The sequence below is a fragment of the Hemibagrus wyckioides genome, linkage group LG03 (assembly GCF_019097595.1).
Source record: "Hemibagrus wyckioides isolate EC202008001 linkage group LG03, SWU_Hwy_1.0, whole genome shotgun sequence".
Lineage (NCBI taxonomy): Eukaryota > Metazoa > Chordata > Actinopteri > Siluriformes > Bagridae > Hemibagrus > Hemibagrus wyckioides.
Window position 1 is genome coordinate 6,445,003 of NC_080712.1, and position 72,089 is coordinate 6,517,091.

Consider the following 72,089-nt stretch of genomic DNA (forward strand, 5'->3'; position numbering starts at 1 on the left):
CTGAATTGTGATGGCTAGACCACTGGATCAGAGCATCTCCAAAACTGCAGCTCTTGGGGTTTGTTCCCGGTCTGCAGTGGTCAGTATCTATCAAAAGTATCCATTACATCCTGTAACTTGTAAGGTGCCAGCAAAAGGGAGACCAACAAAATATTAAGCAGGTTGTCATAGTGTTATGCCGGATCACTGTATATAATGTAATGAAAATACAGCCAAGAAACTACAGGTTTAAGAGAATGGCACTATTTGTATCTCTTTATAGCTCCAAATATCCAGGCTGGGACCTAGAGTCAGATTTATTATACCCAAAGTGGGTGTGGTTTGTGATTGTAGAAAAAAATGTTAGCTTAGTGGTTAAGATGTTGGACTACTGATGGGACGGTTGTGAGTTTGAATCCTAGCTCCACCAAGCTGCCACTGTTGGACCTTTGAGCAAAGCCCTTAACTCTCAATTGCTCAGGTGTAAAAAATTAGATTATAATGTAAGTTGCTGTGGATAAGGATGACTGCCAAATACCATAAAAGTGAATATATTTAAAAAAACAAAAACAAAAAAAAAGTACACTACCACTGCAACCAGAGAAACACTGGAAAAACCCAAATGTAGAAATGTGAGTGTGTGTGAGTTCCTTAACCTCAGCTGCATCACTCCAGGTCATAATCAGTCTAGAGACCTGACAAAATCTCACTAGCACACTTATTATAATAGGTTTTTACCTGTTTAGTTGGTTCTATTTCTCAAAATATGAAACCACCATAAACAGGGGTTTACTTAGATACACAGAAAAAAATCAAAAACCTCTCACTCGTGCAACTTTTCCATGGCATCCTGCTGGTCCAAGGCTCAATCAGAAGAATCTTTCTGGCAAAATAAATAATGTTAATGTGTCTCTTATACCAGTGGAGGGCCGTCAGGGCCAGCAAGGCCTTCTCTGCTGGCCTAAACAGCAGTGATCTGAATCACTGACTTGCATTTTAATATATTTAATATATTTTTTCATGAATGTGTATTAAATTATTCCCAATAGTCTATTCTCTACATTTAATAGCTGTTCTCTTGGTTGCGCTGCTTCCAGTAATGTATATTTATAATAAGAGTATTTATCCAATCATATTTCAGCCAGTGGCTGACATCATGTGTTGCCAGGGTGAAAGAAATCTGCCTTAAGGCCTTCAGAATCAATAGTGCAGGTGCCCGGAGCTTAAAATAAGTGGCAATGAAATTAACCAATCAGATTTGGAGTTGGCGTCACTGGGGCCATCTAGCAGGCATACAATTACGTCAGCAATTTCCCGTCCTTTGATTGGATAATTGGAGTAGTCAAAGGCAGCGAACCGCACAAACTAAATAAAATATATATATTTTAACTCACAATGACTGACAGAGGAGAAGAAATCGATTTGGTGAAGGCCAGTGAAGGCCTAGGTGTGAAATACACGGACCGCCACTGTCTTATACATACTGTATAACAAGAACACACACACCACAGTACATCAACACTGATCAATATTATATGTGTTTAAAACATATTAAACATTCATTCCAAATAATAATATATACAGTACATTATATATATACAATATATACAATTACACAATACAGACAAAAGTATGTGCACCTCTGACCATCACGCCTATATGCGGTTCTTCCCTAAACTCTTACCACAAATTTGGACACACCTTTTAATTCAATGTTTTTTGTTTAGGGATTTATTTTCTACATTGTAAAACAATACTGGAGATTTTTAAAACTATGAAATAACACACATGGACTTAAGTAATCCATATGTAATGACGACAAAAAACAATCCACTGTTATTTTAAGACACGAAGGTCAGGTGTTCTGGAATAGTTCTTGCAAGAACAGTATTGTCAAGTGCATTTGCAAAACCCATCAAGCACCATGATGAAACTGGCTCACATGAAGACCATCCCAGTAAAGCAAGACCAAAACTGACCTCTGCTGCAGAGGAGAAGTTCATTTAGAGTGACCAGCCTCAGAAATCACCAATTAACAGCACCTCAGATTAGAGGCGTTATGAAGGCTTTACAGAGCATCAGTAGCAGACATATCTCAATATCAACTGTTCAAAGGACATTATTGTGGATTTCGGCCGCCTTCAGCATTGTTTTACAATGTAGAAAGAAATAAACATCAGGAAAGACCATTGGAAGATGTTTCCAAACTTTTGACTGGTAGTGTATGTAGGTTGGTAATGACTGAACACCATGACTTTTTTTTTCTTTTTTTATTAAACCAACGTTAGCGTTAGCTTGTTGTGTTAGTGAGGAAACTTTTTTTTCCCACACAGCAAAAAGGCGTGATGTCTGCAAGCGCTTCCAATGATTACGATAAATGATGTTTACTGCATCATTCATCCAGTCCTTTAGATGGCAGTACTGCAAAAATTATCTAAAATTTATCTAAAATAATCTAAATTGATATCAATGCATTTATGAGTTTGATATGTGCAATAATTATTCAAAGCGTCAAAGTACATTTTGATAGAGCATCTTGGAAAAAATGGGGTAAACTGGAAATTTGTGGTCCCAGAATTTGCTAATTTATTTTTCTAATATATATATTTATGATTTGTTTGCAGGACATTTTGCCTTTGTGCACTTTGAGGATGGCTACATGGTGAAAATCTTTACACTATGGGATATTTTGAATGAAAATATTCACCATTTTGACATTCTTAGAACAGGAGAAGGTATGATGGATATATATATATATATGTATATGGCATGGACACTGACCAGTTTCAGGTGTTGTTAGTTGCTTAATCTTGTATGCTGTTAACTAAGCGTTTTTGATATGTTAAATAAAACTATAATATTTCTCATTTGTGTTTCATGCTTCTCATTTATATCTGGCTTTAATCTCATTACGGTGTTAAATATGGCTCATTTGCTTCTCCTTCAAATGTAGTTCTGTTTCTCATGTATGTCTCAGATTTCTCAAATGTTTCTTAAGTAAGACTCGTGTTGCATCTCTGTTTTGTCTCTTTGATATAGAAAATACAAAGTCGAGCTTGTAATGAGAAAGCTCAATTCAGTCTCACGAGACCAGAAAAACACATTTCTGAGCAACAAAATTTTGCTATGGGGCATTACAATTTCCCTTCACTGGAATTAAAAAGCTCAAACACTGTTCCAGCATGACAGTGCCCCTGTGCACAAAGCACAAGCTCCACGAAGACAAACTGAGAGTGAAAGGTCTGAATGGAAGAAATCAAACTGGAAATGGAAGCTCCTCAACAGACTTGAGTGCCTGATCCCACTAATGCTCTTGGAGTTGAATGAGCAAAAAATTCACATAGCTAAGCTCCAGAATTTGGTGGAAAGTTGTCCTGGAAGAGTGGGGTTATTTTGACACAAAAAAAATTGGACTAAATCTGGAATCGGAGAATCAAGGATCAGTCAGCTGTCCAGAAACTTTTGGCCTTGTTGTAAATAAGGATGTAGTTCGTTTTTTTGTGCATGCTGATGGCTTGAATATATTAAGAATGGAGCTGACAGCCTGGAGACAGGTAAGTCATAAAATTAGAGCCACACATGCTGGCGTGTCATTAATATCTTTAGTCAATGTTGTGACTGATGAAACCAAATCCAAAACAGCAAAACAAAATCAAAACAATCATGAAGCAAAGAATCAGGAGATTTTTTTAATTAGGCTAACTAGAACTCTCACACACACATGGTCAAAATCAGAAAACTATGCACACATACAGACACAAATCTCAATCATATCACTAGCAGTAAGCTAGGAGCAACGAGGAATTCAGCAAAATATCTGCGCTATTCATGAGGACTGTGTTGATTCTGAACAGGTGGTCATGATTAGAAGTTAGAAGTGTGATGGATCATGTGGTTGGTTGTTTGGATGAGGATTCTGGGAAATTGAGTTTGTTTTGGTCATTTGTTATTTCTGTTCTTTATTTTCTTTATTTCAGCTAATTGGAGCCAGTCTGTTAGCGTGCTATTTAGATGGCAATAGTGTTAGATTTCTGTATATGGGTAAAGCTAGCTGTGGTAAAGGGGCAATCCTTGCCCTGGATGAACCATAATGTTTCGAAACATTAAAACCACAACATAAGTCTGACTCTCATTAACTTGATGAAGTCTCCAAGAATGTTGATGCAACGGAGCCCTCATTGTAATGTTATACACATCAAGTAAACTACAAACCACAGCACCAAAACTTGCCTCATTTCTGCCAAAATTTAGAAGAATAAGTCTTAATTATTGTCACATATACATGAAATTCTTTCATCGCATATCCCAATGCATATTTGGAGGTTTACATTTACAGCATTTGGCAGACACCCTTATCCAGAGCGACTTGCATTTTTATCTTATTTTATACAACTGAGCAACTGAGGTTTAAGGGCCCAGCAGTGGCAGCTTGGTGGACCTGGGATTCAAAACTCGAAACCTTCCAATCAGTAGTCCAACACCATACCACTGTCCCCAGGTCTGGGTCAGAGTGCATGGTCAGCCATGATACAGCACCCCTGGATCACAGAGTGTTAAGGGATCAACAACCCAGAGCCTTAACCACTTGAGCTACCACTGCTCTCTACAAGTCTGTGTGATGATTGGTTCAGTCCACATTGTCAAACCTCCTCCATTTTAAATATAGATTTCTAAAACAAAATCAGAAATAAGTCATAATATTAAAACCACTGGCATGTGTCACTTACCTGAGGAAGAGATAGCACTAGGATGCACTATGGGAAGAAGGCAAGCTGGTGGAGCTGTTTTTTATGTGGATGTTTCTTTGACACATAGCATCACTAAATATTGCACATTGCAGACCAAGTACACCCCTTCATGGCAATGGTGTTTCTTAACACAGTGGGAACATCCTTTCAGCAGGATAATGCGTTGTACTACACTGCAAAAATGGTCTAGGAATGATTTGAGGATCTTGACAAGAGTTCATTGTGCTTCCAAATTCCCCAGATTTCAATCCAGTTGAGCATCTGTGGAATGTGCTGGAGAAACAAGTCTGATATATTACGTTCTCACCTCAAAACTTACAGCACTTTAAGGATCTGCTGCTAATGTCTTAAAAGATCTGCTGCTAACATCTTAAAGGATCTGCGACTAACGTTTTAGGGGTTCTGCTGGTAACGTCTTAAAGGATCTTCTGCTAATGTCTTGAAGGATCTCCTGCTAACATCTTAAAGGATCTACTGTCAATGCCTTAAAGGACCCAGATAATGAAAGATCTAATGTCTTAATGGATCTTCTACGACTGTCTTTAAGGATTTGGATCTTAAAAGATCTAATGTCTTAAAGGATCTACTGCTAATCCCTTGAAGTATCTACTATTAACATTTTAAAGGATCCATTGCTAATGCCTTAAAGGATCTGTGGCTAGCATATTAAAGGATCTGGATCTTAAAATATCTATTGTCTTAAAGGACCTACTGCTAACATCATAAAGGGTCTGGATCTTAAAAGATCTAATGTCTTAAAGGATCTACTGCTACTATCTTAAAGGATCTGCTGCTAATGTCTTAAAGGATCTGCTGCTACTATCTTAAAGGATCTGCTGCTAATGTCTTAAAGGATCTGCTGCTACTATCTTAAAGGATCTGTTGCTACTATCTTAAAGGATCTGTTGCTACTATCTTAAAGGATCTGTTGCTACTATCTTAAAGGATCTGCTGCTACTATCTTAAAGGATCTGTTGCTACTATCTTAAAGGATCTACTGCTACTATCTTAAAGGATCTGCTGCTAACCTCTTAAAAGATCTGGATCTTAAAAGACGTTACATGATCTTAAAAAATCTAACGTCTTAAAGGATCTGTTGCTAATGTTTTAAAGGATCTACTGCTAACATTGTAAGGAATCTACTCCTAATGTTTTGGTGGCAGATTCCATAGCACACCTTCAGACACTTTGTGGATGAATGTTATGTCTGCTCACTGTACATCAATTAGATTAGTAACATTTTGAGATCTAAGCCATCGTGGATGCCACAGCATCCCCCCCCCAGCAGCATCACTCAGTTTCTCAGCTATTTGTAGGAGGTTGAATGTAAATTGTAAATGAGTGTTCTGTTGGAAGTAAGCATGTGAATCGTGTGACAGGATTTATGCTCTCTTCGGATGATTGTTGCAGTCTTTCGTCAGATATTTTCTCTGTTTGGTCTGTAACTCAGATTCAGGGCAGGCCTTAGGCAAGGTTTTGAAAAACTCCTACAAAGCTGCTTTGTGCTTTCTTTCTTTCTTTCTTTCTTTCTTTCTTTCTTTCTTTCTTTCTTTATTCAATCATTCATTCATTCATTCATTCCTGGAGTTTCTTTTTTTCTAGTCTGGATAGGTGGGGTTAATAGACAAGATAAGACAAGAAAAGAAAAGAAAAGAACAAAAACCCCAAATCATTAGCAGCCAACAAAGTTAACAGGTATTATCTCTCTCATTTCATATGCAGGATTGTGTAAATAGATGAAGAATGCTATATTATATTTAAAATAGTCATTTATTTGTAGCATAGGCATTTTTGGAGAATTTAGGTTTGTTTGTGAAGATGTGAACAAAATGTGTAAGAATAAACCAAACATTTGGATACAGAGCTGAAATTTGCTTTTTTTTGAGGGATTCAGAATGACTTGGCACATCTTGGCCTCCGAAAATACATCATCTCTACAGCCCTCTATGCTAACTCTAACTGAACTGAACTCTAACATATGGGGATGGTAAAGGATGAAGTGGACTTTAGGGGTTTTTGTCAAACTATTCTGATTGCATGCAAAATTCATTCAGGGAGTCATAAGAATCACGTACCTCAATCTCTCAATCTGACGTTTTTTTAAAATAAATAAATATATATATATATATATATATATATTTTTTTTTCTATAATATTTTATAAAGATATATATTGTATATTTCCCTTTTTGAATATTTTTTGTATTTGTTAGATATTCTAATATTTTTATATGTATTTATTTATTTATTTTATTATGATTATTGTGAATTTATGTACCTGAAGTCATGCTGTCGAAGTGAGAGAAACACAGCACAGATCACAAAAAGATCACGAAAAGAATGATCTCACTCATCACGCCTCTTCTTTCTGATCTTTCCAGACTTCGTATTTGAACAAATGATTATTAAAAAGCGCTTCAAGTCTAAACAATGCTGCAGAAAATGACGTCCTCAGCTCCTCTGTGTCCTCCAGCATGCACTCAGTTCCTCTCTGGCAAGCACACACTTTTCCCACCAAATTCCATCATCCTCAAACCAGCCTCCATTTTCCCAAAAGGCAGGATTTCACTAGTCTTTTTCTTTGGAGAGCATTCTTAATCCCATGAGAGAGAAAATGACCAGGAGTCTTCTGAGACTTGAGCAGGTCTGTTTAATGCTTGAACACTTAATCCTGGCTTTTGTCTTTGAATGATTAATTTCATGTTTCACTTGGCTTCAAGCTTCCAGATTCTAAAAGCATGCATTAAAATAATCTAAACGCGTAAGTCAGTAAACGTTATTAATTGTGTACACAGTAATGACTTTAGATTTAAAAATAGTTCTGATATCAGTGGAGCCTCTAATCGTCAATGTTGTTGATTATTTCTAATCAGAGTTAGAAAACAAGCTGTATAAAGGAACCTATCATGAAATTAATAATTCAGAATTTATCAAGAAGATTGGACCTCTTTATATAGAATAGTTCTGGGGTTCCCAAATAAATAGGGGTGATAAGAGAAACTACATACTACATACAAAGGCAGTATATGGGTGCTCCTATTTTGAGATATTACTCTGAGACCACTTTGAAACAAACTACATTTAAATAAATTGCATACATTCATATGTAGTCTTCATCCAAAACAGAGCTGATGGAGTGGAAAAACAGAAAGATAGAAACAAGATATATTTCAAAACATTTATTTAGTATGGACTTTTATCTATCCATCTATCTATCCATCCATCCATTCATCCATCCATCCATTCATCCAGCAATCCATCCATTCATCCATCAGTCTATTAATCCATCCATTCATATTTATCTATCCGTTCATCCATTCATCCATCCGTCCATACGTTCACCTGTTCGTCTGTTCACCCATTCGTCCGTCTGTATGTCTGTCCATCCATCCATCCATCCATCAATCTATCTATTTATCTATGTATCTGTTCATCCATCTGTCCATACGTTCACCTGTTCGTCCGTTCACCCATTCGTCCGTCCGTTCGTCTGTACGTTCGTCTGTACGTCCGTCCATCCATCCATCCATCTATCCATCCATTCATTTATCTATTTTCTGTACCACCTATCCTACACAGGGTCATGGGGACTCTGGAACTTATCCCAGGGAAAACAGGGAACAAAGCAGGAAGAGACCCTCAGTGGGGCACCAGTCCATTGCAGGACTCGCACACACACAAACATACACACACTTTTTCACACACTATGGACAATTTAGAAAAATCAGTCAGCCTACAAGTCTTCTTCAACTAACTTGGAGAGGAAACCTAAGTATGTAGAGGAAACCCCCGAAGCCTGGGTAGAAAATGCAAACACTGGAGGCACGAGCCAAAGGACCCCTCAATGGTGTGTGGAAGTATTTTCTCTTGTGGTTTTGGAAAAAAACAAACCATCACTTCCCACATATATTTCACATGTAATTATTTGAATAATGTGTATGTTACACACACACACACACACACACATATAATGTATATATATATATATATATATATATATATGAGTTATATATACTCTGATATTACATGAGTAGTACATATGAAATTTTCTAAAAAAAAATTAAATAAATAAATATTGAAAATATGTTTAAAAAGTCTACATGCACTACACTGAAAAATGTCTAACAACATACAATAATAAAAAAATTGTTTATGTGTAAATGTGACAATAAGACAGACAACATAAATAAATGTTTTCAGTTGAATAAAATTTTTATTTTACTGAAAAAGATAATACATACTGTACAGTAGCACATTAAAAAGACAGAGACATGCAGATACCAGGCCAATAACAAGCAAAACTATTATATGAATAACAACTTTATGAGTCAGTGATATATTAATATCCCTTTCTGGGTCTCAGCGAGGGATAAATCCTCAGACGACCCTGGGTAGGTCGAAGGTTTTCTCCGATGAGATCCGCATCGGAAATGAATCAGAAGCGAGTTTGATCAATTCTATAATTATGAGTATATGCAAAAATAAGAATATAAAATGAAAATAAAAAGCTGATACACTAAAACAGGAGACACTAAAACACTGGCACTGGTTTTGCATATTGTAAAAGTGTGTACAATGTTATACAGTAGACCTAAATCTACATAATCAAAATAATCTTTGATGAAAAGTGCAATTATTCTTCACGTACAATACAACTGGGAAAAAAACGAATCAATTCTGGTTTGTCATCTAAACAGCTTCATGAATTTAAACATCCTGATAAACTCCATCTGTCCCAGACACTATTTACTGCAGCTCTAAACCATATACGCTTGTTTATTTAATCTTTATATTTGAAATCCATCCAAAACTACTGCTAAATTTCAGAATATATTTATAGACTTATATACTTAGGCGTAAATACATACAATAGAAATAATACAACATGTATACACAGTGAGTAATAGGTAAGAGTAAGGTTTCACAGTGTTATAAATAAAGAGACATTTTTAGTCCTCTTGGCTGTTTTTCACTTTTAATGCCGAGGCCTCATCGTTCCCAAGCCCTCGCTCTGAACTTAGGAATGGTCTCCCCCCCCTTTTCATTATTACCATGGGTTTGTTGAAGTTGGCTAGCCTCTTTGAGCTTATTCTAAAATTCGAAGAGGGTCAAAAGTCATTATCCTCTGTATTTCTAACTGAAGGGCTAGACAAGACAAGCTAACCCAGCTGGAAGACCTCAGGAAGAAATCATCCACTTTGTGTGTTTCTTCTTAACGGTCAATCATGCTTTAAAGCACCTTCTCATTTCGGTTATGTGTTCACAGAGAATTTCTGAACACTTTTCTAGGATTAATATGAAGCAGTATTTATATACGGAAGCAAGTTTATACAGAACACATTAGCAGAAATATCTTAATTTGTGTACAGAGCAATAAAAAAAAGAAACAACAATGGGCTTGTGTTAGCTTAGTGGTTAAGGCGATGGACTACTGTTCAGAGGTTGTGAGTTTGAATCCCAGGTCCACCAAGCTGCCACTGCTGGGCCCCTGAGTAAGGCCCTTAATGCTCAGTTGTGGTAAAAAAAAAAAAAAAGATAAGTTGCCCTGGTCTGATAAATGCCAGAAATTTTGTCCAAAATAACGGACAGGGTGGCAGAACCGGAGTGAGCCCCGGGGTAGCTCTGGGACCCCCGCAGCCGGACCGAGAGCCCTCCCCTTGGCCCTGTCTCCACCTCCCTCTGGAGCTCGCGGCCAGGACGGTCCGTATCCAGAGGGGTGCAGGCAGGCTCATAGGGTAGAGGCCAGCCTCCGGAGCTCAGAGGAGCTCTCTGATTTCCTGAATTTAAGCACTTTGTCCTGGTCTATTAATAATGAGTGCTGATGTCTTGAAATCTCTCTTTAAAATGCAAAATTTAGAATACTAAAATTTGCTTGTAAATAAAGAGCAAATTTTACCGTTACAATGAATTTTCAAATCCTTTGTTTGGCCTCACTGGGCAAGAATTGGGAGACTACACCAAACAAAATTTTTAATATTTAAAACACTCTGTCAGTATCATGTGAGCAAATCTGTTGCCAAACAACAACTGAGGTCATATCCCAGCAACACCTAAATGTATTATCTTCTAATTTACTAGTGTTACTGGTCCCAAAGCTTCTAGATCCAATGGCTTCTAGTTTTCCTTTGTTATAAAGGAGTGGGATCAAAAAGTGCTTGGCCCCTAAATCACTTCTTGTAGGTATATTTCTAACTTAGATTTGGTAATGAATCAAAATAAAAAGAACAGGGCTTTTAGAGATAGGGGCAAATAATAAAAAACCAAAAATCTCTACCATACACAAGTTGTCTTTTCAAATATATCAGAATATATATCCGAGTTCATGACCCAACTTGTAAAAACCAACAAATTTGCAGAAAAATGCAGTGTTTGGCAGATCAGCAGGACATAAACAACTCCTGACATAAGTGTTTGCTTAAGCTTTGGAATAAAACACTTGGATGATCATCAAAAGATCCGGAAGTTTTTTTTTTATAAAACCATAAACAGATGGGACGCTTGATCTTTCTGGTTGCTAGCAGGAAAAAGAACATTGTGTGCAGTCTATACTCTTTGAGTTTCACCCATTTAATATGACAGGAATAGCAGATGGGAAGAAGAATTCTGAATATACATATTTTAAATGCATGCTATGGTTTTGAATCTGGTATTCAATAGTTGTATGAGCAAACAAAAAAAAATGAAAATTTGTATGGAAATGTCATTTTCTGTACTTTTTGTAGTGGTGTTGAGCTGAATGCTAGTTCAGTTCATCTTACTGACGAATCTATAGTCTTGGTTAGAAAGAAATCAGCCCCAGACTTGCTTCTTGTTTCTTTAGGCCATTCTTTGTATTTTTCCTTATGACCATTGGTGGTACTGTTGGGCTTGCTTCCACAAAATCCAACTGCCCTTCTGAATCCGAATAAAACAAAAGTGACATCCAGGTTAGGAAACCCCCTATTCCAAAAGTTCTGACAGCCTGAAGTGAGGGATGTGAGTATAGAAATTAAAATCCATCAGTCATCCTGGACATGAATAGATCTGCATTTAGAAAGCTGAATTTAAGCAGCAATGGGAAGGAAGAGGGAGTTTTTTTTAGTCTAGTCCGTATTTACACCCATACGTAAGATTTGCAACACACTACTCGACTCTTCCTTCCTCCAGTTTCCTGTCCCTTGGGAAAGTGTACACATAACTTATACATGTATTTGTGTTGCCTAGTTGTAGTGTATTCCTGGCCTCTGATTGGGTTCATTTATAGTTGATGTTCAGCTGCATCCTGCTGACCCCCCCTCCACCCTTGCCCACTCTCTCACGGCAAAACTTCCCTGGAAGATTCTGGGAATTTTGCTCTCGGAGCAGAACTTTGCATACATACATACATCAACCCCACTGTATAATTTTTTGCAAAATATATACAGTTTACAGTATAAGCAGCTTCGGTCACTCTGTGTCCAGCACAGAATAGTACTACTGTCCATTGAACAGTTAACTTCAAGCCATCACAGATGACTGAGTGGTGAAATCTTCCATCCTGTCAGCAAGTCTTGGTTCTGATGAAATCTTGGTTTGATCAGCCTTCCAGACCAGAGGTTGTTCTGGGAAGTGGGAAGTGGTGACTTAGTGGTTAGGGGCTCTGTATTGGTGAGTTGTGAGTTTGAATCCCAGTACCACCAAGCTGTACAGATCATTGATTTGTTCAATAACTGTACTTCTGGATGACACAGTCAATCTGGAAGTTTTTGGGTTCTTGGGTTTTGCCCTGGATACTTGTGCCATTCATCTGCCCCAAGCTAGTGACTTGGTTCTTTGAGGTTAGCCAACAACATAAGCAAGACTACAAGGGTGGAAAGAACAAGACAAAGAAAAAATTATTGAAAAATATTCAATATTACTTCCAGAATTTTGACTCAAATGCCAGACATATCATTTTAGCTAAATACGACATAATATTTCATATACAACCACAACCTTCTGATTTAGAGAAATCCCTGATGGGCCATGGATTTGTTTTTAAATGTGATTGTTGACACTAATTTCATGACATCCATTATTACCCTTCTTTCCTTAAACCCCCTCTTCTTATCTCTACATGTGCCTGCAATGGATAAGGTACTGGTAAGGATCCAAGCAATTCCAGGAATCAAGCATTGCATTTTTTCTGTAGACGAATTTCAGGCACACAGCTTTCAGATTGCAGAGGCCCATTGAGAGGGAGCTGTGGTAATGCTTAGCATGTGTTAGGAGGCTCATGTTAGCATGTATATTTTACCTCACCTTAAAGCAGTGCTTGAACTTCTTGCTGACAATGTAAAGGATGATGGGATTGATGCAGGAGTTGATGGTGACCAGGTTTATGGCAAGATAGTCCAGAACCAAGAGGAAGCTAAAAAAAGGGTGATTACATTGTTTAATTATTACCAGCTTTTTAATCGGAAGGGGGATTTAGGATCCACTTGTTCCCTGGTACTATCCAAAACTCAACGACTTGTGTAAGGTACAACAGTTTGCTCAATAACATGATGAGGAGTGTCAGAAGAAGGGACATTGGAATGGATTATTGCTCACCTGTACAGTTCACAGCGGTTTTCATCCCTAGGATTTGGCAGCAGTTTCTTCAGGAGTCTGCTGACATGCAGGGGGATCCAGCAGAGCGCGAAGATCAAGACCAGACAAAAAACAGCCTTGGCCACCTCTCGCCTCTGCAGAACAGAAAGAGGCCAACATTCCAGTATTGTTTGTAGAATCAGACACTTTGTTGTACACTGGACCTTATTTATCAAACATCTATGTCCTATGAGAGGTGTGTTTGTGTACATTTCCTTTTGAATAAATTTGAATTTTAGAACTGGCGCTCTGTATTAGGATTGCCATTTAGTTGCCATTTTATAGTTTTCAGCTGCCTGTCAACTTTACCTTTTATGGAGTTTTGTGCACATGGCTAATGGTAAATCAGCTGAGCTTTGAACATGTGACCTGAATAGCATTTATCAACGTACACACTTATCAACATACAGCATTACAAAAACATTTGTAAAGGTGAGCAGAGGTTTTAGCTCAGGCAAAGACAGTAAACAGCACCATTGGGGAGGAACCTCAAGGGTAAACCCTTTGTACCATTGGTCTGCACCTTGGGACAGTTGGATATTGTGTACCTTCCAGTCAATCACTGCTTTTGAGTAAGTGATTTACCTTGGTCTGGGTTGCAGTGGATCCAGAAACTATCCCAGAAACACTGGGTATGACACTGAGATTCACCCTTGATGGGATGATGGGGTACCATTCATACCAAAAAGCAACCCTGGAGCTGTGAGGTGGCAAAACTACTTGCCACACCACAGCACCACCAACCACTAACACATAAGGAGTGTAAATAGACTCTAAGAACCATGGTCAAAGGGTAAAAAGAGTGTATCCAGGGAGTCCCACCCTATGGACAGTGGAAACAGTTAGTACTATTTACCTGTTTGAGGTGGTCACTTAGGGCAATCCGGAGAGCTCCATTCCTGTGGCTAAGCATCTTGAAGGTCATGCAGGTGTAGAAAAATGCAGTGCAGGCCAGTGGCATACAGAAATAAAATCCAAACAGCCACCAGTCCTTTACATCTACATATTGCTGGAGGTAGGACAGATTCCATGATTAAAAAATAAACATCCTGTACATACATTACACATGAACTAAAGCTCTATAGCAGGGTTAATGTCAGGCAACAAATTGTGTATATACAGTATATTTAAATGTCTATCAAATGTCTTCTCAACATTTTTCCAGAGCCCAGCACAAGTTTAACTCAATCATCCATGGAAGAAGGCACAGCAAGATTTATGTCTAGTAACAAAAACACTAATAGCTAGCTGTTTATGGTGGATGTTATGTAAGAGAAAGTTCATTCCTGCTCCACACATATGGCCTGGCTTTCTGCTTCCAATTGCACACTGTTAAGGTCTGTCATCAATTAAATCCTTCCGATTCGTGAGCTAGAAAGCCCAACTCTGTGATTCACCAACAACCCTTCCATCCATCACCCCCACCCCCTGTGGATTGTCTCTGTGTCTTTGTTTCTGTCTTACTCTTAAATATGTCTCTTTTTCCAGTTCATTGAAGCTTTGATACAGATTGTTCTGTAACAAACTTTGGAAAGAGAAAGAGGTTTTTTCTCTCTCTTTCATGAGCTTGACAGATTTACTACATCTATCTCTGCATAATAGAGCAAACAAACAAGTACAGACAGGCTTATGTTTTGCTCATCAAACTGTTTAACATGCAAACAAAGAAGTACTTTGGATATTTTTTTAATGTTAATTCTTACTAATCAGATAACATTCAACAGAATTCCATTGTTTCACAGAGATGTTTGTTAGAAATGCTGTATTTCTGTGGTGAATCTTTTTTACCTGCATGAATCTGGAGGAAGCAGGTGGTTTGAGCATACAGGTATGGTAAGTCGTGTTGTGGTAGTTGAAGGTCACTATGTTAAACCCGATAGCCTCAGGCACGGCCAGAATAACCGACAGCACCCAGATGAGCACAATTTCAACCGCGGTGAGTAAAGGAATGCCGACTCCTTGAACACGACTCCACGATGCAACAGCCCTGTACCTGTAAAGAAATGAAACAGAAACACACTTAGCAGGAAATTTTGAACTGGGAGAAATGTATACATAATTCACTTGAACTTTACTTAACATACTTAACCTACAGCATAGAGCCATAGCCAGTAAGGTATGTCCAAATCTGTCAAGCATCGCCCTATTATTTATCACCAATAACTCCGATTAGAGGACTTTAACATCAATAAAGTATCAGGGTCAAGTGAAAATGTCAAAACAACAGAAGAATATTCTTGAAAATAAAGGAAGGGGTTAAAAAATGTACTACAACCAGGAACTAGAGGGTTTTAGAGACATTTTGGCTATACTTTTCCACATCCAGGAGTACATACAGTATATACAGTTATTTATTAATCTATTATTTCTTTTTCAAATGATTTAAATCTGGAAATTAACAGTTTTTTAACTGTCCACCATCTTCAGTATTCAAGCACAGTTTTTATGTCGCTAAGCTAATTTGTCATATTAAATCCTTTGTACAATTTATTCCGAGTCTTCCTTATACTTCCACTGAAGGTTTTCAGATGAGACCCCAACTTTTTACACAAACTTGTGGAGTCTCTGGTGGCTTAAGCAAGCAAAAAGGCTACATACCAAAAATTAGGAACTTCTGAAATGCTTTTCAGAAGTTCTGAAAACACTTTCAGATGATCATCATATGCAATGAAATCCTTTGCTTTTGAATGGTAAAAAGAGAAGCATTATCACTAGCTCTTTCTAGACTTTTAGACCCCACTGTATGTAAACCTCAAGGGAAACTGGCTTTTCACATGGAATGAAGTTGAGGTCAGAGCACAGGGTCAGCCTGCTGGATTACACCCTTGGGGCTGAACAGAGTTTAGGGTCATTTGCTTGAGGGCCTGGAAGTGAAATTGCGTAACGTTTACAACTTCTACAAAAATCTTTACCCCTAATCTAATTATTCAAATCTGTTTTTTGTTTTGTTTTGTTTGTCCCTATGGGTGAACTCTTACTCTGTAGACTCTGTACAACAGATGGTTTCTACATAATACTTAGAACCCTTTTGTAGGAAGCTTGGACGGTCCACAGAAACCTTGAGGAACACTTGGTTATATCGCAGGACGGTTGAATGCTGTATTAGCTTATAAATAGGCATTTGCATGGAATCACATCTAGAATCGAAGCCTAATAAATATATATGTTAAAACCGTGAGGATTTTTTGTGCATATAGAGGAGTCTCCAGTGTCAGTGTGGGAAAAAAAATCCATTTAGGGCCATATGACTCCACCCTGACTTGAATTTCTTTCCAAAAACACTACTGTCTTGTGTTATTCCTTTCCTATTGTGACATCCACCAATTCTAGAAGATTCTTCATTTACAGCAGAACGACGTTAATAGGAACTGAACGAAAAGCATCGTTCTGCGTGTAAATATTAAAGAACTGCTGATTGTGGTTAAGCTTGTTGTTGTTGTTTTTTCCTTCTTCAAACCCGTGTTTGCTTGGGTGTTGCATTAATAACTCCTCTCTCGTGTGCGTTTCCTGTAAAATGGCGCATCAAGATTTTATGCATAGCTATATTTTTCATGACTCATTTGTACATTCCTGTTGAACAACGATGGGGCATTACTATTTCACCAAGTGGTGTTGTATCTACATTTCAGACGCTTAAACAGACAGACACAGGGATGTGAATCAGATGAGATGAGACATTTCCTCAACGCTGACTGGATATAAATCAAACACAGCTGTGCTCCGAGACGGTAGATTGGAGTTTTCCCCAAAAAAGTTCCTCACACTTACATATGTGTCAGAAACCATGAAGGCCAATGAGTGTCTCATAATCTCTATCAATACTTATATATCTATTTATCTAAATAGATAGATAGATAGATAGATAGATAGATAGATAGATAGATAGATAGATAGATAATATAATGGTTTATTGACTTTCACGTATTTTCAGATTTTAAAATATAAACCAATTGCTTCAGCAAAGATATGACTGTCAAACCGATTCTCACTTCTTTGTAGTTTTCCTGAAAAAGTGTAACTTGCCCGTGAGTTCTGTGTCTCACACAGAAAACAGTGACCGTTATAACCAACCCTAAACCCTTCTGGGACGCCTCTGGCCTCAATAACCCACATCTGGCATTTTTTTCTCTCTCTCTCTTACTCTCCCAGACTCCACCCCAAATGAGTGAATCCATTAATCTTTCCTGTTGAGTGTTTCATGGGAACTGATTTTACAGACACTGCAGGGTGTGACTGCAGCCCGTGACCGGTATCTCTTCGATCGCTGTGAGAAAGAAAGACCCCTTAAGACTCTTTAATTAATTTACACCGCACGGCACGCAATATCGAGTCCTATTATTATCATCACTGAATGGAAGACAGTAGCTGTTTTGCACGTCATGTGATATTCACGACTAGTTTGCGAGGACAAAACATAAATAGGGCATGAATTCCATTCTCTCGGTTTGAGAAAACATTCTTCAGTGCCATATGTTACTGATTTGATGGTTGATTTCGAGCGCTAATGGCAAAGAATGAGCTAAAACCTGTGTGACATTTAAAGATGAAAAAGGACTGCTTTATCTCGGAAAGATGTATGTAGGATTTTGTCCTAAAGAGTGCATATTTTTATTAACATTTTGGGTAACACTAACCCTCACTTCTCATGTCATGCCCAGAGTTTGACCCTAAACATAAAGCTGCTTCTGAAATCCTACACTGAGCCTCAGGGTTAACGCTTTAACCAGCACAAGTGTCAAGCACCAAACTGAATTTAACAACAATCCCTAAACAGCATTCTTACAATCTCAGATGTCTCAAATCCATCATTCTTATGAGCAATTCGAAGATCTAAATCTAAAGGATGCTGGAAAAAAAAGAAGAGAAGAAATCCTTATAGTATGTGATACACTAATAATATTCAAAGATATATTTCATCACAATTCTGTAATATGTCCTGAATTAATACCGTCCACTGCTCACATCAAGCACAGTGAATTTAGCTACTTCTTCATAATATCTCATCTCTTACTACTCTGTTTCTGGTCTAAACCCATAACAATATATGATTATTGAGAAATTGTGAGTGATTTCAGTCTTCTGTTGTTTTTTGTCACCATTAAAGAAGACAAAACCAGGACATACCTGTCCACGCTGAGCGCGCACAAGTTCAGCACCGTGATGCCCACCGATGCTTTTTGAAGAAAGGGTACCAGTTTACACAGGAAGAGCCCGAACGAGGTTTCAACCATCGGCCATTTTCCCATCAGAAGCTGCAAGAGAAAGAAAGTGAGATTGTCTTTCATTACTTATCATGGATGGATGGATGGATGGATGGATGGATGGATAGATAGATAGATAGATAGATAGACAGACAGACAGACAGATAGATAGACAGATAGATAGATAGATAGATAGATAGATAGATAGATAGATAGATAGATAGATAGATAGATAGATGCTTTATTCATCCCAATAGGAAATTTACAATTTACAAAGATTGCATTATAGCTAGTTTTTTTCTTTAATCCATGAGGTGTTTATGCTTTTGTGAGGATAGCTGTTAGCAGAATTATGCAAGGCAGGAAAATTGATCACTTTTCTTTTAAATAAATATTATAACAGGATTCCTATTAAAACACGATGCTTCACAAGTTGCAGTATTTGATTGACATTTTAGGAGACAGAAGTGCAGGGGATTATAACTCCTTCCCAAATTGTATATTTCTGCATCAAACTGATCTTTGTTTCTTAATTTCTTAAAAAAAAACATAAGTAGTACATAAAATATGTAAGGTATGTAATTTTAATTGAATTTTTCCAACACTTCCTTTCTGTAGAGTTCAATTTTGTTTGTATTGTAATTCTATTCTTATTTTTTATTTAATTTTTTTTTTTTTTTTTTTACAGTGGCTGAGAAGTGCAAAACAAAATAACAAATCCAAAAACACAACAACAATTCAGACAAACCAGAAAAGGTAGGTATAGTTTGTGAATGGAATTCTTACCTCTGATTGGACGAGACATCTGTCACTCAAGATATACAGGAAGTCCAGCAGGCTGCAGCAGTAGAAAGTGTATTGGTGTGTGTATGAACGCAGCTCTGATCTTATAACGCTCCTTACATTATTTAATCTGGATTAGTTTTGTCTTCGAAACATTCCTGCATTCTTCGTGTGTGTTATTAGAGATCGCAAAATAATCTTTACACCATTATACGCTATCAGTATATCCAAAATCACGCTATATGAACGTCCCTCCTCAATGTAGTGCTGAATGAAAGTCATTTTCTTATAAATATAAATATATATGTTTGTTGTTTTCTTAGATTTAAGGTTGCAAAAATGGTTTGAAGTAAAGGCTGAACTCCACACATGTACAAGAAATAAAGTTAGATGCACAATTTTCTACTTCTTGTATATCGTGAGTGACCGATGTCTCGTCCAATCAGAGGTAAGTATTCCATGCGCAAACTATACCTACCTTTTCCGGTTTGTCTGAAATGTCCTTCGGATTTCTTATTTTCTTCTCATAGTTCTTATTTTGTTTTGCACTTCTCAGCCACCATAAATTTGACTCTGTTTTCATGACAGTCGGAAAAGCATTTTCTCCTGCAATTTATTGAGTTAATTCTTCACTGTGTGTAAACCTGTAATAATTACAATCACACACACACAAACACACACACACACAAACACAATATAAATCTATAAGATAAGATTAGATTTTGCCATCAGTACGAACAACAATTCATTCAAAGCCAAATAGAAGAGATACTTCTTTAATCTCCTCTTAAAAGCCACTACATCACTGGCATGTATTTCATACCTTGGAAGCCTTCCCTGAGTAGAGATATCTTGAGATGAGATTTTTCAATAACATCAAGTTTAAACCCAATTATTTCTCTTGAAGCACTTCTAAAGAGCACAAAGACCAAAGAGGCTTAAAAGTTCAAGTTGCTCAATAACAAAACTCTGCTTTCAGTTTGTGAATCAGCATCCTGGTCTTTATATATTGCAGTCATATAGTGTATAACTTCCTTTCTATGACAGCTAAATTGCTCCTGCCAGATGGATGGCCGTCTCTTCTGAGCAACACATTTATCAGCACTTAATACAGTGAGTAAATCCTGTCTAGTAAAGTCTGTTCACTCTGTGGCCATCTTGGCAAGACTTCTAGGTGTGTTAATTCCCAGTCATGCAGGATCAGATTCTTATCTATGTGTAAGGAATGGATTTACAGAATGATGATTTAAAAATGCTGTTAGGTCTAGACTCCAATAACACCCACAAATTCTGTAGGTTACTGTGCATACATAAAGAAATACATGTGATTACTGTAGATACTGTAGCTCTTAGAGCCCATGAAGAAAGTTTAGGACTGCAACTGCCATCAGCTGATAACTTCAACAAAAGAGACTTTATGTTAAAACTAAGAAGAAAAAACTTTCTTCACATATCCCAACTTTGGAGGTTAAGGTCAGAGCACAGGCCCCTGATACAGCAGCCCTGGAGCAGTACGGGTTAATAAAGGCCTTGCTCAGGGGCCCAACAGGGGCAGCTACGCAGGCTTGAACCCTAATCCTCCAATTAACAACCCAGACCCTTAACCACTTGAGCCAGATGTGAAACATTTGAGTCTGGTTTCTTCCTCATATCACCTCACATGCTTCAAAATAAAGGTTCTTAAATAGTTCTTTGTCATGGTGTATGGTTCTATGCATGACCTTTACCATCTTTGGAACATTTCTCTTGAACAAAAGGTTCTTTATAGTGCAAAAAAATACCTTTTTAGACTAGGAAAATGTTCTTTATGGCAGGTTCTTTAAGGAACCAAAAACAGTTCTTCTATGGCATCACATGAATTATATTGTCTTTAAACATCACATACTTAACATCTCTCTCTCTCTCTCTCTCTCTCTCTCTGTGTCTCTCTCTCTGTGTTTCTTTGTCGAGCTATACATTCCACTCCCGAGCTCCCTGTGTTCTGAGTTTCCAGTGAGACCACTGGCTCTACACCTGGTTGGAGTCTTGTCGCTTGGTGGTGCTCACTGATGCTGTAGAAGGATCTGTCTGGACACAGCCGTGGACAGAGCCACTTGGGGACTTTCACACCATCACAGACATCTGCCAGCTTGTGACAGCAAGGAATTAGTGTCTATAATGAACTCAGAAACTACACTGACCTAATAGTTCCTCATTTACATTTTTTACTGTCCAATGTCACCCAAATGAGGATGAGGTTCCCTTCTAAGCCTGGTTCCTCTCAAGGTTTCTTCCTCATATTATCTCAGGGAGGTTTTTCCTCACCACTATCACATCAGACTTGCTTATTAGGGATCAAATAGGGATAAAATAGTAACTTAACTTTAAACTTTATCATTGTTTTCTATGTTTCTATACTTCTGTAAAGCTGCTTTGAGACAGTGTCCACTGTTAAAAGCGCTCTACAAATAAATTGAACTGAATTAAGTATCTCTGTATTACAAATCTGACTAATCATGTCTGCTTAAGAGTCTGATAGGCCAAGGTCTGCTATTTTCCCACAAGGCAATGTGCTCATATTTTTCCTTCTTAGCCTGGCTTCTGTTTTTCCCGCTGTTTAACTACACTCTAAATAGCAGGCTGTAGTATTTTACTACTATTTGTATCTGCAGGAGGCTCTGAAGATGAAGATGAAGATGATATCATCCATCAGATATGAACAATACATGCAAAGCTCCTTCAAATGAAAGGTGGAACTCAGGCTTCAAACTGTACATATGAATAATAGTTGGGACAAGTTATTGTCCTGATAAATGTAAACAAAGCTGAGAGAAACGACTCATTTCCTATTTAAAACGGAAATGCATCATAGAACCGAATGCTAGCTGCCTATTACCCGGGATGTTTGTAATACAGCTGTAATACAACAGTCTTTTTTTTTACTCTAACCTTTTCCAAAAACCCATTTCTGTTCTTTAAGGTCAAACATCTTGCACTGATTATGCTATTCTGCCACTTCTAAGCCTTCAAAATGTCTCCCTCTGTATGGCTGTAAGGCACTGGCATGGTCCATGGTCCATATGCCAGCTAATCTAATCCTGATTCTGTGCTCTGGCTGTTCGTTAAAGAAATCAACCGCTGAGCTCCTATTAGTGCATGTGTATCACATCCTTTAGTCTGTGATCTATTACAGGAACCCAAGAAGGACAAAGAGAGCTCAAGCTACTCCGAGTTCCTGTGGTGTGGTGCTCTGAAAGGCTGGAGTGGCCTTGGCAGGACTCGGCTGGAGAGGAACTGGCTTTTGTTAAGCAGGAGGAAGGAGGATTATGTATCATGTATAGTTTGTGGAGGAAATCCTGACTGTGTTAACACACAACACATTGTGTGTGTGTGTGTGTAGGAGTAGGTGTGTATGTCTAAAACAGGAGTCACTGTCATAAAGTATAATGCAGGTCAACCATTCAAGGTCACCTCTGAAAAATCTCTCCAGCGGATTCCTCCAGTTTCTCACTATGGTGTTGTTTATCTTGTGTGGTGAATGCTTCACATAAACAAAAAACAATTATGTAAAACTTTCCTATTAAAGAAATATTTATTCAGTCTTTTGTTGAAGGAGTCTCTAGTGTCAGTGTCAGTCTCCAGTGTTTTTTTGCTGGTGAGGGAAGAATTGCTTATAGCTGCTTTAATGTAAGTGATAACACGAACTAGCGTGTTTCACATAAAATGTAATTACTATTGTATAAAATGTATGACATGCTGTTCTTTAATTCACACTGTGCTCTAAGAGAAATAAAACACTTTTATCATCATAAAATAAGCGCCTTTAGGATGGTGACACTAAGCCTAATTCATCACAAAACCTAGTCATTGATTATTTTCCCATAACAGCACATCATCCAGAGTGTTTTATTCCCTACATCTTTGCTCTCAGATCTCCAAATGTATGAAATAATCAACCTTAGCATCCACATTACGCTTGAAATTAGGCTCATATGGCCAGCGTAAGTGGATATTTGACCCTGTTGAATTTTTCAGTGTTGTTTAACACACTGTCCTGAAGGATTGCTGGAGATAAGAGAGCAGAGTTTAATGGGTGATAACACACCATGCCTCGTAAGGCCAGTGCTCTGTGTGTTTGTTTTAGCTGGCCTGATTCCTTGCTTCCCTCATCATTACACACTCTCTGACATTACACTCTTCTGGGAGATCGAACTCTCACTCATTTTTTTTCTCCCTCTGTCCCACATTTTGGTTGAGAAAGAATGTGTTTTATAGAATATTTAGAATAGAGTGAAACTAGTTTATTGAATATTTAATACGCAATAAGTGCAAAAAACAGATATCAAATGGTTGTATTTAATATACGCCAATCATTTTGACCTGAAATGCCCAAAAAAGATATTGATTTAAATTTACTTTGAATATAATACACACTACTTTATTTGTCTACACTATTATTTTACATTTTAGAATTTTTTTTGGATTTAATTGGTGTTATTTCTCATAATTATATACATGTGCAGCAAATATCTATAACTTTCTTGCTGATAAAGTCATGTCTATGTCAATTTTTTTTGTAATATTTTCTAATCCTTTACTACTGAATTAAATAGCAAGCAGATTATAAAAAATGATCAATGTTTTAAAATACTCATTACAAGCTTCTCTTATTTTAATTTCTTCCAATATATGCAAATATAAATGCTTTTATTTATGATTTTTCCTCTTTTCATTTACAAATGTATGTCCATATTGCTTTCCTTTGTTTATTAAACTATTTTTTTCCATCGTTTTCTGTTGATAATTTGAGAATTGCAAATTGATTCCCTCTTATAAAGAACTTAAAAACCATGAGGATTCAGAATTTGTGTAAACAATGAAGCAAATCTTCTCATTGGTTTCCTTGGTCAGCTTTGTGACCATCATTAACTCATAAAAATGAAGCAAAACAAAGTGATGGACGAGATGATGGCCGGTGTACCTGGAATACATCGGTGTTGTTTCTCAACACGATCAGCAGACCATCATGATCGTAAAAATCCGAGTAAATCAATCAGACAGAGTCATAACATTGACTGAGAGAAAATCAATTGGTGAAGTGGAAAATTGTTAAGAAGCATGGACACACTGGTGAGCTCAGCATTTGCAAACAGTCTATAAGACCAGAGTAGTGATAGGTTTAATCATACAGGAGCATTTTTACATAATACTTTAAAAGACTGAACTGAAGAGACTCATCTGCAGGGTTTAAAATCATCTGATCAAGAGCAGAACTGAGTCTCAGATCAAATTTTATGGACAGAGGCATTTATACCGGACTAGACTTCTGATCAAATGCATTCAAGGTGTTTTCTGTGGAATATTATTGACTGCTTAGATCAAAATCTCAACCTGAACACTGACTGAACACAATAATGTTCAAGTCAAGATGTTTCAATTCCTTCAAACATTAATTTGAAGCAAAACAAAATTAAAACAGCTGTATGATATTACAGACCTGGCAAAGCATGAGCAGGTTAGATACCCAGTCTTTGGGTGATATTTTGTCACTCTTAGAAATAAAAAGGTTTTTTTAATGGTTCTTTGGAATATTTAAGAGATCTTCCGACTGTGATTTAAAAACGTTTTGTGTAGAGATATATATTGAATGTTTATGATTTTCCCCAGTGGGATAAACTGTAACATTATTAAGGGTTAAGTATTGTGTTACTTGGTCAACTTCTTGATCAACAAAAATGATATGAATCAAGCCAAACATTTAAGAGAGAATATGCATGGTACATACAGCTAACTCTTCTTTTCATAAGAACTAGCTGACAATTGGCTTTATTCTATTAACAAAGGACAAAAGAAGACTACTCCAACATGAGACTCAAACTTACCATCTACCTAGTGATAGAGTGAACAGTTTTAACATTCAACCATTTGGGAGATAGATTTGTTCAACTTAAACCATGTGAACTTCAACCTATTTAGTAGGTATGTTTTTGGGACAGACTAAAGTAGACCAGGATCTTTTAAAATGAACCAATAAGAATGTCCATTTTGGCAATTTAATCAGGACAGCCTGACCAAAACATGGACATCCAGGACAGTCAGATGTTGGTGACCCTTTTAGACCCTTTTACTGGTTTACTTCAAGATCCTAGCAACAAATTTAGAAATTTTTTGTGCAATCTTTGGTGACTCTCTGTGTTGGATACTGCTCTCCAACTCACACCCCAGTTGCTGTTTAAAAGTTTTTGAGTTGAGAGAGCTGATCACTATTGTTCTGGTCAATAATGTTCCTATCACTGAGTTCAATCACTGATCACCATTGTTCATAATGACAAATCACAGATTACCTGTATTCCCAAAACATCAATCACAGATCACCTGTAATCACAATGACCAATCACAGATCACCTGATTTCCCAAAATACCAATTAGAGCTCATTGTTGTTCTTATGACCAATCACAGATCACCAATGTTTGTTATGACCAATCACTAATCACCATTATTTATAATGACCAATCACAGATCACAGTTGTTTATAATGACCAATCACAGATCACCATCATTTATAATGACCAATCACAGATCACCATCATTTATAATGACCAATCACTGATCACCATTGTTTATAATGAGCATCACAGATTACCATTGTACATAATGACCAATCACTGATCATTATGACCTATCACAGTTCACTGTTGTTCATTATGACTAATCACTGATCACCATTACTTATTAAGACCAATCACGGATCACTTTTGTTCATTATGACCGATCACAGATCACCGTTACCCATTATGACCAATCAAAGATCACCATTATTCACTATGACCAATCACAGATCACCGTTACCCATTATGACCAATCAAGGATCACTTTTGTTCTTTATGACCAATCAGTGATCACCATTATTTGTAATGACCAATCACAGATCACAATTATTCATTATGACTGATCTCAGATCACCGTTATTCATAATGAACAATCACTGATCACAATTATTCATTATGACCAATTACAGATCACCATTGTTTCCCCAATTACCAATCACTGATTACCTGTTTTCCCAAACCCCAATCACTGATCACCATTTCTCCGACAACTGATTACTGTTTATCATTGTTCCCAACAATTAATCACTTATAACCATTGTTTTCAGTGACAGATAATTGATGACCATTGTTCCCACCAATTAATCACTGATGTTTTCAGGGTACAATCACTGATCATCATTGTTCTCAAACATCAATCCCCAGCTAACATCACAGTTGCTGGTTATATGAGTAGCACATCCCGGCAACTAATCACTACTTTCATCAGTGCCCAAACACCAATCACTGATCACCATTATTTCTAATTGCTAATCACTCATCACCACTGTTCCCAAGAACTAATCACTGATCACTATAATTTGTCCCATCATCATCTACATTAATAAAAATGAGCCATTCCTTCTATATAATATGCAAGTATATAATCTGTAGTCATTAGCAAATGTTTCTATAAGAAAGTGAAAGTATATTAGATTGTATGCTAATTATATGCTATTTTTTCCTTCTTATTGAATAAAGATGTATGCTTTGTAATTATATACATTTATATATGGGATATCAGTCTCTCTTTCATGGTGCTGTAGTGTCCAAACTAAAACATGTATAAGTTAATAAAGTATTGCAGAGATCTTTGGGATTTCAATGCTAGATCTTTGGGAGATCTTTGGGAGTTAAAGGCTAGATCTTTGGGAGATCTTTGGGAGTTAAAGGCTAGATCTTTGGGAGATCTTTGGGAGTTAAAGGCTAGATCTTTGGGAGATCTTTGGGAGTTAAAGACTAGATCTTTGGGAGATCTTTGGGAGTTAAAGACTAGATCTTTAGGAAATCTTTGGGAGTTAAAGACTAGATCTTTGGGAGATCTTTGGGAGTTAAAGGCTAGATCTTTGGGAGATCTTTGGGAGTTAAAGGCTAGATCTTTGGGAGATCTTTGGGAGTTAAAGACTAGATCTTTGGGAGATCTTTGGGAGTTAAAGACTAGATCTTTGGGAGATCTTTGGGAGTTAAAGGCTAGATCTTTGGGAGATCTTTGGGAGTTAAAGGCTAGATCTTTGGGAGATCTTTGGGAGTTAAAGACTAGATCTTTAGGAAATCTTTGGGAGTTAAAGACTAGATCTTTGGGAGATCTTTGGGAGTTAAAGGATAGATCTTTGGGAGATCTTTGGGAGTTAAAGGCTAGATCTTTAGGAAATCTTTGTGAGTTAAAGACTAGATCTTTGGGAGTTAAAGACTAGATCTTTGGGAGTTAAAGGCTATATCTTTGGGAGATCATTGAGAGTTGAGGACACAATCCTACCTTGTAGACGGTGATGGGAATGTCTATGATGATGTAAATGAGGTCACCCAGTGCCAGGCTTGCGATCAGAGCATTAGGTCCATTTCTCATGCACTTGTGCTGGTAGATAATCCTCAGCACTGTGGAATTCCCCACCAAGCCCACCACGAACACCACACATGAGATGAAGGTATTTATGACCTTGAATGTATCTTTAATGGACGTGCGTTCTTTACACGAGGTATAGACAGTGGTGCAATTGTCTTCTGAGTGGCATCGGTGATTTCCTGCTTGGCTGATGGGTCCAGTGAGATTAATGGTAGAGTTGGGAAAGAGGGTGCTAGTGACCTCTTCAGTCATGTTTGCTTGAGTCAGTCCACTGGAGGCCATGATGGCTGTTAACACCAACACGCGAAGGGTCAGACGGTCCATTGCTGAACGTTGTTTGATTCACAGATTAAAGTCCAGGGCTGAGAAGGAAAAAAAACGACAATATTAAGTGTTAAGGTCATTTTATGATTTTTTTTTTTTTTACATTTCTTCCTTTCAATTCAAAACTGTACACACGTTGGCGCTGCTGCGTAAACCTCCCAGTACAGCCATAAATATCAAAGAGAATTGCTTAAGCGTACAACAACAGATCTGTGAAACTTCCTCACTACTTCAAAAGAGATTTCGTGAAGCGGCACAGATGGAGCGTGCCACTACAAGTTACCATCACGCCGCGGGACGAGATGTCGCCTCTCCCATCAGCGATGGCATGGCGCTAATGGCACAAAGCGCCGCACCAGACCTTTTGGGCTGTCTTCATTTATTTATTTACTGTCTTCTTCGTGCCTTTCTTGCATGCAGGGTTTCCACGTATGTGGTTTTCTTCACACACATTTCTCCCTCTGGTTCTCATTTAAGATTCAGAATGGCGGTTCACCCCAAACAATGAGTCACTTCAAACGTGAAAGAAGCAAACTTTTTTGGACCCTTTCACAAGCCTGTTACACAACACTGGGGTTTTGTGTGGATAAGAGTGTAGAAACTGCAACTCTATCTCTGTTGCAGGTCACGTCACTGACTGATACAAAATAATAAACAAGCAAACGTCTGTGAAAAGATGCCTGTGGGCTCAGTTTGAAAGGTCTGTGAGGATTTGGAGTAGAATAAAACTTTTTGGGTATTAATTTCCGAAGTTTTTAAACATTTAAGAAACTTTTGTCCTTTACCTTGACAGTGCAGATTCTTTTGTATCCAGAGTTTATTGCTATAACCAAGGAAATTGTATTAAATCTTAACTATACCAAGAATACTAGATTGCAGTAAGTTTTAAAGATTTTTACACACACACACACACACACACACACATGTATCTTTGTTTTTTACACCGGCATTGACAAAAGATGTGTGTGTGTGTGTGTGTGTGTGGTTTAAACAGAGGCAAACTGGACTAGAACTAAACTTGTAAACTTGGATTTTATTTAAAAGTTTTTAAATCAATTTAATAAGAATTTTTCAAAGAACAATTCAAGAAATTTTTACATTTATGTTTATGCATATATGTATATTTTTTATCTCTAGCCAAAATACCAATTAAAGCAACTTTAAAAAGAAATTAAAAAAAGACCCCCCCCCCCAAAAAAAAATTCCCAAATTTGACTGTTATGGCTCCATTTGATTTTTTCTTATTATTTAAGATCATTTTTAACGTCAAAGCTATTAGATCATAATTTTTTATAGACAACATTTTAGAAACCATTCTCTGAGAAGAAAATTATTTTGCTCTAATAATCTCTATGTAAATCACTTTAAAGTCTCAATTCTAGTAATATGACTAGTGTGAATGTACATAAAAAAAAAAACATCACTTTGCACAACCGCAGCAAAGCAAATAACCAAATGAAAACAATCATGATAATAATAGTACTAATGTTTTTTACACTGAAACTTAAATCAAGTCCCATCTTCTTCCTAACATTTTCTCCTTTCAGGATCGTGACAGCAGAGCAACACTTCAGAAGCGAGATGCGTTTCCTGTTCAAAGTCCCTGCCGCCACCTGGTACACAAAGAACTATTTAGCCGACAGCCCTTCAAGTAGCATCATGGTTTAGCATCATCCCGGCGCTACAGGGACGCTGCATGACAGCCTGTAAACTGCTCGGCTGATGAATTATAAATAGCCCTGGTTTTGCACCTACCGCTCCTTAAACGTCTGCCTCCCCTCGGATCCTGTCACTCAGTCAGTCAGCGAGTTATTCAGGAGAACTTTGAGCTGGAGCATCCCAGACATCTGCGTGCCGTCACATGAGTAATTAAGCAACTATCAAAGTAGAGGAGGATCCCGTTTGGGCCGCCGAGGCGCACTGAGGCTGCTGTGTGAGGTGCTGTGGAGACCGTCTCCAGCTTTTCCTGTGTGTGTGTGTCTATGAGTGTGTATGAGTGTGTGTGTGTGAGAAAAAGCACTTGGACTGGGTGGGATTGTGATTCTCCACCTCCCCCCTGGCTGGCTGGGAGGGGGCCCTCAAAGGAAACAGCAGCCGTTTTCCGTAAAGCACAGCCTGCTGGTGATGATCACAGGAGATTTGCTTTGTATACACAGACCATGTCGGTCTACCCTCTCTCTCTCTCTCTCTCTCTCTCTCTCGCCATCCTCTCTTTCTTCACTTTCTCTTCTTGGTTCACAGAAATCACACACATTTCCCATAAGAGCCTGTGTTTTTCACGTCAGCCCATGTGGTCACATGTGAAAAACATGTGAAAGTGAACTCCATCATGTCAGACCCTGAAACTGTGATCCTTTACTTATAAACTGCCATTTTTTTGTGAAAGGTGCTATATATAAATAAGATATTATTATTATTATTATTATTATTATTGATTTTTATTTTTTACATAATAATATCATTCACAGAAATGAATGATTATAATAATAATTAATAAATTAATTAAACTAAAATATATAATATATATTGTAGAAAATATAGAAATATTTATGCATATATAAATATTACAAAAATAAAAATATAAGAAGAAAAAAAAGAAGTTAAAATAAGAAATAAAACAAAAACATAAGTTGAAGTCATGTGAAGATTAAATGAATCATATATAAAACAAAAATAAATGAAAATATGTGAAAAAAGAAAACGTAAAAAATGTTAATGTCGAGGGGAAAAAATCATATGAATCATGTGGGGGGAAAAAATACTGGAAAAATAAATGGATCATACTGCACGTGAAGCCTATTCATGTGAATAGAACGACATGAACCTAAACAAATCCCTAAAAATGAATTATTTAAAAAAAATCATGTGTGGAAAATGAATCATGCAAATAAAACCAAATAAAAAACACAAATGAACATAAACAAATTGGGTCAAAATTCTATATGAAAAAAGTCAATCATTTGAACATAAATGAATCAAATAAATGATACATATGAGGAAAGAATCATATGGAAAAATAGATTCTCATGGGAAAGATGTGTGTACATTTCACACGTGAATCATGTGTGACTTTTCTGTAAAATTCTCCTGGTTGAGAAGCAAACAGTAAACTCAGGACCTAAACAATACCTATCTAAAAATGATCGTCCTGTGGGTGGTCAAGCTGGAGGGAAAACCCTCTTTCTGTTTGCTCATATTCTGTGTGAATACATGCAGCCATCTTTTTCTCTAAGTTATGTGCAACTCAGCAGAATGCGACTACATGATCATATGTAAGCTCAGCGCCTCCATGACTGAATCTCTGACCATTACACGAGCCTGTGCATTAATCCTTAACATGAAACGGCACATTATCAGTGAAGCTAAGTGCAGGAAGAGAAGGCAGCTGTACACACGGCCAGCACACACACACACACACACTGCTCAGGTCTGCTGAGGAGCTGAGACAGCAGCAGCAACATCAACAACAACAGCTTAAACCTGAACCTCATACATCACCCTGCACTCAACATTAATAGTGTTTCTTATCCTTGTCCTGCTTTTCATGCTTAGGTTGGGCATCTTGATCTACACAGGGCTAGCTCCATTACCTCTTATTTATTCATAAGGCTATATTGCAGACATTACCGTGTTACACTCCGTTTTTATTACCAGTCAGGACTGAGGTTTATTTTATTGGTTGTAAACAGGGCAGGGCTGGAAACGAGACATGCCCATACAGCTGTTTATTTAAGTTTTTAAGTCATTCTTAAAATCAACACTTGTTTTCGGGTTACATTTGCAAAGAAGAATTTTTCGCTCCAATCCACATTTTCTGTCCCTGATTTTTTTTCTTTTCAGAGCTTAATGGTAAGCATTTGTGTTTCAAGTAGATAGTTTAGACGCTAATTTACATTTCTTTACACTATTTTAGATGCTAATTTACATTTCTTTACACTTTTTTAGATGCTAATTTACATCTTTACACTTTTTTAGATGCTAATTTACATTTCTTTACACTTTTTAGATGCTAATTTACATTTCTTTACACTATTTTAGATGCTAATTTACATTTCTTTACACTTTTTTAGATGCTAATTTACATTTCTTTACACTTTTTTAGATGCTAATTTACATCTTTACACTTTTTTAGATGCTAATTTACATTTCTTTACACTTTTTAGATGCTAATTTACATTTCTTTACACTTTTTTAGATGCTAATTTACGTTTCTTTACACTTTTTTAGATGCTAATTTACGTTTCTTTACACTTTTTTAGATGCTAATTTACATTTCTTTACACTTTTTAGATGCTAATTTACATTTCTTTACACTTTTTTAGATGCTAATTTACATTTCTTTACACTTTTTAGATGCTAATTTACATTTCTTTACACTTTTTTAGATGCTAATTTACATTTCTTTACACTTTTTTAGATGCTAATTTACATTTCTTTACACTTTTTAGATGCTAATTTACGTTTCTTTACACTTTTAGATGCTAATTTACGTTTCTTTACACTTTTTTAGATGCTAATTTACGTTTCTTTACACTTTTTTAGATGCTAATTTACGTTTCTTTACACTTTTTTAGATGCTAATTTACATTTCTTTACACTTTTTTAGATGCTAATTTACATTTCTTTACACTTTTTAGATGCTAATTTACATTTCTTTACACTTTTTAGATGCTAATTTACATTTCTTTACACTTTTTTAGATGCTAATTTACATTTCTTTACACTTTTTTAGATGCTAATTTACATTTCTTTACACTTTTTAGATGCTAATTTACATTTCTTTACACTTTTTAGATGCTAATTTACATTTCTTTACACTTTTTTAGATGCTAATTTACGTTTCTTTACACTTTTTTAGATGCTAATTTACATTTCTTTACACTTTTTAGATGCTAATTTACATTTCTTTACACTTTTTAGATGCTAATTTACATTTCTTTACACTTTTTAGATGCTAATTTACATTTCTTTACACTTTTTTAGATGCTAATTTACATTTCTTTACACTTTTTAGATGCTAATTTACATTTCTTTACACTTTTTTAGATGCTAATTTACATTTCTTTACACTTTTTAGATGCTAATTTACATTTCTTTACACTTTTTAGATGCTAATTTACATTTCTTTACACTTTTTAGATGCTAATTTACATTTCTTTACACTTTTTTAGATGCTAATTTACGTTTCTTTACACTTTTTAGATGCTAATTTACGTTTCTTTACACTTTTTAGATGCTAATTTACGTTTCTTTACACTTTTTAGATGCTAATTTACATTTCTTTACACTTTTTAGATGCTAATTTACGTTTCTTTACACTTTTTAGATGCTAATTTACATTTCTTTACACTTTTTAGATGCTAATTTACATTTCTTTACACTTTTTAGATGCTAATTTACATTTCTTTACATTTTTTAGATGCTAATTTACATTTCTTTACATTTTTTTGATGCTAATTTACATTTCTTTACACTTTTTAGATGCTAATTTACATTTCTTTACACTTTTTAGATGCTAATTTACATTTCTTTACATTTTATGTTACATTATGTTATCACTACAGATGTAACAAAGAAATTATACTAATGACAGATAATAGACAGATAGATTGACAGACAGACAGATAGATAGATAGATAGATAGATAGATAGATAGATAGATAGATAGATAGATAGATAGATAGATAGATAGATACTTTGTTCATCCCAATGGGAAATTTACAAGTTGATGATGTTGAATGTAACAAACACAAGCACTTAACATTATATTTTCTTGTTTTTAATAACAGCGGATTAAAATTCACGGCAAAGCAAACAAACGCTGTTTTCTTCTTCAGTCAGTATTTTCTATCCCGGATTTTTGCTCTAGATAACATGAGTGTGTCTGTGTTTAAAGCTGATGGTTTGGGCACTGAAGAAAAAAATCTGGCAACCTCAGAATATCAACTTCAGCAAGTGTGTAACCTGAGTTTGCAACGTTTGCACTTTGTTTGCATATTAGACAGCAAGTTTTCCTAAATAATAGACGAAAAAAGTATTGATAAATGTGCAGCAGCCTGTGGAAAAATGTTTGGTGAGATTCTGTGACATTTTCTTATATTATATATTTGTTAAATCCCAACATTATCCTGTCATTTAAAAGCAGTTAAAAGTTTGATTACTCCTTAAAAGAGGTAAAAGAAGAAAATTACATGTAGCTTTGGGTTCTGGTATTTTTATTTAGAGATTTCATTTTGCTTTATAAAATGTACTATTTCCAAAAGATAAATAAATAAATAAATAAATAAATAAATAAATAAATAAATATCTGAGTAATTTAATTTAATTTGTGTTATTAAATTCTGTGTAATTTATAATCTAATTTTAAAAATGAATATTATTGCAGTAATAATGCGTACGATACTATGATCGTACGCATTATGAATCATTTTTTCATCCTCTTTGGTCATTTTTTTTCGTCTTGGCTCTGACTGAGTAAGTTTCCCCACACTTAAAAACACAAAGGTCATGCTTCATGCGTTATCCAAAACCTCTACTTATGTAAACTCTTATCTCATTTTTTTTCTGTTTGTAATTTAATTCCCTTTTTTTCTGCCATTTATTTTACCACTGGGGCCATTTGCAATTTCCCATAAAGCTCTTACTCATTGACTTATTCATTATTTTTTATTACAGATTTCCGATTACACTCTTCTTACACAAGATCTCAAATACCCGACACATCCAGATCCCTTTTTTTCTTTTGTGTCTTAAATACTTTTATGCGTATTTTCACAGCGTTAATGATGCTAAAAGATGACCTGGATAAAGATAACAAGAAACACAACAACAACAAGCCAAATTTTTTTTCTCTCCATTTAATCTCAAATCGAATTCCTTGAACCGTTTTGCTCTTCAGTACCTAATCTTCTTTCTGAATCTCTGTATTGTGACTTAATTGGGTAATGCTAATATTTACCACCAATTAATTTTAAAATGATTGTGTTTTCCATAAACGTGAGCATGAATATGTAACAGCTCTTGAATAAGTCATGGTCAACAGTGGCGTATATTTTATTCATTGAGATGTGAATTGATGACTTGTTTTTTGTTTTTTTTTCTTTCTCTCTCTCTGTAAAGTCCTTCAACTCTGCCAGCAGTTCCATTGGCGTCGTAACTTTTGGAGGCGCTGGTGGTTGAGTTTTGGAGTCTTTGTTAATCAAGCCATTAATATATAAAATGATGAAACCTTTACCTGGTCCCAGTGGTTTTGGGCTTTCATGTTGTTGTGCTGTTGTTGTTTTGGGCTCTTCATCCCATATTAATGCCATTCCGTGTGAACTCGGAGATGGCAGCCTGCCTGGTAACTCATATGCTTGTTCTCTGATGGCATCTGTCGAAATGTGCTCCCTGAATATCGGTACATACCCTGTGGGAAAAACGCAGGAGCTCAAACTTCAGACTGAGAGGGGCGTAAGCGGTTTCCTAACTGGGGCACTTGCTCAGAAAATGGGGGAACTGCGAGTGGAGGCGGCGCGAGGGGAGGGTGGAAACGAATGGCTATATTGATCGTCTGTGAGTGTGTTGCGATTAGCATATGCGAACACTCTGAGCACTGATAATCAGCCGTTAATGCTCTGACTTATGCCTTATTTTCAACATTTAAGTGCTGAATATTAACTTTTAAAATAAACTTTTTTTTACTTTTTTTGAAATCATAGATTGATATTTTGTCGCTAACAAGAAGCAAATGCAGATGAACTGTTTAGTAAAAGAGCGCTGGCAAACAAATCCCAGTTGAGAGTCTGGAGATGTAAACAGTTAAAAAGGCAGATTTCAGTTAATTAGCAAATAACCACAACACGGACGAGACAAAGCACAAAGAGCTAGTGAAAGAACAGGATCAGGATCAGAATAAAGCCATATGGAAATGAAGCCCTGGTAAAGGCAGGCATGTGGAAAATGAGTGTTTACTTGGCAAAGTGTGTGTGTGTGTGTGTGAGAGAGAGAGAGAGAGAGAGAGAGAGAGAGTCCACTATATAGTGGTGAGTGGTGTGTGTATTAATAGAAAGTGATTGCGAAAGTGAAAAGGCATGCTTTTTCATACTACATTCATTGCATTTGATTCAGTACTCACTGCAGTTGATTCAGTACTCACTGCATTTGATTCAGTACCTACTACATTCGATGCAGTAACTACTGCATTTGATTCAGTATATACTTCATTTATTTAGTAACTACCACATTTTATTCAGTACTTACTGCATTCAATTCACTGCTCATGCCATATTTGATTCAGTATGTACTACATTTATTCAGTATCTACTACATTTGATTCAGTATCTACTACATTTGATTCAGTACATACTACATTTGATTCAGTACCTACTACATTTGACTCAGTAACTACTACATTTGATTCAGTACCTACTACATTTGGTTCAGTACCTACTACATTTGACTCAGTACCTACTACATTTGATTCAGTACCTACTACATTTGACTCAGTACCTACTACATTTGATTCAGTACCTACTACATTTGGTTCAGTACCTACGACATTTGACTCAGTACCTACTACATTTGATTCAGTACCTACTACATTTGATTCAGTACCTACTACATTTGATTCAGGACCTACTACATTTGATTCAGTACCTACTACATTTGATTCAGGACCTACTACATTTGATTCAGTACCTACTACATTTGATTCAGTACCTACTACATTTGACTCAGTACCTACTACATTTGATTCAGTACCTACTACATTTGATTCAGGACCTACTACATTTGACTCAGTACCTACTACATTTGATTCAGTACCTACTACATTTGATTCAGGACCTACTACATTTGACTCAGTACCTACTACATTTGATTCAGTACCTACTACATTTGATTCAGGACCTACTACATTTGACTCAGTACCTACTACATTTGATTCAGTACCTACTACATTTGATTCAGTACCTACTACATTTGATTCAGTACCTACTACATTTGATTCAGGACCTACTACACTCTTAACCCGAATTAGTTGACTTTACTAGAAAATTGCATGGAAACCCGTTGCGCTAAACCATTTTAGTTTTTACACAGAGTGAAACTAAACAGGTTAAGTTGTATTAACATAAACATTTTAGTGGGTGCAGTAGGCAAATCAAGTTTGCATTAGTAGTCTTTACTAAAAATCATTAGTTCACATTATTATTTTTTTTAGTATACATTTTATAAAAATACTATTATAACCTAATATTGATTTTAGGTAGTGATAAATGTTATATTTAAGTAATGCCTTATAATTAAGAAATGATACTACTTAAATTTAAGAAATAAACAATAACAGCACTTCAGTGTTTTTATTGCTGATAAAAAAAAAAACAGGTAGCACATCAATGTACTCAACAAAAAGACAAGTAACATTTTTGACATGCAATTCTTTTGCTTGTTAACTGTGCAAGTTGTTTACAGGAACATGAACACACAGTATTCAACATTATGCTATATCCTTCTGAATGACTAGACATGCATTAAAACTGGCTAAGCATTAAAACTTCAAGTCTCTAAAACCTAAAGATGACCACTGTTAACTCATAAGAGCAACAATGTGCAATTGTAAACACTGGTAAACTTTACATCACGTACTACAGTGACAGGGCATTTTGAACAAGAGAATCTGTTTAGAGATTCATTGTACGACTCGAGAACAATGAACAGCCATTCCTTTGTCAAAATCAAATTGTAAGTTGATTTTTTAGTGTTTGTAACTTGGGTTTTAAGTCACTGCGGCCCAACATGAGAAGTACTTGTTGGATGAATTGGAATGTGTTCTGCATCGGTTTGGGGTAGTTGAGATGCAGTGCATATGCAAGTCCAAAGAGAATGCACACAGCTTTTGGCAAGGCGTTAATGTTTTCCATCACAACTTCTCCCTCAATGACGATCTTAACTGAGGCTGGATTGAGATGCAGAGAAGATGTGAACACAGCACCTTCATGCTCAACAAGCATGAGTGATCATCATCAGAGTCCTAAAAATAGAGCACATTCAATACATTACTCATTAAATAACTATCAATAATGTTAAACAAATAGTCTGACACAGACACATGAGGAAATCTGTGAATTGGTCAAGCAACTCTTCATTAAAAGGATTAGTTCATCCAAAAATGAACATGTTGTCACTTACTTATTTACCCCCATGTCATTACAAACCCATAAGACAGTTCATCATCAAAACAGAAATAAAGATATTTCCTTCTTTTGATTCATATGAATTTATTTTATGTTGCCTTTATGACCTTTATAAACATTTAAGTTGAGGTTACCTGGACATTTAATATAGGGACAGAAACGTCTCAGGCTTCATTAAAAAAAAGAAGAAGAAAAACTTACATTTTGTTAGATTCTGTAGATAAACAAAAGTCTCATGGGTTTTGACTGACATGTAAATGTGAGTAAATGATGACAATGTTAGAAAAAGGGTTAAAAGACCTTTTACTAGTCTCTAAGTTTTAACGGTTTAAGCTCTGTGTACGTTTTATAAAATACAAAGACTATGAGGCTCTGTGTGAGCTGTACGGAGCTATTAGCGAGCTGCAGAATGCTCACCCCGACGGACTGTTCATCATCGCCGGAGATTTCAATCATGCAAATCTCAGAACAGTGCTCCCTAAATTCCATCAGTATGTGGACTTTCCTACGAGAGGGGTGAACACGCTGAATGTTGTTTATTCAAACATTCCCGGCGCGTATCGTGCGGAGCCCCGCCCCCACCTCGGCTACTCAGACCACATCTCTGTTATGTTGATTCCAGCATACAGACCACTCGTCAGACGCTCTAAACTGGTTCTGAAACAGGTTAAGACCTGGCCAGCAGGAGCCATCTCTGCTCTTCAGGACTGTTTTGAGTGCACTGACTGGGACATGTTTAGGGAGGCTGCAACCAACGGCGACTCTATTGACTTGGAGGAGTACACGGCATCAGTGGCCGGCTACATCGGGAAGTGCATCGATGACGTGACCGTCTCCAAGACCATCACAACACGCTCCAACCAGAAGCTGTGGATGACTGCGAAAGTGCGTGCTCTCCTAAAGTCGAGAGACTCTGCCTTCAGATCAGGGGACAGGGCGGCCTTAAAAATAGCAAGGGCCAAACTGTCCCGAGCCATTAGAGAGGTGAAGCGCGCACACGCCCAGAGAATCCATGGCCACTTCCAGAACAGCAGAGACTCCCGGCGCATGTGGCAGGGCATCCAGGCAATCACCAACTACAGGACAACTTCACCTGCCTGTGACAGTGACGCCTCCCTTCCAGATGCTCTGAACGACTTCTACGCTCGGTTTGAGGCACAGAACAACACAACAGCGAGGAAGATCATCCTTCCTCCTAATGACCCAGTGCTCTGTCTCACCACGGCTGACGTGAGGAGAACTCTATGCAGAGTTAACCCACGGAAGTCTGCTGGACCAGACAACATTCCTGGCAGAGTTCTCAGGGAGTGTGCAGAGCAGCTGGCAGATGTCTTCACTGACATCTTCAACATCTCGCTGAGCAGCTCCATCATCCCTACGTGCCTCAAGACAACGACCATCGTCCCTGTGCCAAAGAAGTCTACGGTTTCCTGCCTCAATGACTACCGTCCCGTCGCACTCACACCAATCGTGATGAAATGCTTCGAGAGGCTCGTCATGAGGCACATCAAGTTACAGCTACCACTCTCGCTGGACCCCTTGCAGTTTGCGTATCGTCCTAACCGTTCCACGGAAGACGCCATCACCACAACCCTCCATCTGGCCCTCACACACCTGGACTGCAAAGACTCCTACGTTCGAATGCTGTTCATAGATTTCAGTTCAGCATTCAACACAATCATCCCTCAGCAGCTGATTGAGAAGAAAGCCAAGAAAGCCCAGCAGCGCCTCTACTTCCTGAGGAGGCTGAGGAAAGCCCATCTCCCTTCCCCCATCCTGACTGTGTTCTACAGAGGGACCATCGAGAGCATCCTGAGCAGCTGCATCACTGCCTGGTTTGGGAACTGCACCGTCTCGGATCGCAAGACCCTTCAGCGGATAGTGAGGACAGCTGAAAAGATCATCGGAGTCTCCCCTCTATCACAGACATTTACACCGCACGCTGCATCCGCAAAGCCAACAGCATTGTGGCTGACCCCACACACCCCTCACACACACTCTTCACCCTCCTGCCATCTGGAAAGAGGTACCGGAGCATTCGGGCCCTCACAACCAGACTGTGTAACAGTTTCTTTCCTCAAGCCATCAGGCTCCTCAACACCCGGGACTGAACTGTTCTACACTCTCACACACACTCTCACTCAGGACTGAACTGTTCTACACTCTCACACACACACACACACTCTCACTCAGGACTGAACTGTTCTACACTCTCACACACACTCTCACTCAGGACTGAACTGTTCTACACTCTCTCACACACACACTCTCACTCAGGACTGAACTGTATATCAACTCTCTGTCTCTCTCACACACAGATACACACATACTCTCTCTTGACTGTGTGAACACGCACACACACAATTTATATTGTTCATACTTATTGCACTACCTCAACCTGTCATCCGCTGCTATAGTTATATTTATGTTTATTCTATTTGCACTACCTCAACCGCTGCTGTGTATTTTTGCACAATTTTTTTTTTGCACAATACTTTTTTTTACATCATTTCACTTATCTTATCTTATTTCACTTACATTCCAGTACACGTTCTTTTCTTTCTTTTCGGCGCTAAGTGTCCTGTGTTCTTTTGTGTTGTCTGTGCTGTCTATGCTCTGTTTGCACCTAGCTGCACACTGTGCACTTTACGTGGCTAAGACAATCTTCTGTCCTAGCTCTGTGGTGTTGTTTGTGTTGAACTTGTTGTTGTATGTTTATGTAGCACCAGGTCGTGGAGAAACGTTGTTTCATTTCACTATGTACTGCGTCAGCTATATGTGGTTGAAATGACAATAAAGCTTCTTGAATCTTGAATCTTGAATCTATGAATTAATAAAATGATTATGTAATGGTCCTTTAAGATACCATTTGAGAAAATAAGTTACTTACAAAGCATGCTTTGAAGAAGTCTGTGGGGTTGTCACCAAGGACAATCGGGAGCCCTCTAAGCACCAGTGACCTAATATCAGTTGGCTCTTGAGTCTGTTGGCTAGTAAAATAAAAAAAATTACACAGCTAGAATAATAAGAAATTATCTACAAGAAAGCAGGACCAATAAAGTACAATTTTGATTGTACTGGACAACCATTACAGTATCACTTAGTGTGACATGTTTTTATTACTTATACTGTAAAAAACAAAACAAAACAATGCAACAATGCAGCTGTACAATAGATATGGACCAACCCTGGTTTGTTGTAAAAGCTGTGTCAACAGCTGTCCGACATTCCCTCTCTTAGATCGAAAGATCTCAATTAAACGAAGACTGTGTTGATCAATGCTTTCATAGAATTCCTGCTTGAGGTTCTTTCCCACAATCCTGTTGAACTCCATGAACACCTGCAAAATCAGAGTACAGAATACAGAGCATTATATTTCAAAACTAAATTAAACTGTGGTTGGAGGCACTTGTATTGTGTGTGAGAAAAGATACTCATACTCATACTCATACTTAACCCTTATGCTGTCCCAGATGTAGATGAAATAATGAAAGTGAACACGATGGTAATCCATACAAACCCACAAGACACTGATTCATCTGTCCATCTGTGCTTGTGTGGATTGTGTTCGCTTTGCGTGGTTTTTAAAGTGTCAGCTTTGGGGGTCTTGAATACTTGCTTTATATGGACTCAGGGATTAACTATTTTTCTGAAGAAAGTCATCAGGGAGAGCATGAAACTGTGTAAATGAGACTGAACAATGACATCAAATAATAATAGAAAGATAAGTTATAACACTCTTGAACATACCTGATCCTCCGTAAAAAGAGCAGGCCAGCGTTCCACCATCTGGGTTATGGCAGGGTCGGTCTCCACCACCTCTTTTCTCCGTAGTGCAAATATAAGGTCCATCTTCTCTTTCACAAGCTGTCCATTTGGTGTTCTTTTACTGCATTTCATTGACCAAGATCTTGCGTGCATCCTCAAGGCCTGTCTGATCAAATCAGTCTGGAAAGTTGGGTAAGTAGTTGAGTTCGCCTTCTTTATATTTTTGTTAGCTGGTTCTCCTGGGCTTGAATGCCCTCCATGCTTACCAGCATTTACCGCAACATCACGGCATCCTGATTGTCTGTGCTTTGACCTATAATTAGCCATTTTATATTTCAAACTGTTCTTCCAACCACTGCAGCGACTGGTTGAGCCTTTTTCCTGGAGACAGGGATGCTTGTTTATCAGTGCTGCTGCAACGTTTTCAAACTGAGCATTGTTTGGGTATGCTGTGAAGCCATACATGCTCTCTGCCAATCTCTCAAGGATCTCGTGTTTAAGATGTTTTGTTACTTTAAGGAGTGTTCCATCCCTAAGGTACAGCAGATTTGCTTGCCTGAGTCTATATTCGACATCAACAGAGAAATTTGGGACATCAAATAGCTCTGGCCACTGTGATTGTCACTCCTGAGACGATTGTGAAAGGATCTCTGTATCTGCTGTACTGTGGCTGTCATCTAAGCTTTCTGCAGATTCTGAAACAGGAACCAGCTCAAGTACAGGGATGACTTTGATTGTTGCTTTTTCTGGGAGATCTGCAATATCTGACAGATTGCATAGTTCGTAATTAAATTCAGGATCTTTGTACTGGATACTGAAGCTGTAATGAAGTTCCAGCAATTCTTCAATATTGGTTATCAATTCCTCCACTGTAGCAGGCCTCCTATTTAGGGTGACCTTTCTTATATCTGCCTCAGTGAGAATGACCCTTAATGTCATCTTCTGGTCTGCCATCTGCATCACAAAAAAAAGCTTGTTAAAATATGCATGTTCTCATTAACAGATAAATATGAATTTGCTAAGCAAAATGACAAAAAGGGGAAGGTTAAATTACATAAATATTTCTGACAGGTGTATTTAAGAACAGTTTGGCAGCATCTATGTAAAAAAAAAAAACCGAAATATGACCATTTAGGCTGCATCTGTTACACTTATTGCTGTTTAACACAGAATATAGCGCCCGAGTGTCACTATTAAATTGTCTCCAAATCTGTGCTGGAAGAGGGAAAACATCATTAAGCTCATTTAGTTGCACTACAGACAGAGAGGGGTTAGTGCTGTCACAGAGCTCAAACGATCTGAAATGCTCATGATACCATGCAGTCATCTCTTTGCAGACAAAGAGGATCTCAGAGTTGATTGCCACAATCTTTTTGATCTGCTTGAATTTAGGGAGGCCTGCACAAAAACCAACAGAGAGCATCATATCAGCACAGTATTTTATTCCAACTATGGAGACTGAAGATGCAACAAGAACTGATGCAAGTTGAGGAACTCTCTGGCAGAAAATTTGTTGGACATTCTCAGGGTAAGATGTGATTGATGATGAAGTTACCTTGTCCATTTCAACTGCTGGCTTAAAAAATGAGCTTGTCTCATTTTTCTAAAAAGTATAAAAAGTAAGCCATCATTTTCTTATGCTTAACAGCCAGTGTAAGAGCTACATTTCTGAAATTGTGTGCATTACGAATTACTTGTTTAAAAAATTTATGCTTTCCCTCAAAGCGCATTGTCCAGACATCTGAAAGTGGACCAAATGCCTTAATCATCTGAGCGTAATGCTCAATGAAGTGGTGATTTGGGCGTAATCTGAAATCAGGAAATGTAGTTTGCAGCAGTTCCCTGTGTTCTGACACTTTGCAATCAAGAAAATGGATGGACTCTTCAGTGTGTTTTGTTCCTACCACCAACTCAACAATGTCTCTGAGAAGCAACAGAATGCTCCATGCATTGTCTCCTTCAGGTACTTTATGGTCAATAAGAAGTGGGAGGAGTCGGATTAGAGCCCAGTTCTCATGACCATTTCCACCTATGGTCCCTTTGGTTGAGAAGCCATGGGCAATGGACTGAGCCTGGTCTGTGGAGTCATTAAAGGCATATGGAAATGTTTTGATAGCATGGTTCAGTGTTTCTAAGCTGAAATATTTCTTAGCAATCAGGTCTGATGCAAAGTGAATGCAAAGTGATAACTCAACAGGAACAGTGCCTTCAAAAAGGTCATGCAGAATGTCAGGGGGGTACCCATGAACAACGTGAAAATGCTGCAGACTACCTGTCAACACACATTCACCTTTTACACCACACTGTTTAGCTAAATTGGGATCTTGACATACCTCCTGTACGTGCTGGTTGTGACTTTCTTTTGTTCTGGGTTCAAAGCTGCCTGAAGAGACTTCTGTGTCTTGGATGTCACTCCTTGTTGCCAAGCAGAACCTGCAGAACTTGTCCACTGCAAAGCTCTCGAAGAATCCTGCCAAAGAATGAGCAGCCAAGTTATCAGCAGCCACATATAAGACTGTACCTTTAATACAAGCTCCCAGCTTCTCAACATATATGCCATGTTGCTCCAAATAAACCAGATCTTTAATGAGAGGATGGAAAATTTTAGCATAGCCAAATTCTTTTACATCAGACGCTTTACACAAGAGAGCAAGTTGAATGGAATGCAGTGTAGACCTGTATTTTGATGGCAGATTAGCTAGCACCCAATACACTGCATTCAATTTGTGTTTCTTTTTTGACATTCCTAAAGGGTTGGGCACTTCAAAATCATCTGTGTAGAGTCCAACAGCAATTCTGAACTCCTCCCCTTTAAGCAGATTGTTTTCTTTACAGTTTGAACCATATCTGTATGTACTGTACTCATGTGGCACATGCTTGTGTAGTGGAAGAGCTTTGTCTAAAATGTCTGCCCTGTTCAACATTTTCTGGATCATTTCATTTATTGGAACATATACAGCACTACACTTTCTTTCTTTACCAATAATATACTCTACTGGCCTAAACACTGTAAAATTCTTGCTCAAATGTGCTGCTCTCCTTTTAGTGGTTGATAAGGAGCCTTCCTTGCCACAAAATCTTATGACGTTGCTGTCTGAGGCAGGCCTGTCTAACTGTCTCACAGTTGAATCATCTATATTTGTATATTGTTTGAGAATTTCTTTGACTGAGTTATGCAGCAGTGGCTGGGACAGTTCAGATCTGTACAAGCTTTTTTTATTATCTTTATCTTTATTCTATATATTTTTTTTATTATCTCTTGTATGGAACTTTCTGGAATGTGAAGCACAGTATGCATCTTTAAAAAAAGAGCTTCAAGGTTGTGCTCCAACTGCTTCCCTAAATCATGAACCTCTTCATTGGTGGAATCGTCACTGTCCTCTAAATCAGAGGTGTCATTTGGAGGCATAAGTTCTACTTGGGCCATTTCATCAGCTACATTAGCAGACTGAGACACTAATTCTGGCCTGAACATCCTCTAATTCTCTGTTCTGTGTTTTCTACTTCTATGTGCATTAAATGTGGAGTACACATTAGTATGGAAGTTACAATCTTTAAATGGACACTGGACTCTGTGATTAACTTTTAAATGTGTATTGCACAGGTGAGTGAACAAACCCCCTTCTGTGCAGGGTGCAGAAAAATCACATAACTCACAGTGAAAAGTTACTTGGCCAGTTTCACACAGTTGAGCATTGTGGGCTTTCGAGTGAATCTTAGACAAGTGGACCTTAAGTGCATTAATGGAGTTAAATGTGCACAAACAATCTTGATGTAGGCAAGGAAATGGAACAGTTCTGCTGTAGCTTCCATGTTTTAACCTATAATGTTTTAATAGGTAACCCCGTTTGTCACATATAAATTCACAAAACTTCCACTTCCACTGCATCTTCACATGAACCTGTAAAAACAGAGCATAAGAAAACGTTTAGAAAAAGTTGCAGATACAATTCCACTGTAAAAGTTAATTAACACCTAGTAATGATAACAGTTCTTTAAGTTACTACTACTCTATAAGAACAAAAACGATCATGTGAAACTTAAAGCAGAAAATTTTACATATTAGCTTAATACACAAAAGAGCTAAGTTAGCGTTAGCCACATGCAAGCATGTGTACATGCATGGACTTGTCCTGAAATGAACTGACAGAAAAAATGTATGCCAACGAAATACACACGTTGTAGCTAAACTGTGAACATACAAAAACACACTGAATAACGTTACAAACTATGACCTTATGGAAATAGCTAATTTAAAAGTTAACGTTATAGCTAAACTGTGAAACGAAAGAAAAACAGCGTCTACCGGCACAACAAAAGTTTAACATCGGTCCGGATTTTGGGTTAGCAGTTTTGTCAGAAAGATATCTACAGATAATACTCTTTATACACTCACCGATTCACGTTGCTTTCAAACATTCACGGTAAGCACGTAGCATCAGCCCAAACTCTTCAGGGATGCAGCACTCCTTCAAAACACCCCTCCCTCTTCAAAAACGTACCATACTGATTGATGTCTTCTTAACATGATCAATGGAATCAATTTTTCGTCGGAATAGTGCAAACAACTAACATAATTTAGCAGTGACACCTTTTTTTAAAAAAACATTAAAGAATAAGCAGTGACCACTTAAAATGTTTTATTAAGCCAAAATCCGGGTTTAGAGTGTACATTTGATTCAGTACCTACTACATTTGATTCAGTACCTACTACATTTGATTCAGTACCTACTACATTTGATTCAATTCCTACTGAATTTGATTCAGTACCTACTACATTCGATTCAGTAACTATTACATTAGATAACTTTCCTACTGTTTTATGAAAACTGTGAATCTGGACTAATACTACTATTTAGATGTACTGCTTATCACCACCGTAGTATAGTAGAGTAGTAGGGATGTTCAGACACAGCTAGGGTGTGTGTGCTGTGGGGATTGTGGCTGTGGTTCGTTGCTGGTATTGACCTCTGACAGTTCATTACCAGTGTGCTAGGTGGTACTAAATTAAAATCACTACATTTATTTACTACTTTATCCTGCTTATGGTTTGCTAGTTTTGACTTGTTATAATTAATGAAGAAGTCTTCGCTAATTCAGCCAAAAACAAACAAACAAACAAACAAAAAACATTGTAATCAAGCACTCATTTTCCATGTCAGTTTAAGTTCATTATATTAATATATTAGCAACTTTTCCATGAAGTCACTGGTCCTTGAGTTAGGAAAAATCCTAGATGTGTCTCCTTCAAAGCAATTTAAAATGGTTCTCAGCAAACTCCAGCACTGATTACGTCAAATCGTGATTGTTTGTTTGTTTCATGAAAAGAACAGGAAATGTACAGATCCTGGCTTGTAACTCCTACTGCATTTCTGAAAAGTTCTTCATGATCTCTTTGTGGAACTTTTGGACAACACGATAACAATCCCAGACTTGCAGGCAAAATGACCAGAAAGAAGAAAGAATGAACAACAAACACATTGACTGTATGTCTGACTGCATATGTGGATGTGAGTTACACCAGACACGCTAATAAGAAAGAAAGCATCGGCCAAACTGTCTGGCAGATATGAAACGGAGACATCAGGAAAATATTACAACGGAATAAATCTAAAAGATGTTCAAAGGATGAGAACGAGGGTGGAGGCAGATATGAAGGCGAGGGCTGAGCGGCCAAGCTTTTAGAGAATCTAAGCGGACATTTGCTCACCAGCCTCTTTTTATTGTACTAAATGATAATAAATAAAAAACAAAGACAGCTCTTTATGTTTCAGAGAAACCAGAAAACTCTTCTGTCCTGAAGATGTTCCTTCCATAAGTGTTCTGCTTCAGGAAAGTAACACAGAAGAACTTCAGCTACAGTTTAATAGTAGATCCAAAATCCTTTTAAGACTTTCGCACTACATATGATATATTTGTAAAAAATCAATATAATGATCACTCAGAAATAGCTCAAAGTGCCAGGAAACCTGTTTAAAATGGATTCCTGGCTTCAGGCCAGCAAACCAGCTGTGTAACATTCAGGGAATTCAGTGCTCATGTTCCTCCCCGATGTCAGCTTTCACCAGGTTTCCCTCCTGGAGCCATGCTATAAGAAGACTCTCTGATGTACGTGTGTTATATTAGTGTGTGTTATCTTCTAGCTCTGAGACAGGTCGAAGGTCATGAGAAGTGTTGCTGCTATCTCTTCTACAGTGCAGGGGAGAGGCTAGGTCCCAGACACCAGACTGACATCTTTATCTGCTTTTGTTTTAATTGTGGGAAAAAATATTTTTTACAGCACTCAGTGTTTATATTTAATAAAGACGTGTAATAGTGAGCTTTTCCTTAAGGATATGTTTTATTTATTTATGGAAGGAATCTCCAGTGTCAGCGACTTCTAGGCTTTCCAGCATGTACTCTTAAAGGGAACCTAGAAGGGTTCTATCACTTGCTTCATATTTAATTATTAGAAATCAAACTAATTCTTTCTATAGATTCAGCTTTAAGGGGTCGTTTAAGAGAACTCAGTGGGGTTCTATGAATTCAAGCGAAATGATTTGTACATCAACAAAAGCATTCATTGTCATAGTTTTTTCTAAAATAAGTCGTTCATGAACACATTTATAAAAACATCTTTCTGCATTATCTGCATAGAAATAGAAATAAAAAAATTTCACAACCATTCTAATATAAAAGCTTTATTGCTCTCCAAAAGTTCTACATAAAACCATTTTGGGAAAAGGTTCTATAAGCCAAGTACAAAGCACAGGGTTCTGCACTGTATTGCCGAAAGTTTTGGGACACCCTTCCAAATCATTGAATTCAGGTTTTTTTTAGGGGTTGAGCTTGGCCTCTTAGTTTTAGTGAAAGGAACTCTTAATGCTTCATACCAAGACATTTTGGACAATTTCATGCTCCTAACTTTGTGGGAACAGATTGGGGATGACCCCTTCCTGTTTCAACATGACTGCACACCAGTGACCAAAGCAAGGTCCATAAAGACATGGATGAAAGAGTTTGGGCCTCAACCTGATAGAACACCTTTGCAATGAATTAGAGTGGAGACAAAGAGTGAGCCTGGCCTTCTCATCCAACATCAGTGCCTCTTCTGATGAGCTTTTAGAGGAATGGTCAAAAATTTCCATGAACACACTCCTAAACCTTGTGGAAAGCCTTCCTAGAAGAGTTGAAGCTGTTATAGCTGCAAAGGGCGGGCCAACTCTATATTACATTCATGTGCATGTAAAGGCAGATGTCCCAATTTTGGCCTGGCTCACAGTCTCCGCTCTAATTCATCCTAAAGATGTTCTATCAGGTTGAGGTCCAGGCCAGTCAAGTTCCTCCACACCAAACTCACTCATCCATGTCTTTATGGATCTTGCTCTGTGCACTGGTGTGCAGTCATGTTGGAACAGGAAGGGGGTCATCCCCAAACTGTTCCCACAAATTTAGGAGCATGAAATTGTCCAAAATGTCTTGGTATGAAGCTGAAGCATTAAGAGTTCCTTTCACTGGAACTAAAGGGCAGAGCCCAACACCTGAAAAACAACACCTGAATTCGATGATTTGGAGGGGTGTCCCAAAACTTTTGCCAATATAGTATATTTAGAACCATAAGGAACTTCTACATGTCTTAGTTTGGTGGTTTATTACTAATATGACACAAGCTGTATTTATTTATTTTTTGGTCATCTTAACTCCAAGAGAGAGAGAACAAAAAGAGAGAGTGGTGGTGAGGAACTGATATTCCACAACTGTAACTATAAACAGACAAAACATATGCCATCATTCTTTCGTACAATGAAATATGTACCCAATGGAAAGTGGTACAAGAAGAATAAAGCGCTTCAGGATGTGCTGATATTGTTAAACAATCATCTTCCGAGTGGGAACCTCATCACACCATGCCAGCACTGAATATTTTTTATATAATGTCATATTGTGTTGGGTTTTATTCCTTAATAAGCAATGCAAAAGCAAAGAAATCTACACTGTAGTCAAAGATTTTCTCATTACTGCAAAGAATGTTTTTTTTCTACAAATGTCACTCTTCAGTTGTAATAATTGAGCTGTAAATAACTGTTTAACTTTAAGAGACTCTGAGAGAACGACTGAACAGTGTTCCACACATTAAGTGTAACTATAAAAGGACAAAAAGCATATGTCATTCTTTAATAAACGAAAAAGGATAAATGTAAGAAATCTGACACAGCGCAAGAAAAAATAAAACACTTCACGATGTGCTGCTATTGGGAAACAATCCACTTTCGGATGGAAACAGCAACACGCCACGTCCTCGTTTATTATTTTTATAGAACAACAGTAAAAGCGACTTTATCGCAGTAAAATAAAGTCAATAAATTTGGCTCTAAATGGCAGAAACAAGCTTGCGCAAATGTAATACCTGCCTTTCAGCCGTAATAATTTACACCCTGTTGACTTTCAAGGCTGCAGTAAAATCACACCGCTGCTGCCAAATCAATCACTTTTACGTAGAACCGCCTCGGATTGTGTATCTATAAAAGCAAACCAGACCAGACGTGGCATTATGGCGAGTCTTCAGGTGTTCAGTCCTTTGTTAGTAAATCAAATCGGACGTATTTTGCAGGTGTTCCCAGGTTCTGAGGGGTTTTTTTTTACACACACACACACACGTTCTTGGGTAAATCAGAGCCTGCTGGTTTCTAACCTCCCATGTTTTTAAAAGTCCTGTCAGCCTCTTAAAGATAGCGAGAGTGTAATTAGGCCCAACACACATTCCTGCATCACTCCATCCTCTTGTCAGACGTGTTCAGCGCAGCAGCTGATAAGAGCTGAGTGCATGTCCATATCTGGAGCGCTGGATCTGCGTCATTCCTAAAATAAACATCGAGCAGACACCTCAGGCTGTACATCCTCCAGGAAATAATTTCTAAAATCATGACTAACACTGACATCAGACAGACACCCCAGACTACGGACTGTTTTTTCAGCACATTTACGGCAAACAGAGTCTCTTGGCTGAAAGGCTAATGATGTTCCTCAGAGAAAAGGGCCTCTGGCATGCCTGCAGAAATCTGGATTGTTTGGACCTCGGCTTTCAGAAACGATACTCTTTGTAGAGGGAAATGTCATTAAAGCTTATCTCATGTTACAGGGGGATGTATTTGACAGGTTTGTTGTTAGTAATGCAGATTTATTAAAGTCTGGTTGATAGGTGGAAGAAATAAAGTCTAATATATATATATATATATATATATATATATATATATATATATATATATATATATATATATATATATATATATATATATATATCTCAATAAAAATATGAAATATTACTGGTGAAGAATTAGAGCTGTTGAGATCACACACAAACACACACTTTGACTTGGTCACACTTTGTTTTTCATCCAAATTAGAAATCAAACACACACACACACACACACAAAAATCAGTAAACTTTGTTCTGTATATCGGACGATGTATGTATGTGTGTATGTGTGTGTGTGTGTGTGTGTGTGTGTGTGTGTGTGTGTGTGTGTGCATGCTCTGTCTATTCACTTGTAGCTTCTCCTCCAAAATGCATTGTGGGAAAAATAAAGAGCGACAAAGTAAATAATCCACCTTTATTTCCACATTCATGACACCTTGCAACGCTATTTCACGTGATTATTTCTTCTCAAGCGCTACAGGTTACTTTCACAAATACAGTAAATTAAACAGCAGGCAGAATCAAGGTCAGAGATGAGGAAAGTTCAAAGTTTAAAGGAGCAATGAACAGAAAAAAGCAAAATGGTCACACACTAGGAAGACAATCCAAAACATAACACTCAGAAAAGATTGCCATGAAGAGTGAGTAGGGACGGAACTTTTTAATTTTTTAATATTTATTTTATCGAAAGCAACAAGCTGTCCAGCTAACTTTAGCGGTCATGCGTTTACATTCACAGCATTTGTCAGACACCCTTATCCAGAGCAACTTACATTTTACACAACTGAGCAATTGAGGGTTAAGGGCCTTGCTCAGGGCCCCAGCAGTGGCAGCTTGGTGGACCTGGGATTCATTCCAATCAGTATCCCAAGACCTTAACCACTAAGCTACCACGCATGTCTCACACGGCGTTATAATGTCATGCATTTACAATATTTGCTTCCTCAGTGTTTAACCAATTAAGGTGTCTGTGCTGATGAATGAAGTAAACAGAACTATCAACTTAAACTATATTTCTTTACCAGTACACTGGTGTTCTGTTCCACCAGCAGAATGGAAATCGACTTATGGGACATATTTCAATCAGTATAAAGAAATGAATGATGTTCTGGTTGTGAGTCTGATATAAAATGACTCAGGACTTTCAGAGTGAGACGTGTGTTTATCCCACTGTTGGATAACCTTACACAGAATTTTACTTGGTGAAGATAACCCCTTATAATAACTAATAATAACAGATAAACACACATTTTACCTGCTTATGAACAAGCACTTGGGGCATCTCAGGGAGCAGAAATGGGTTTGATATCAACATTTACTTTGAAGATATAAACATTTATTTATTGCACCTGAAGCAGAAATACTTATGAAAAGCTACAAATTCTTAACGTCCTGGGTGTCTACTTTAATACGAGCTTCATATTAATCACCACTGTGGAGTGTGACATGACAAAGACATTCACTGCTGAACATGGACACAACAAAAACAGGAGCAAATTCTCTGGGATAAAGAGTAAAAGCGTTGTGGTATAAAACTGGATGGTGTGACGAATCAGGGCTATAATTAATGCTTCCTCCATCTTGGCTTCAATCAGATTTCAAGAACTTTTTTTTATTTCAATGACTTCCTTTTACATGCAAGTGAATGCTGGAGACAAGAACTTAAAGCTCAACACAAGAAGATTCACATTCAAGGAGTCAAGGGACCGAAAGGTGTAGTGTCATTACGTATTTACCAATGTACTCTCTGAGCTAGAAGGAAATCAGCCGCACCCTCACTTCTCACTCCATACCATTCTCTGCTTTTCTTACGATGGTTTAGCGGAGTGCTCAATTCTACGAAAATCCCAACTATCCCACTGTAAGGTATTTTATTAAGAGCAAATCTAAAGTGGATGCCAAAAAAAAAAAAAAATCAATCTTATATTGATCTGTTTTTATCTTTGAAAGGTAGTACGGTCTTATCCCTGCTAAAAGATTTATACCAGCCTACTGGCCTACTCATTTTGGTCAAACATTCTTAGCATAAGGTTTATTGATATTTCCCTGAAATATTTCTCATGACAGCATAATGTTTGTTAAAAATGTTTCCATGACCTCCCATAGCTCGAGAAAAACCTCGTGCCATTAGGGTACGCTTCAACATCATGACTTCACTGGATTAGTTCCTATGAAGCGCTCATAATATGTTTATAAGTCACTATAACTGTGTATATAATTCCTTCTCTTTATAAAATCTAATAAAAATTCGAAATTATACTCTAGAAAACTTACAATTCATGATAATGTCATAATAGTGGTGTGCCTATATTTATTATAAAGCAACTGGAATATTTAGATATATTTATAAAAGCTTTATAAACATTTAAAATATGCTTAACATTTAAAATTGTTTTTCTCCAAGGTTAATCAACATAACAAAAATTAATTTTATATTTAATGTACAAAGTGAAATAATGTGTCTTTGTGTTTTTGTAATTTCTGAGGAATTAAATTTCTCCATATTTAATTATCGGAATAAAGTAATTTGTGTCTTAATATTATCAATTATCAATTATCTAATGAGCCAATCATCTGGCAGCAGCACTACAAATTTTTGCCTCAAGAACCCGCCTCCAGAACGAATTCGATTTGAATGCTGAGGTTCCATTATTCACAGATCATAAACAGTTAGAGGGTTTGTTCACCACAGGTCATTAAAATAAAGAGAGACACTGTTGTTACAGCTAGGGATGCGCTGATACTGTTAATTTAGTTTTAAGCTCTTTCTCTCATCCTCCAGTTGGAAAAGAAAACTGCAAATGCGCAGCCTCATGCACTTAGTCTACTAGTTAACTAGTTGTTTTTAAATGAAGTGTATTAGCCAGCTATGTTAGTTATCTTGGATTGAATGACATAGCAGAGGATCGTCAAGAACAACATACTGTAGAGGAGCTGTTATTTTCACTCTTCAGTTTTAGACTAAGATACGTTTTCAGGTTCCATATAACGTCGGAAGATGTTCTGGTTCGTCCTGCGATATTTTCCTAACCCATACTTTAAAGTCTGCTTTGATTGATTGCCATCATTAATCAGTAATCGGGAAAATATCTCCAGATTGCAGTCATTTTGTTTCATTAGCATGACAACGTACATTAGGACTATTTTGCATAGTGTGGCCTGATATCAGAGCTAAATTCTTGACACGGTAACATTTCTGTGTTGTTATTATTACGGAATATTTTACAGCACATTATTAGGATTTTCTGAAGCTCTGTAGAAATCTACAAAATTATCTACATAAAAAGCAAACAATTCAAATGATTTATATCTGGACTTTCACTCACCGACTTTCACATGAACACAAGCATAACTAATATTTTTCTCTCTCTCTGTCTCTCTTTGTCGAACTATAAGCCCCATTCCCGAGCTCCCAGTGTTCTGAATTTCCAGTGTGACCTTCTACTTCTTCTTTCTGGACTTGCCTGATCCACCCAGATGCTCTACCCCTGGATGGAGTCTTGTCGCTTGGTGGTGCTTAATGCTGCTGGGGATAGATCTGTGTGGACAGACCATGACCCAGGGGTCGGCTGTGGATCGAACTACTCGTAGACTATCACACTGTCTTTGTACTGCTGTTGCTTCAGTCAGCTTTCATCAGGAAGAAACTCGTGCTAAGTCTATAATAAACTCAGAAACTACACTGACCTATTAGTTCCTCAAGAGCTCTTGGTAGCTGTTGAAGAATGGACATTATCAACATTTACATTATTTACTGTCCAGTGTCACCCAAATGAGGATGAGGTTTCCTTCTGAGCCTGGTTCCTCTCAAGATTTCTTCCTCATATTATCTCAGGGAGTTTTTCCTCACCACCATCGCCTCAGGCTTCCTCATTAGGGATAAATGTCAGGGATAAATAGTAACTTTAAACTTGATCATTTTTTCTATGTTTCTATACTTCTTTACAGCTGCTTTGGGACAATGTCCATTGTTAATAGCGCTACACAAATAAACTGAATTGAACCAATATGCTGAAGGATGCTGTGATGTTAAAACACAGTCAGAGTGCAATGTCCTGATGCTGTGAGGTTTTAAAGCTACGAGAAGTCGTGGAAATGTTTCAGAGATGATCATAGCAAGTTATTTTGTTTTAAATAAAATGAGTTCAGTCACCCATTTGTTGACTGCTTTTTCTCTTCTGACTATTGATGTGAATTATCAACCCAGCTGCTGAACACAAGCAGAGAGAGAGAGAGAGAGAGAGAGGGAAAGAGAGGAGGACAAAGACCAATGCATGGAGTCTTTTTTACAATGCAGGCTCTGCTTCAATTGCATCCATCTGCTTCACTAAGATACTAGTAAACAGAAGAAAGAGAAAAGAGGAAGGCCCGGAGATCAACTTTAGATAGGACATAATACTCTCCTTTTCCATTCATTTCCCTTTTTCCGTTGAAGGATCTGGTAGCAGGCAAGTCAACCAGTTCCAGATGTCAGTGCGTGCTGTCGGTGCCACACAACAGCAGCCCAACATGGAATCTTTTTCCGCTCCTAAAAATTTACAGCGAAGGAGAGTTTCGTAATCGAGCCATCAGCAGGTGTCTAGACATAAATTACGCCTTTTTTTTTTTTGACCTACTGCGCCAGTGTTAAATGACCGTAATCAGCCTCTGCCCGAACGACTGGAAAGCCTCTTGTATTCCTCTCCTGCTCGGTTTTCCTTCCTCGGATCTCCATTCATGCGCTTGATCCAGCTGTTTCTGATTTTCCCACGAAAGTGCAACTGCTCTCTTTTCACCCAAGAACATTTTATTCCCTATATTCACTCTTGATCCTGATTGCAAAGAGTGAAAAATTATACTTTGATGTTTACCACATGGCCCATTAACATGGACTCGTTAGAGGCACGTTATGAGAGCTTTTCCAGCTTTTTTTTTTCCCTTTCAGCCTTTGGCATTTAATGTTTAAAGCAGCAAATGTTTACTGATGATCCGCCTCCTACTGCTGGATCTACAGCACATTTCAGCCGAAACGACGGCGATTCCGAGCGATTCGAGCCGAAAGCGACGATCCGTAAACGCTCTTCTTTCACTCCTAAAACAATTTTCTTTTATGTTTTATGACTCCACAGCTCAACAGCCTGTTGTTTTAAGTAAATTCCAAGACTCCAAGCAAAACACAATATTTCTACCAGGTTACTGAACTCTTTCCTGACTTCGGTGTGGCTTCAGATATAGTCATGAAATGATGTGGTTGCTCATTTGCCAGTCCAAACATCTCACAGGCAGAACATGACTAGTTTAAGTGAAAGAAATATTTCAGTCTGTGTCAGTGACCTTTTCAGAACGGGAAGCATTAACCATGTGTGTAGAGCTCTGCTTGAACGATGTGCCCTAAAATCATTATCTAGAGCTGGATTCCATCACCACACAACACTGTTAAGTGTTTTCCCTGCATTCGCTAGAGTAATTAGACAGAGCTAGAGGTTAGAGATGCAGAAGGACTAACATGCAAAGCAGCAAAGGTTCATAATTTAGAATGTGTATTGGTGACTGATTAGGGAACAGATGTAACCACAGTCTTAAGGTTTACTCAGACAATTACACAAGCTTTGTTTCCCGAAAACAGAGGCATGTGAAAGTTAAGTTGGATTCTGATCCTGAACTTACAGCCATGTTGGAAATGATGGAATATGCATTTATACATTTATAATAATAATAATAATAATAATAATAATAATAATAATAATAATAATAATAATAATAGTAAAAAACAACAACAACAAAATTATTTATTTATTTATTTATTTATTCATTCATTCATTCCCCCTCATTGGGTTGGTATATATTTTATAGGGCAGTGGTGGCTCTAGCGGTTAAAGCTCTAGGTTGTTGATCTGAGGATCTGGGTTAAAGCCCCAGCACAGCCAAGCTGCCATTGTTGGGCCCCTGAGCAAGGCCCTTAACCCTCTCTGCTCCAAGGGTGCTGCATCATGGCTGACCCTGCGCTCTGACCCCAACATCCAAAGTTGGAATACGTGAAGAAGGCATTTCACTGTGCTGTAATGCATATGTGACAAACAAAGAAAAATAGCTACTCTTGTGAGTGTGATTGAATTTTTTTGCCCGGTTAGTTAATTTAACAACTTAAAAATACAAATTAATATTACGATCACATCAGTTTCATGAGCTGCATTTTCTTCTACATCTTATTCATTTTGGCTCCATTAAGTTGGAAGAAATTCCTCAGGCAACTGCTAAAACAATAAGACGTGCTGGATCGTGTGCAGTTAACAATGAAAGTCGAAGCCATATTGTGAGATGAAATCTTATTTGCAGTGAATAATGTAATAATAAAACTAGAACTCTGATTAAAGGTTTATTTTACAGCTCTAAATCTTTTCATTCATAAATCACATCTTACTTGTTTTTAGTTTTGTTTTTAAATGATAGCTTTTGATAGGAAAAGGAACAAAAATTCTGATTCTTCCCTCAAAGGTATGAACTACATGTACACTATTTACATCTTCTAAATGTGTTGCTTTGACTTCAAAATGACTCGAGCGCATAACCCGAGTCTGACTATGAGAAACTTTCCTCATATAAATATTACTATAACTTATAGACTCAAGCCACAATCTCTGAATACATAACGTCATACTCTGTTCCTTGTCTAGTCTGCTTTACCATCTGCTTTCCTTATATGGTCAGTACTTCCTGTTCTGTTTACCCCGTTGCCTGAGTAGTTAATTGGTTTCTTTTATTTCTTTTTTTCCCCCTTGATTTTGTCTTTTAATCTTTAACTTTTTGTATTGATTTATAAATTTTTTTATTAATATTTAAAACATTTTTTGTATTTTTATTATTGTTTTAGATTTTTATTATTATTTATTTGAAAAAAAAAATTAGCAGTAAATTTGCATTTAATATTTAAATGCATCCTGCATTAGATCTATTCTCTTGAATCTGTGAAATTATTTTTCAAGCAGTCTATGGAAATGCAATCATTTATCTAGAACAGACATTAATGTTGATCTCTGACCTCTGAGTCAGACTTCAACACCCCATTAACCCTTAAATCCCCTGGTACTCATCAAGTAATGTTTGTTCAGGAGGTGACCTGCAGGACAGCTGGAAAACCAGAACTTTCAGAAGACTGCTGAAGGGGATGTTGAGGATTGTAGAGAAGCATATGGCATGGATCTGCACAGACAGGTGTTTGTAAATGGCTGAACAAATTGATTCATGGGGAATAATCAATGGCATCACTGGCGAGGAACAGACGGTTTTATTAAACCAGACAAGTTGATGAGGATCCAGAGTAGAGGATCTAAAGGTAAAGGTTAATCTTATCCCTGTCCACTGAAGCGTGAGGTATCCAAAAGAACTTTATTTTATTTACAACAAGATCATTTTTTATCTGTAGAAGAAACTGTAGAAGCTGAACATTAAATAATGTAGAGCTCAGAGACTGCAACTGTAGCTATAAAATAAAATAAAATAAAAGTAAAACATTCAACTGTCAACATTTTTTGCATGAACAAAATGAACAGTATAAACAATTTTTTTGTCTTTTTTTTATGGCCTTTTAAGGACCAGGTTTATGGTTTATGTTCATAAATCATGATTGTGTTCCCTGATCTATGGTGTGTGATGTTAGCAGCAGTTTACTTTGCACTTTTTGCATTTGCACATGGAAATAGTATCATGTCTGTCAACTAAAATATTTTACATTTCTTTTTTCTAATAGCCAAATTATTTTAGGTCCAATACTTTAACATATTTTAACATAATGCTAGAAAAAACATTTACAGTTAGTATAGTAAGTTTACGCTGGCTTTTCCTTCATGGACTTATTGGGTGTATTGGAAAACAACAAATTTAAGCAACAAATTTAAAATAAAAATAAAAAAATAAATACATTTAAAGAAATAAAAAAATAAATAAATAAATAAAATAAAATAAACAATATACTGAATTGATTCATGTAATGTATGATGCAAAATGTCAAGGTTAGACACACATAATTGGCTAAAATAAATAAACAAATATAAATTATAAAAAAAAAATAATTATATAAATAAATAGATTAAGTAGTTTTTTTTTTTTTTTACAGTGTAGTACACAATAATTTTTTTTTTTTTTTTTTTTTTGCTGCTGAATATTTTGGTGGAACATCAGCTAATTTAAAGCACATTAGCTTGCTACAAAGCCATGAATAAGCAGTTTAAAATATCTAGAATTATTAGTTACAATTTATGGTCTGTATTTTTTACTTATTAATTCTTGCTAACACCTGGAAGTTATTTGAAGTTCTAAATGAAGTGTAGCTCCTGAAATCAAAACGCAAGTGGACGTACGTTAAAGAAAACAAAAACCAAATTAGCTAACAACGTTTGGTCCATGTGTCAGGTGATCACACAGGGTTTGGATGCAAGTACAGGTTTATAATAGGATAAAAAAGATATCTAGTCCAGAAAGTCAAGAAAGCTTGCTAGCGATTGGTAAACAGAGTAGAGTAGACCAGGGCAGAACTTATAAACTACACAGAACCATGTCCATAATGCTACATGACCTCACTGGCAGAAATCAGGAGCAAGACTTTGGACTAACCAGGAGATTATTAACATTTGGAACATGTATAAGATTAAAAATCTGAAAACTTGAATGGTTTCTGTCTAGGATGCATCATCAGTGTCATGATTAGAGGCGAAGATGGATGCAAGATGCAAGGAGGTGCAAAAGGGACCAGATAAACAAACAAACAATGAAACACAAACCAAAAATATACAGACTAGAGGAAAAACCCGAGACTATAGTCAGCAAAGCAACAAACAAAACGGAAGTCTGATGATGACGTACTGAAACACAGAAACTTAAATAAGATTGCTGATTAGTGGAAATGCAGAACAGGTGCGAGTGCTTGGTGAGACTGTGCTGTGTAGGGTCATGTGACACATAGGGGCTGATGGGTATTGTGATGGGTCACAAGTGATGGGTCAGTGTAACTTCTTGACATTCAATGACAATGAAATAGTATCTATCTATCTATCTATCTATCTATCTATCTATCTATCTATCTATCTATCTATCTATCTATCTATCTATCTATCTATCTATCTATCTATCTATCTATCTATCTATCTATCTATCTATCTATCTATCTATCTTAACCCGAGTATAAATATGAATAACCTTCCTCTCATAAATATTTCTGTAACTTAAAGACTTAAGTCATAAACCCTGAATACAGGTAATTAAATTTATAGATTAAGAGATTTAGATTAAATTTATTTCATCTGTTTTCCTTTCATGGTCAATGCGTCCTGTTTTATTTAACCTCTCGCTCTAGTATCTAGGTATCGCAATCCAGTGCTGATTTGGCATAATCCTGACAGTCAATGACAAATCCCAGAAAACAGCTTAAAAAACGAAACCAAACAAACTTTTTCTTTTTTTCTGCATTTCACTTTATTAGCACAAACATCGAGTAGCCGAATGAGATGGGCTGGATTGTGAGTTAGCTATCTTTCTAACGTTGACAAACACTGCTAGTTATGTAAATTCTGAAAACTAGATCTTCCTGATCATGGACAGGAGGTGGAGGTAGCTCAAGTGGTTAAGGCTCGGGGTTGTTCACTGGAAGAATGGGGTTCAAGCCCCAGCACCCCCATGCTGCCACCGTTGGGCCCTTGAGCAAGGCCCCCAACCCACCCTGCCCCAGGGGTGCTGACCCTGTGCTCTGACCCCAGCCTCCAAGGAAGTATTTCACTGTGCAGTAGTGTATATGTGACAAATAAAGTCTACTTAACTTAATCCTATACACCTTTAAAATAACATTAACAAGCACTTCAGCAAACATCAGCTTGGATTTACTGAGTTAACATAAAACATATTAAAATGAATTGTAGATATTCAAGTATGTAAGTTAGCACTCAAACTACAAAGGACTGAAGACGCTAATCTTAGTAGAATCGGTGTAGCTAACCAGCCAACCAATTTCACTCTAATCACTCATGCCAGTAAGCAAAAACAACAAACACTGCCCTGAAACTGCAACAGAAACTCGTTTATACCAGGCTTATCTCTGTAAGGAACGCCCACAAATCAGAATGCTTTAAATCCCCAGAAAAGTACAGGACGGCCCTAAACAAAGCTGTTCAGAGCATATTGTTTATTTTGCTCTTCGTCCACAGTGACAGCTTTATCTTGTGTTTCATCTCGGAAATTGCAGAAATCTGTCAAACACAGGCTCGCTCTTATCAAATGGGCTTGAAGATCAAACGGCGGGTAGAGGATGCATCTGGAGCAGTAAAGAGAGTTCAGAAGTGGTCATTAACACGGCCTGGGACAAGCCTGAGCATGGTTTTCTGCACTACACACTAATCTAGACTAGGCTGGTGGTGTTTTGCTTACATGGTGGATTTGTAGCACCATGTTCACTTCAATTTATTTGCAAAGGACAAAGGGCATTGTCTCCTTTACAGAAGTATAGAAACATAAAATAAAAATTATAAAGTGCTTTGAAGTCTCTGGGAATAAATACATCCTGAAAATTTAAGTACTTCATACAGAGGTAGGTCTTCACATGTTGTTTGAAGACAGACAACGACTTAGCTGTTAGGACATCCAGAGGAAGTTCATTACACCCCCCAGGCACCAAAACTGAGAATAGTCTTGATGCATACCTTGCTTATATCCTGAAAAATGGTGGGACCAGTCAAGGAGATGGTGCTAGAGGATCTGAGGGAGCGTTTTTTTTAAAGTGTGTTGAGGTAATTAGCTGCCGGTCTGTTTTTGACTTTGTAGGCAAGCATCAGTGTTTTAAATCTGAGCTACAGGAAGCCAGTGGAGGAAGTGTAGTAATGTGGTGGTGTGGGAAAACTTCAGAAGGTTGAGAACATGACATGACGTGCAGCTGGATTCTGGATTAGATTGGTTTGCAGAGGTGGATTGGTGCTCAGAGGAAGACCTTCTAAGAGTGAGTTCCACCTGAGTGGATAGAAATCACGCAGAATGTTCTTCTGAACCATATAAATAACCCAGGATTTTCATTTCACATTATATTTTACAGCAACACATTAAACATCAAATCAGAATAAAGAAAAACATGTGATCTTTGTGATTGGGCATGGTTTTTGATGCCACACAAGTTGGTTTAATTATATCAGACATTGCTGATCTAACTGAGATTTTCATCCACAAAGATATCTGGATTTTGCACAGTGGTGTAAAAACATCCAGTGCAAAAAAATACTTCAATGTTGATATGGTGAAGGTTCACCAAAACTGGATATTTGTAAATTGAAGATGGAACAAAAAGCAAAACGTTTTTTTTCTTGTCCAGTTCCTGTGATTCTGTGCTATCTGTAGCATCAGATTTATAGTGAAACCCGATGTGGTTTCTTTCTGTTGAAGCTCATCAACATGGAGGTTCAACATACAGTGGAACCTCGGCATATGAATGCAGTCCCTTATGAATTTTCGCCTTAAGAATTTAAATTAGCGTCGGTATACAAAGCATTTTTGGCAAACGAACGAACCGAACCGAACCGAATGCCAACTAAGTTGTGGGTACATCCGGAAGCTGTTCAAAATTTGTTTGTGTCAGTGGAAAGCCAACCAAAGCCAAATGAAGCGAGTTTAAGAATTTCACAAATTTTTTTTTCAGTCAGTGAAAGCTGTTTGGAAAGAGTCAACCCACGATACCAATGTTGCCTTCAGCATGCGTTCAAAAGCTAGGTGATTTTTCAAGTGTTTTTATGTTGACAGATTGGTGGTGTGGGTGGTCTGTTCTATTTTTAGCCCAAGCTTGGTGGCACGACTTCCTGTGAGGACCCTTGACATGGAACGCTTGGCTTGCGTCAGTTCTTTGTAAGCAGCCATACAGTTTACATACGCTTCGTATTGGTCGTATTTTTGGGTGGCTGGAATGGATTATCTGCATTTACATCATTTCTTATGTATTATTTCTTTCATGGTTTCATGTATTGTGAGATGCTTTTCTGCTCACCTCTGGTGAACCGTAGTACACCTAGGATCTGGACTCTCTGGTCTTACCCCCACACAACATAACATAACATTCTACCTCAGCTGATTGTTGCACATGCTAATATTGCACTACGCTGTACACACAATAACACTCACTGTACATCTTCTCTGTACATCTTTGTGTGTGCACTGCACTGTCACTTTACTCCCTGTAAAACTGGACATTATACTTTGCCTTATATACACTTCTACAATATATTTATATATTTATCTTACATATGCACACTGTACATACTATACTCTTTTGCAACACCATTTCAATGTTGACTTTAGCAGACCTTTTTATCTACATATATTCATATGCTGTATCTTCTGTACATTATAGAGTCTACACATATTTATTTATATTGTTTTATTTTTCACATATACTATACATATACTATATTGTACTATATATATATATATATATATATATTTATATATATATATATATATATATATATATATATATATATATACACATATATATTTTTTGTGTTTGCTTTTATACTTTTATTTTTTACACTTTTATATGTTACACATTTTCTTTTACACATTTTCTTTCTTACTCTTTCCTCTTTCATGTAAGACAGTCGTAAAAAGCATTTCACTACATGTTGTACTGTGTATGATTTCGTATGTGACAAATAAAATTTGAAATTTGAATTTGGTGTAAAGATCGGTGGTGACCAGTCTGCAAGCTGAACCCGGAGGTTTTTGCACGTAAACCCCAGGAGCTCATCAGGATACCTTCAAGATGGTTAAACTTAGAAAGACCTGCTGCCTTACAAATGCTAATAAACCCAACTTGAAGATAACCTTTTGTTTCAACAAGACAGTGGAACAGGGTTGGGGGTTTGATTCCTGGTTTTGCCCTGTAGGTGTTGAGAGGCATTTTATCCTGGTGCTTCAAGGGTTTCCTCTGGGTTCTCCGGTTTCCTCTCCCAGTCCAAAGTCATTGGCTGTAGTCTGATTGGCATCTCTAAATTGTCTGTAGGGTATGTGTGTTATATATTGGCACCCAATCCAGTCTACCCCGACCTTGTTCCCTGAGTCCCCAGGGATAGACTCCAGGTTCCCTGGACATAGTCATAGTCAGACACACACACACACACACACACTCACACTCACATTAAATTGTCCTGTTTGCACACACGTCACTTTACATTTATATATATTTATATTAATCCTGTTTACATGTGTCACTTTCATATCTGCAATCACTGTATACACTGTTCTTTGCACATTGTTTTGTTCATTGCACAAAATCGGCCTATATGTTGTTTGTCTGCACTGTCTTGTCTTGTCTTGTCTTGTCTTCCTGTGCACTTCTGTTGTATGTCTAGTTCTTAAAGACTGCACCTTAAGTATAGTTTAATTTTTTAATTTTTTAGTTTAATTTTAATTTTTAAATTATAGTTTAACTTTTTTTATTTCTATGTCATAGCTCTATGTTTGTCTGCGTCACTGTACTTTGTCTGTGTTATGTGTAGCACCTCTGGTCTAGGAGGAACGTTGTTTCACTGCACTGTGTACTGCATCTGCTATATATGGTTGAAGTGACATTAAAGCTTCTTTGACTTTGACTTGATGTTGAACTCTGTGAACACCTGAACAGTTCAAGGACATTTGCTATACGCTGACTTCCATCTCTAAATTGTCTATATGGTGTGTATTATATTTTGGCACCCAATCCAGTGTCCCCCAGACCTTGGTCCCTGAGTCCCCAGGGATAGACTCCAGGCTCTCTGTGACCCTGTGAACATGGAGGGATAGATGAATGTATGGAACTTCATGGAGCTGTCATGTTTTACAGTGAACCAACAACCATGACATGGTTAAAGTCACCGAGGTCACTGAGATTTCTTACTCCATTCTCATGTATCATGGGAACTAGAGCTGTATCTAATTTGCTGATTGGATGATTGTTATTTTTTATTTATTTATTTATTGAATAAGACATGTGGCTTGGTTTCTTTGGTGTTGGTTCCTTATGTGCTATGAATAATTTGCAACTCAATATAGAAAAAACCATACATAGCTACATGTGTCATTAGATAACGCGAAGAACTTTGTAATAGTTAAAGACTTTTCTAGAAAGTATCGTCTTTCAGGTTTGAGCGTAAGGCACATGGTTAAGCTCACGTCTATGAATCGTGAGAGCACAGTTCTAAACATCATGAGTAAGCAAGCCAGATGTCTCCCAAATGCTTACACACACACACACACACACACACACACAGATATGTTTTTCCCTCTCTTTTCCAGACACAGTGTACAGGAACTGATTTACTCAGGGACGCCCTTGTCATGCGTCGAACTCCAGTCATCATTTCCTGTTAGTGTTGTCTACAGATGTCTCCCAGAACAGCACTGTAAACTGTTTAATTCCTTCAGCCATGTGATAAATATCTACCTGAACCTTCAATCCTTACTTGTCTATCTAGGGAGATGAGAAAAAGAGGAGAAAATATTTTCTTCTTTTTTTTTTCTTTTTTTTATCAAAGCAGCCGATGCGACTTATGAGGTCCTTAGGGATCTGGTGAAATGAAGGAAATGGAGCAGAGTGAAATCCAGGAATCTCTAGCTATTTAACATGAGCGCACACACCACACACTCGACTCACTCAACACACCCGATACACACTCACTTCATCCGTAAACACAAGATCCCTCAATGTAAACAGTCCAATAAAAATGTTGACTGTTTTTTTTTCTTCTTAGTGTCCTTTTGATCCTGTTCTCAGTATCTGTGACACTTTCAGCTGAACTTCTACTATAATCATCCAAACTGTTTAGTATACTTGTAGGTATTTAAGCCAAGACACGTCCAGAGTGAGTAGAATGAGTGGTTTTAAAAAGAAATCTAATCATTGATGACTTGAATATCAATAAATTCGATCAGTTTGTGACCTTCAGTTGGGAAAAAATTGAATTCTGGGACAAACATCTTTCATCTCTCAAGATGAAAGATCAACCATTTTTTCCCCCATTTCCAGAATGAGATCAAATTCAACATGGCGGCTCGCACTGTGAAGAGTGTAACATCTTCCTCCTTGTTGCTAAGCAACATGCTGTTATTTCGTTATGATAGAGCAGAACCAATAGCCTTATATAACTATAAAAGTGTCATTAGAGTAGATTTTTGTGCATGCAAATCCTACTTGGAAGTTTGTATTTACGAGTCGGGAAGTCGTAATTCCGACGTCAGGTGAATTTGTTCGAAGTGAGATGGAGGTGAACCTTTTCTTCATAAACTACAAACAAATACAGCAAGTTTTTTAACTCTAATTCCAAGAAATGATCAACAACAACTTTATCGTTATGTATCACATTGTACTTTGAGAATGCTAGTGTTTGTTTGTGCAGGCAGTGAGGTGTATTAGTTTAGTTGTAAATAAATAAAGAGGAAAGCTGAAATCAGCCTCTGAGACGAGTAAACGTTTGATTCCAGCAGCCAGCTACAGATGTCGGACATTGTTGATTCTATACAATGTTTTCTTTCTGACACGCCCCCAACTCAAGAGTTTCCCACTTGTAATTATGACTTTGTGGTGGAGTTCACATGCACTCCACTGATAAACACGATCTTTCCGGCATGACCATCTGACACAGCGTCTGTTGAATCTTCCAAAGTGGGAAATGATGTTATTACAACTTTACAACACAAACTCATATGAGTGCGGATGTGGTATCTTAGTGGTTAAGGTGTTGGCCAACTGTGCAAAACAAAATAACAAATCAGAAAACACAATAATAAAAATCAGAAAACAACAGAAAACAAACAAACAAAAAATAATAAAAAATCAGAAAACAGAAAACAAAAATAAAAAAATAATAATTAGAAAAACAATATCAGAGAAGAGAAAATAAAAAATCAGAAAAGAAAATAATATAAATCAGAGAACACAATAACAAATCACAGAAAAGAAAATAACAAATCAGAAAACACTGAAATAAAAATCAGAAAACAGCAAACAGAAATTAAACAAACAAACAAAAAAACAGAAAACAAAATAACAAATCATCACACAAACCAGAAAATGTAGGTACAGATAGATAGATAGATAGATAGATAGATAGATAGATAGATAGATAGATAGATAGATAGATAGATAGATAGATCGATAGATCGATAGATAGATAGATCTGCCTTGCTGTATGTCGTTGTATGTAAGTCATCTGCCTCGCTGTATGTCGTTGTTTACTGTGAAAACACTTCATTGAGAAACTCATCATTCTTATAAAAACATGCAGATCTTCAGCCAGCGTTGCTTCTCCGGGAACGTGTTTTTGGATACAGTTCAACATCAGGTCTTTGGCGCAACGGTGTCTGGTTGAATGTTGGCCAAAATAATCAGCGACGAACGTCTCGAGAGGTGAAAAGTGCAGCACTGATAGTGAGGGAGAGCGATGTCCTCACATGTGGAAGTGAAGTAATGACAGACAGACAGACAGACAGACAGACAGACAGACAGATAGATAGATAGATAGATAGATAGATAGATAGATAGATAGATAGATAGATAGATAGATAGATAGATAGATAGATAGATAGACTTTATTCATCCCAATGGGAAATTTATAACTTTCAACATATTTCATCAATATAGCAGTTTAGTTTGCAAATGGAATTCTTATCACTGATCGGAAGAGAAATCTGTCACTCAAGATATACAAGAAGTTATTATTAGATTAGAAAGATTTGTTATTTTGTTTTGCACTTCTCAGCCACTGTACTGCCCTGAATAAGACACAATAATAACTGAATTTACACAAATGAACCAGTTCCTTTAAAGGTTCTTCAAAAAATCCTTCAGCCTCTGTACTCTCTTTACTTTTCTAGCATCTTCTGCATATTTGACCTCTTTCCAATGAAGGATATATGATTTTGACATCATCTTTTCACACTTAGGACAACTGCCGAGGACAAACTGCTCTGGACAAACGAGGGACTCATGAAGAACTGCCCAAAACATAAAAACAGTCTGGTGACCGATATGTAAACATCTGTTATGTGAAATAGCTTAAAGAAAGAAAGATCCCTCTTATCCCTTTTAATGAATGAATGTACTATATTATTGTCACTGTGGTGCAAAACAACAGAATGGGGTTAGCAGCTCTTAAGATGCCTAATATAAAAAAAAAAACATATTAAAACAATGAGTAATTAAATAGTTATTAGTAGATAGAAGCCAAAATAACAGAAAAGTTTCAGTTATTAACTTTTTGCAGATTCAGCATGAGGGATGTAAACTTCTGACCTCAAGTGTAAATATTTTTCAGAGATTTAATGGGTTTGATTAATGTGGGGTTTTCCGTACAGTGGCTGTCTGACCTCTCCCAGTAGCACAGAGCACTGTTAACCACTGAGAGAGAGAGAGAGAGAGAGAGAGAGAGAGAGGCAGAGAGAGAAAGACAGAGAGAGAGAGAGAGAGAGAGAGAGAAAGAGAGAGAGAGAGAGAGAGAGAGAGAGCAACAAACAGAGAGAGAGAGACAGAGAGAGACAGAGAGAGAGAGACAGACAAACAGAGAGAGAGAGAGAGAGAGAGAGAGAGAGAGAGGCAGAGGGAGGGAGAGAGAGAGACACACAGAGACAGAGGGAGAGAGAGAGAGAGAGAGAGAGATGTCTGGAAACGTTTTTATACTTGGTCATGATTAACTAACAACAGAAAGTCTTTATATGAAAATTGATGAGGAGGAAATGAATCAGGAGAAAGTGGCACTGTGAGATCTTACTATAGCATTACAGCTGCCTCTGTTTCCTCATCGCTGATGAAGAACAAAACACAACAGAAAGCAGACAGAGCTTCAGGGATTCAGGATGATGTATGACGCCACGTGAAAGCGTCGATTAAATCCAGGTGTTTCTCCTGATGTTCTTTATTTAAAGAACAATCTAGTTTCTATGTAACATCAACATCAGTCGGTGAAATCCATAACATGACTGTTTTGGGGTTTAGTGCTGGATACAACACGTCTAAGGCAGTGAGAGAAAAACAGGGCTGTGTTTAATCGATTTAATAAAGAATGATTTAGATGATGAGTGTGGAATTTCTTGATGGCAAGATATTAATGATTATTTTTCATAAATGTAGGAAGTTTTGGAAAATTGTCCAGTCACAATATGAGTAATCATCTTATGAAAAAAATATGGAAAATCTGAAAATAAATAAATAAAAATAAATAATAATAAAATAAATAAATAAAATAACAAGTCAGAAAACACAATAATAAAAATCAGACAAAATAACAAATCATCAGACAAACCAAGTAGGTATAGTTTGGTAGGTATATAGCAAATAAATAAATAAATAAATAAATAAATAAATAAATAAATAAATAAAACAAGTCAGAAAACACAATAATAAAAATAAGAAAACAAAATAACAAATCAGAAAACAGAAAACAACAGAAAACAAACAAACAAACAAACAAAAAATCAGGAATCACAATATATTATATAATATAATAAATAAATACATTTTCAAGCTTGACATTAAATCTTTCATTTTTGCAATCAGATAAAACAAAACAGACTGCTATGGGGCACGTAATTTATTTATTTGTTTATTTATTTATTGTTTAGTTATTCTTTAACTAGCATATCAGCCATCTCTCTGGAGATAAAGAGCGACAGCAGAAGAAGCATAAACCCCCGGGCTCACACAGGCCCCCTTCAGTGAGTCAGAGGTACCACCTGCCTCACCTCCGGCCTCACCGGCCTCACCTGCTTTTTCACTGCAGTTTTATGTCAGATCAGCGGGACTGCATTTGTTCTACATACACATGAACAACATTACGTAGACTATGGAAAGTAAGGATATATAATAAAAGTATCGACAAACATTATATTAGTGATATACAGAGAGAGAGAAAGCAACAGAAACATGGAAATTACAGGTGCTCAATCCGGTTTGTGAGGGACAGCGTAAATCTGAGTTGAGGCTAAACTCTTCACTGCCTCACATCACCTCACTATTCTGTGTTTGAAGAGGTAATGACATTAATAGCACAGATCACTGGAGAAATGTTAATATTTCTCCACTAATAGAGTAGAATATTTCTATCTATCTATCTATCTATCTATCTATCTATCTATCTATCTATCTATCTATCTATCTATCTATCTATCTGTCTGTCTGTCTGTCTGTCTGTCTATCCATCCATCCATCCATCCATCCATCCATCCATCCATCTATCTGGTTCTCTTTCTCTTAAGCAGGTTAACGACAGCTGATGTTACAGAGAAACTTTCCATTGTTGTAACTGCCACAGCTTTGACTCTCACAAAGCACTGACACTGGAGACTCCTTCCAAAAATGGCAAATAATCACTTTCGATGAAATGCATTAATATGACTGAAGTTACAACTGGAACTACTGTCAGAACAACTGACCAATCAGAACCACACCTCACCAATCCTGACCAATCAAAGTCTGATAATAGTAGGATCGATAAAGAGGTAAAGTATTATGTGAAAGGTTCTAACAGCGATGTTGCTCAATATTTGTGACTATATGTAGGTAGAAAGGAGTCATTATCAATACACACACATACACACACACACACACACACACACAGCTGGCTGACGCATTACTTCACTTCCACATGTGAGGACATCGCTCTCCCTCACTATCAGTGCTGCACTTTTCACCTCTCGAGACGTTCGTCGCTGATTATTTTGGCCAACATTCAACCAGACACCGTTGCGCCAAAGACCTGATGTTGAACTGTATCCAAAAACACGTTCCCGGAGAAGCAACGCTGGCTGAAGATCTGCATGTTTTTATAAGAATGATGAGTTTCTGAAAGTGTTTTCACAGTAAACAACGACATACAGCGAGGCGGATGACGAGAAACATCTTACAGCTGATCAGATGTGTTTACTGGAGTCCAGTGATGGGTTTAATAAACTTAAATCCAAGTATGATGGCAATTAGGAAGGAATGCACATGTTTGGATGTTTGAATGTGATAATTAATGCACTGTTTATCAGTCTCAATAAATATTCTAGACTCAGCAGTTGCAAATAGTGATTTATTTAATTATTTAATTATTTATTTTGATATATTTTTTAAAATATATTTTATATATTTTTTATTTATTCTGTTTAATTTTTTTCGACATCTATTTATTTTATTAATTTATTGGGTTTTTTTAAAATTATTTTTTACTGCTTTAAGTGCACTTTAAGTTACACTACAAAGAACAAAAATAAAAAAATATATACACTATATTGCCAAAAGTATTCGCTCACCTGCCTTGACTTGCATATGAACTTAAGTGACATCCCATTCCTAATCCATAGGGTTCAATATGATGTCGGTCCACCCTTTGCAGCTATAACAGCTTCAACTCTTCTGGGAAGGCTGTCCACAAGGTTTAGGAGTGTGTTTATGGGAATTTTGACCATTCTTCCAGAAGCGCATTTGTGAGGTCACACACTGATGTTGGACAAGAAGGTCTGGCTCTCAGTCTCCGCTCTAATTCATACCAAAGGTGTTCTATCTGGTTGAGGTCAGGACTCTGTGCAGGCCAGTCAAGTTCATCCACACCAGACTCTGTCATCCATGTCTTTATGGACCTTGCTTTGTGCACTGGTGCACAGTCATGTTGGAAGAGGAAGGGGCCAGCTCCAAACTGTTCCCACAAAGTTAGGAGCATGGAATTGTCCAAAATGTCTTGGTATGCTGAAGCATTCAGAGTTCCTTTCACTGGAACTAAGGGGCCAAGCCCAGCTCCTGAAAAACAACCCCAAACCATAATCCCCCCTCCACCAAACTTTACACTTGGCACAATGCAGTCAGACAAGTACCGTTCTCCTGGCAACCGCTGAACCCAGACTCGTCCATCAGATTGCCAGATGGAGAAGCGCGATTCGTCACTCCAGAGAACGTGTCTCCAGTGCTCTAGAGTCCAGTGGCGGCGTG

General features: G+C 37.3%; 1 protein-coding gene across 1 annotated transcript; it reads right to left on the reverse strand.

Annotated features, from left to right (window-relative positions):
- Positions 1 to 10,246: 10,246 nt before the first annotated feature.
- Positions 10,247 to 30,036, reverse strand: ednraa (endothelin receptor type Aa). The gene is made up of 8 exons (XM_058385593.1): positions 29,789 to 30,036; positions 27,623 to 28,071; positions 18,440 to 18,567; positions 15,104 to 15,308; positions 14,172 to 14,324; positions 13,277 to 13,410; positions 12,986 to 13,094; positions 10,247 to 12,545 (listed from the first exon to the last, which is right to left on the reverse strand). The coding sequence occupies exons 2-8, from the start codon at positions 28,031 to 28,033 to the stop codon at positions 12,408 to 12,410; spliced, it is 1,278 nt and encodes a 425-aa protein (XP_058241576.1). The 5' UTR covers positions 28,034 to 28,071; positions 29,789 to 30,036; the 3' UTR covers positions 10,247 to 12,407.
- Between the last annotated feature and the right edge of the window lie 42,053 nt (positions 30,037 to 72,089).

Bases quoted from the DNA above. Each gene is read 5' to 3' on its own strand.
- ednraa (XM_058385593.1), bottom strand. From the start codon at position 28,033: ATGGACCGTCTGACCCTTCGCGTGTTGGTGTTAACAGCCATCATGGCC. The intron at 18,568-27,622 runs GTAGGATTGTGT...TTTCTCTTGCAG, and splicing joins TTCCCATCACCGTCTACAAG to CTTCTGATGGGAAAATGGCC. The intron at 13,411-14,171 runs GTAAATAGTACT...TCTGTTCTGCAG, and splicing joins TAAGTGACCACCTCAAACAG to AGGCGAGAGGTGGCCAAGGC.